The sequence below is a fragment of the Oryctolagus cuniculus genome, chromosome 20, assembly GCF_051225735.1.
Source record: "Oryctolagus cuniculus isolate XC-2025 breed Fujian yellow rabbit chromosome 20, ASM5122573v1, whole genome shotgun sequence".
NCBI lineage: Eukaryota > Metazoa > Chordata > Mammalia > Lagomorpha > Leporidae > Oryctolagus > Oryctolagus cuniculus.
The window spans coordinates 9,512,495-9,584,583 of record NC_142886.1 but is presented as its reverse complement, the minus strand read 5'-3'; the positions used below and the strand labels follow the sequence as shown (position 1 = coordinate 9,584,583).

Here is a 72,089-nt window from a genome sequence, read left to right as displayed (position 1 = left end):
TTTTTTTTTTTTTTTTTTTTACAAAATTACTCTATCCACTTAGAGTTGCCACCATATCATTTTTGTCATAGCATTTAAATTCTTTTTTTCTTTTGCCTTTGAATTTAATGCTATCACTCATATATAATTTCAGTTTCTTAGGTATACTGGTTCTTGCATTATGAATATGTGGCTTTTTCATTGTAGGTTTACAAGTCGCATGGAAATTTTCTAGGTTATCTTGGAATCTTTCCTGTACATAGTATCTCTGAATGGTCTAGCGTCAATGTACTGCTTCATGCTATCAGAATCACACAATTTTTTGCTATTTGGAAGTTTGTAGGGATCTCCAAATTTATCACTACTGTTGACATTTTCAATAGCATTATGTTTTTTAACTTTTATTTAATAAATATAAATTTCCAAAGTACAGTTTATGGATTACAATGGCTCCCCCCCCATAACTTCCCTCCCTCCTGGAACCCTCCCATATCCCGCTCCCTCTCCCAGTCCATTCGCATTAAGATTCATTTTCAATTCTCTTTATATACAGATCAATTTAGTATATATTAAGTAACGATTTCAACAGTTTGCACACACACAGAAACATGAAGTGAAAAATACTGTTTGAGTACTAGTTATAGCATTAATTCACATTGTACAACACATTAAGGACAGAGGTTCTACATGAGGAGTAAGTGCACAGTGACTCTTGTTGTTGATTTAACATATTGACACTCTTGTTTATGGCATCAGTAATCACCGTAGGCTCTTATCATGAGTTGCCAAGGCTATGGAAGCCTTTTGTGTTCGCCGACTCCAATCTTATTTACACAAGGTCATAGTAAAAGTGGAGGTTCTCTCCTCCCTTCAGAGAAATGTACCTCCTTCTTTGATGGCCTGTTCTTTCCACAGGGATCTCACTTGCAGAGATCTTTGATTTAGGTTTTGTTTTTTTTTTTTTTTTTTTTTTTTTTTTTTTTTTTTTTTTTTTGCCAGTGTCTTGGCTTTCCATGCCTAAAATACTCTCATGGGCTCTTCAGCCACATCCAAATTCCTTAAGGGCTAATTCTGAGGCCAGAGTGCTGTTTAGGACCTCTGCCATATTTTACATGAGGAAGTCTTTATGTCAGGGTTCTTCTTTTGGGTTACATTATCTTAACTTCCTGCGATATGCAATCATTTTAAAAATATGATTTAAAAGAATATTTTCACTAAATCTCTTTGCTTAGTTGCCACTTAGTAATTATTCATACCAAACTGCTCAGTTTTATCCTAATCACAATTTATCCAATGATATGAACATCACTTTTCATTTATTTTTGTTTGATTATATTTCTTCACTATTTTATAACATCAGTCAGTACCCGAGTTGTAGGCAAGTGTTAGCATTGTGGGTTACTATTTTTACTGAGAGTTTATTAACTCAAGGAAAGTGTCTAAGCTTTCCTGTCTACTTTAAAGTGCACATTTTTTCTGTACTACCTATGTTCAGTATATTCTTTCCCCCATTCAAGTTCTTTCCCTTCACTGCATCTGGATTGTGATGAGATTCAATTTAACATTGGAATTGAAATATTCCACAGTGTCCTTCTAGACACAGTTGTCTTAAAGTTTTCTATTGATTTACGGAGTGATGTTTTCTTGATTGAAAATCCTGAAGCTCTATATTTATTCTTAAATAAAATTGTGATTGTTTCTTTTTTAAAAGAATTATTTATTTGAAATGCAGAGAGAGACAGAGAGAGATTGAGAGAGAGAGATCTTCCCACCCTCTGGCTCACTCCTCAAATCATGGTTGTGGCGATGACTGGATCAGGAACTAGGAGCTTCTTAAAGATCTCCCACAAGGGTGTAAGTGTCCAAGCATATGGACCTTTTCCACTGCATTCCAAGGTGGATTATAAGGGAGCTGGATCAGAAGTGGAGCAGCCAAGATTCGTTCTATTATGGGTTCTAACAAATTACTCATTCCTTTGAGAGTAATCACATTCTATATTATTAATGAGAACATGAATTGATTTTACCTCTGTCATGTCGTAATTACGATTGCCTGTGTATGTTATTAGTATAATAGTTTTTCGCAATATTAACACTGTGAATGTGTGGCCATAAATGTCAGCTTTTTCCTGTGTGATTATGAAATCAGGAAAAATTCTGTGATTTACAATGACACCTTTCATGACGAGTTGGTCAGAGATTTCTAGATCTGGCGTAGTAATTCATGCTGTGATCAGAGATTTCTACATCTGGTGCAGTAATTCATGCTAAGAAACTCATATGTTGATTATAGTCTAAAGATAATAGATAATTCATAATAAATTATTTATATCTTCTTATAGCTATTCTTGATATTTAGTCTTAATTTGCAATATTGAAACCTATGTTATTAGTTCATTTTGCATTTCAAAATATTACTATCACATGTATATTATCAATACTCTACTGTCTACCAATGCTAGAATAGTGAACGCGTGACCATCTTGGATGGTCTTCTCATTGAGACCTCACCAACTGGAGGGTGTTTCTGTACATTCTCCTGAAAATTTTGATGTTCACATTTTCTTTTATTATTTAAAAATCTGAGGAGGATGTAGGGAAAAAGGGAGAGAGAGAGACAGAGACAGAGACAGAGAGAGAGAGATCTTCCATCTAATGGCTCACTACACATAGCTGCACCATCCAGCGCTGGACCTGACCAAATCCAGGAGCAGTGAAATCCATCAGGCCCCCATGTGGGCAGTGCCATGCAGTTAAGTATTTGAGTATCATCTGCTCCCTCCCAGGCACACTAGAAGTGATCTGGATCCAAAACAGTGGAGCTAGGACTCAAATGGGAACTCTGATATGGGATGCAGTGGGATGTCCCAATGCATCATTTTACCAACCTGTACACATTTTCTTAGACAAAAGTAATTCTTTTCCTTTTCAAGGTGATTCATTCTTTGCCTTCTCTGTAGTTTTAAAGGACTGCAAATCATCCTTATATTTTTAAATTAGCAAGTATAGTTCTTGATACACATTTCTGTAATATTTTCCTGATAATTGTACTGAATTTAACATTTTGATCTTTTTGTAATCATCTAATTATCATTTATCTCTATAGTTTTTAAAAATTTATTTATTTGAAAGTCAGAGTTACACAGAGAGAGAAGGAGAGGCAGAAAGGGAGAGAGAGAGGTCTTCTATCCACTGGTTCACTCCAGAATTGGCTGCAATGGCCAGAGATGCTCCAATCTGAAGCCAGGAGCCAGAAACTTCTTCCGGGTCTCCCACCCAGGTCAGGGGCCCAAACACTTGGGCCATCTTCTACTGCTTGCCCAGGCCATAGCAGAGAGCTGGATCAGAAGTGGAGCAGTTGGCACTCCAACTGGTGCCCATATGGGATGCTGGCACTGCAAGCAGCATCTTTACCTGCTATGCCAGAGTTAGCCCTGAAAGATTTTTTAATTCCCTCTTGAAAATCATAGTATGGAACACCCTGGGATATTATACCTTTAAATTGAGTAATGACATGTATTCATGATATTCTGAAAGGAAAATTCATTGTAGTAGTAGCTCCTGTGGGCTAAATCTAGCTCATTTCTGTTTTTGTAAAAAGTTTTGTTGGAATACAACCCCATCTATTTACCTGTAGCTTACACATATTTTAGATGACAGCAGAGGCACTACAGTCCACAAAGTCAAAAATACTTTCTACCTGGCTCTTTATAGAAAAGTTTGCCATGCTAGGTTAAGATTAAAGATCTTTGGGGGCCGGCACTTTGGCTCATTTGGTTAATCCTCCACCTGCGGTGCCGGCATCCCATGTGGGCGCCGGGTTCTAGTCCCAGTTGCTCCTCTTCCAGTCCAGTTCTCTACTGTGGCCCGGGAAGTCAATGGAGGATGTACCAAGTGCTTGGGCCCCTGCACCCACATGAGAGTCCAGGAGGAAGCACCTGTATCCTGGCTTCGGATCGGCATATTTTCAGCTGTAGCGGCCATTTTGGCGGTAAACCAATGAAAGGATGACCTTTCTCTCTGTCTTTCTCTCTCTCACTGTCTAATGCTATCTGTCAAATAAATATGTAAAAAAAGACTAAAGATTAAGATTAAAGATCAAAGATATTTGGATATGTCCTTGTAGGTTTTATCCAACATTCAGAAATGTTTATAGAATTTGTAACATTGTAGGCAAGCCCTCAATAAATTAATTTAAAGGTCTATCATTTGAGCATTCATACATTGGAAACAAAACCCAGAAATCTCATAACTAGTCTGTTTTGTCGAAACAATCCCCATTATGTTTTATATATGATACATATAATACATTAGAAAAGTTCTTATCAGAGGTGTGCATATGATTCCACAATATCCAGGGTTTTGTGTAGGAGCTAATTCCAGTGAAGTTCTTACAAGATAGAAAGGATGCTATGTTTCAAATTTGAATATATCTTACTAAATTACCATCTAAAAGAATGTATTAATATCATTAACTAGTAGTGTATGAGAATAACATTAACCTCACATTTCCAGCATATTTGATTGAGTTGAATCAATATGATCGGAAAAAATAATTTTTGTTCACTGTATATTTTGTAAGGATCTATTTAGTTATTTGAAAGTTACAGAGGGAGAGGGAGAGACCCAGAGAGAGAGAAAGCTTCCAACCTGCTGATTTACTTCTCTAATGTCCTCAATGACCAGGGATGGGCCAGGCTGAAGACAAGAGCCATGAGCTTCCACAGGGTCTTGCACATGTGTGGCAGAATCCCAACACCTGGGCAAAGTTTTTCTTCTTTCTTAGGCCATTAGCAGAGAGTTGGATCAGAGCGAGCAGCCAGGACACCTACTGCACCCATATGGGATCCTGGCATCACAAGTGGTGGCTTTACCTTCAACACCACTAGGCCCTTCGTTTAAATTTTTTAATGGTTTAAATTCTTTATCTTTTGCAGAACTTCATAGTACAAATTAAAAATATCTGCAGATGTTTCCACGTATTTGTTCTAGCTTAATTTGCAACTTGTGTATAGTGAATTATAATTCTTAAAAATATGGGAGCCATGATGAAATAAACCTGGTGTAGGCTTTTTTTTTAAATGAAATACATTGTTCATACCCAATAAACTTCATATTTTTCAAAATTTTTTCAGCTATTAAGCTGTTTATGTTTTCATTGAGTCAAATTGTATGAAAATCTTTACAACTCATTATTTGATTTGCTTGAGCTTAGATCAAAATATTTGATATTTCAGTGTGTTTTATATATTTGAACTTCTGTGGCCTCAGGCCTCCTTCTTTTGTAGTAAGGTGTGGTGAGCACTTGAGAGAGAGGGTGATGTATTTGTATGTGAATTCTTAATATAAATATATAACTGTCTTTTTCACTTCAAGTTCCTAAGTGGTAATTCACAATATGGTTATATAATAAATATGGGTCTTTCAAGTCTTCGGATCATTTCCGAATAATAAATATGTACTTCCAGCATGTAATGCGTACTTTTTTTGTACTTATTTATATTTTGTAAACACCAAACATCTAAACTAACTGTATTCTTGTTGAGTTAATTTTACATGCTTATTTAATAACTGATACAAAAGACTATAATTTGTAGGTTGAGATAGAAGCACACAAATGAAGACTGAATCCACCACTTGAGATCTAGAAAGTTACAGGCACTGTATTTGCTTGCATACAAAAGAACAAAAGATTTTATTTTACTAAAAATAAACATATAATCTTGTTACATTTGAAAAAAGCATTTTCAGACAAGCTCCTTAACTGACATCTGCCTTCCTCTTTATTTCTACTTTACTAAATAGGCATGGAAGGGATCTTACCATTCTCCAATCCTCCCACTACTGGCTCTTGCCAGGAACCATGTATTTGTAAAGCAAAAGTACAATCCCATCTGAAAGCATAAAATGTAGCAAAAAATGGAATCTTTCTTCTGTAATGGAAGCAAGTGGGAGACATCTTCAGGAAACAATGAGTTCCCCCTCTTCCTGAACTGGGAGGGTTTCGCCGTTTATTTGCTCAGGTTCTATCAACTTAACAATGTCTGCAGCAAACAAATGAGAGTATGGCTCACAACACACATTTCACATTACATCGATTTATGGGAGACAAATTTCAAAGGATATTTTTGTCCAAAAGTAGAAATCATTACTGAAATTATACTTGAACTTATAAAATGAAACACTCTAAAATCTTGAAACTGTATTTAAAATAAATATCCAGGTTAATTTTTACAAACTGCATTGCAGTTACTCTGGGTAAATATAAGTCCTATAATTACATAGCCTACATTTTCAGAGTCAACACAAAACCAGAAAATTAAACTGCCATGTACAGAACAGTGAATCCCTTTCAGGAAACAGCCACTGGCAGTGAGGCCGGTGGCAGGGGCAGGCCTGGAGAGGAGTGGGAGCAGGGAGTCTCTGGGCCAGGCCTGCAGCACCCACTTCCTGCACCTGGGGAATTTGCTGGCAGAGCCTGGCAAGGTCACAGTGCCCCTGCAGCTGCCTTGATCTGCTGGGAGGCTACCATGCCTGGGCCATACCCATGCCACTGAAACCGAATCTCAGAGCATGGACCCTGTTGCCTACCTTAGCACCATCAGCTCCTACCTCCCATGTTCCTGGCCCATAGGCGGTTGCTAGCCCAGGACACCACATGGGTCACCCTGCACAAGCTGTGAGGAAAGCTTGGTATGAGACAGTGTCATGAGTTTTAGTGTGATGCGGCCCAGAGTAGAGGGTTGTCTGTACACCGCAAGTCACCCAGAAGCGGAAAGTCCCTGAAAGGGGGTTTGTGGATCTGCAGTCTAATCAGGGTTTGCCTCCAAGGCCTCAGGAAGTAACCAAACCTTACGGCTGATCAGAGCCATGGACTCACTCCAGTGAGACCTGGTCAAGGGCAAGGGGAGGAACCTCCAAGTACTGCTGGCCACACTGCCCACAGTGCTGTGTGACATGGCAGCTGCCTGACTCCATGGTGCTGCTTCTGAAGAGGTAGTGCCCGTACTCCATGCTGTTTGTACATTCTCCATTTCAGCCTCCCATGTCCTTCTCGAAATGAACCGTGGAGCTGAAGGACACCTGCTCCGAGTTCCAGAACCATGGCTCCCGGTCCCTCTTCTTAGGCCACAATGGTCATGGCTGCACACGGGGCTCTGGAGGCTGACAAATGTTATTTGGGTTGGGTTTGGCCATCAGTGGGGTAGAAGAGGGACGTGGGCTCCCAGTACCACTTGTCCCCTTGTCAGCCCAGGACACAAGGAGAAAGGGTTCACAGTCTCTCCTGCTGTTCTTTGTCCTCCTACATGGAGGTACCCACTGTGTGGGGCCTGTCACACTGCCCGTGCTGTAATGCTCAGGACCATCCGTGCATCACTGACGGGTTTTCTGAAGGAGAAAGCACAGGACTGCTGAGAAGCTGACGAGGCTGCTGCTGAGACCAAGGCAGGCCGCCATTATCTGGAGGAAACCTGACCAAGGCATCTCTGGGCTGGGGAATGCGGAGGAGCCCGAGAGAAAGCATCCAGAGCTATAGTGTGGAGAGGAAGGGAGGAAGGGACCCTTTGTGGCAGTGAACTGAGAATTCAAGGGACCCAGCCTGGCTGCAGGGTCCCGTCTGAGCCCCCAGCCCCACATGGGAGAGGCCTTCACTGCCCAAAGGCCTGGAACAGCAGTCAGGATCCGGGCTCCTTGGTGAAGATCTGTGAGTGCCATCAGAGTAGGATTCTGGCCCCGCCACCCACTCTGTCTCAAGCAGACTGAAAAGGGAGGGACTTTCAGTTCCCAGAATGCACAACAGCCATGATGTGCTGTCCACCTTGGGAACACTGATCTAATACACAACCCAGTCTAGTATGACTGTTGATAGGAAGAGGGTATGTTTCCTTCTTCCTAGGATGGATTGTGTCTTTTTGGTAGATTTTTGTAACAGAATGATGACAGAAATTTCGTTCTTCAAAAAAGGTCATAAACAATTAAAAATGTCTGTATACATTTAATCTTTTATCATGTGCTTTTTGCTGCATCTCTTGTAGAATTTGTAATGCTATATTTGGTTTTCATCATATCTGAGGATCACTTGTCTTTTTGAAAGGATTTCTTTACTTAAAATCAGAGTGACAGAGAGAGGAGGAGACAGAGACATATATCTGCTCGTTTGACCCCTGGTGTGGCTGCAACAGCCAGGGATGTGCCAGACGGAAGCCAGGATCCAGAAACTCCATTCACTTCTCCTGAGTGGATGGGAGAAACCCAAGGATTTGAGCATTGTTTGGTGCCTTTCATGTTCAGTTGCAGGAAACTGCATGAGAGGAATGGTGTGCCTGGGACTCTGACCAAGCACTCATAATCAGGATGCTGGTGCCCCACGCAGCAGCTTGACCCACTGCACCACCATGCCTGTCCCACGAAGATCATGTTTTCTTATCGCATTCAGGATTATAAGCTTATTTATTTCTATATCTTGCTTTATTGGAATGTTTTTCCCCTCACTTTTTTTGATGGAATAGATTTCTTGCCTATTTTCTCTTTGTATTTTTGGTTTGTTTCTTTAGTCTTTGTCAAACTATAATCTGTTTTAAATTACAATATTAAACAAAATGCTTATTCAAAACAAAATATAGTGGTGACATATTTTACACAGGTATCAAATTATAAGCTCAATAATGATATACTTTAATACTAAAGTTGCTCTGTTAGTTTACACTGTCATCTATTTCTTATAACTCATTAATATTTTCCACATTTTTATTATCTTGTCAAATATCTTTCTCTAATAAGAGACACTTAAAATTCTCTATTAAGAGACATTCCCTAAATGGTCACTATGGCCAGTGCTGTGCCAATCTGAGGCCAGGAGCCAGGTGCTTCCTCCTGGTCTCCCATGCGGGTGCAGGGGCCCAAGCACTTGGGAAACCCTCCACTGCCTTCCTAGGCTACAGCAGAGAGCTGGACCGGAAGAGGAGCAACTGGGACTAGAACCCAGTGCCCATGTGGGTGCCGGCAGTGCAGGGGAAGCATTAACCTAGTGCGCCATGGCACCAGCCCCTACTCTTCAATTTATAATAGAATAATTTGTAATTTTGCTATTGAGTTCCCTATATATTCTGATTGTTAAGCCATTCTCAGGTGAAAGGTTTGTAAATATATTCTGAAATTATATAGATTCCTTTTTTGCTTTATTTTTTCATTGTTGCACAGAAGTTCTTTAATTTGATGAAATCCCATTTGTCTAAGTTTGTTTTGTTTCCTGTTCCCTGTTCTTTGTGTATGACATAAAAAATTCCTAGCCCATTACTTTTTCTTCTAGGAGTTCAGAGTTTATTTTTTTACATTTAGATTTTTAGCTTTTATTATGTTTTTCTTGTACACAGTGAGAGACAAAATCCAGTTTAATTCTTTTGGATATAATATAAAATTTCAACATCTTTTTTAAAAGCCTTTATTAACTTAGTTGACAGGTAGAGTTATAGAGAGATAGAGGAAAATACAGAGAGAAAGGTCTTTCATGCAGTAGTTCACTCCACAAATGGCCACATTGGCCAGAACTGGGCTGATCAGAAGCCAAGAGCTTCTTCTAGCTTTCCCCCATTGGTGTAGGGGCCCAAACACTTGGGCCATCTTCTACTGCTTTCCCAGGCCATAGCAGAGAGCTGGATCAAAAGTGAAGCAGCAGTGACTCGAACTGCAGCCCATACAGGGTGCCCACCCTGCAGGCAGCAGCTTTACCCACTATGCCACAGTGCCAGCCCAGAGGTTAGCTTCTATAAACCAAGTTGTCAGCAAGTCAAAGGGCTATGTTTTCAATATCAGATAGCAGAGTTCTCCAGAGTTCACTGTATTTAAACACATACATAATGGGTTATTGAAAATCCAGTATAATTAAATATCACCATGAGTAAAATATATATTGATTAAAACTGAATACTACTAGGAGTGAATTACTGCTGCTAAGATGAGCAACTATAAATTGTAACAAATCCATCTTTTAGGACTTTACATGATTAAAAAACAAATAACAACAAATATAAACAATAATTCTGTATGACATTTCTTACTTGATTAAATGTGGTGATTCATTAGCAATTCAAAGATATCTATTATATTTACCAAAGATTATTTTTTGCTGTTGTTCATCTTTTTTACCTAGAAACCTTTCATTTAAGGCATAAAAATCATGTATTTCATAAATATATATTTAGGAAATACTGATTCTTACTACCTTACCCTCCCTCCTGCCCATACTCCTATCCTTCTTCCTTCAGCCTCTCCTAGTCACATTCTTATTTTTTACAAAGAGCTATTCGTAATTAATTTTATACTCATAAGATTAGCCTTACACTAAGTAAAGAATTCAACAAATAATATTAAAAAAAAAACTGTCCCTCAACAGTTGAGACAGGGGCTGTCCAAAAGCATCACATCTCAAAGTGGCAATTTCTCTTTTATGTATTAACTTTCAGGTTCTTTATTAGTTATCACAGACAAGGGAGAACATATTATATTTGTCCTTGGGGAGTGGATTATTTCAATAAGTATAATGGTTTTCATGTGCATCCATTTTGTTAAAAATGACAGTATTTCATTTTGTATCACTATAGTATTCCATGGTGTACATATACCATAATTTTTTATCCAGTCTTCAGTTGACAGACATCTGGGTTGTTTCTATATTTTAGCTATTGTGAAATGAGCTCCATTAAACATGAGGGTACAGATATATATATCATATACTGATTTCATTTTCATTAAGTAAATTTTTTTTTAGTTTTTTATATTTATTTATTTATTTGAAAGTCAAAGTTACACAGAGAAAGGAGAGGGGGAGAGGCAGAGAGAGAGAGTAAGAGAGAGAGAAGTCTTCCATTTGATGGTTCATTCCCCAGATGGCCGTAATGGCTAGAGCTGCACCGATCCAAAGCCAGGAGCCAGGAGCTTCTTCCGGGTCTCCCATGTGGGTGCAGGGGCCCAAGGACTTGGGCCATATTCCACTGATTTCCCAGGCCATAGCAGAGAGCTGGATTGGAAGAGGAGCAACTGGGACTAGAACCCGGTGCCCATATGGGATGCCGGCACTTCAGGCCAGGGCATTAACCTGCTTAGCCACAGCGCCATTGTTTAGTAAATTTCAAGATGTGAGATGGTTGGGTCATATGGTAGGTCTCTCTCTATATATAGGCATTTTCACCTACATACATGGACACAAAATCTTAATTTATCTTTAGTAGTTTATAATGCACTTTTGATTCTCAAATCTTGAGAAATATAACTATTTCTTTTCTAGCAGCTGAATATGATAATTGTACAAATATGTCTCAATAACATATATATACTTCAAAATGTTGGCTACTAAAATTTTGTGTTTAAATATAATTTTGTAGATGAACAATGATAGAAAAAATGAAATAATGGAGGTGTCTAGACTGCATTTTTCACAGAATAGTTGTTCAACAAAAGACCTTTAAGTGTGATGCTATTCACTGATACTTTATTAACATTACCTTGAGTAAGGAGGGGAAAGGAGAGGGCAGATTTTTTGATATTTGTCTGTTTTCAGTTCCCTTTTAAGATGTTATCCTGGTTGTAAGACCCTTATTATTTTGTCTGAGTTATAATTAGATGAAGAATTTTATTTCTATGTGTATCCAAGACTTCAATAAAGAAAGTCTAGAAACTGAGAAAAAATCTGTTTAAGGCAAACAATATAACAAATTTTCTTGTCTGCTAGAAAGCTATAAAAATACATTTGTTTTACCTGTACATTTTTTCTTGTAGGCCATTTTTGTGTGCTGTGACCATAAAATTAGTGGATTGAAAGGGATTTTATTTTAATAAATTCATTTTTGTGCTTGATTTGCTAGGTTAAATTTGTTAGCTTTTTGTTTATTTTATTATTGTTCTACAATTCTTACTGGAGAGAACTTTTTTGTTTCAGAATATTTTCATAGTATGCTGAAAACATTATGGATTGAGGCAAGATTTAAACAGAAAGCATTTGGGCTGGTAACTACACATTATATTTTTGTTAAATTAGCATGTGATATTTTAGCGCCTTGTTTCATTTGGATTGAGCTTTCTGATTAAGCCTGCTGGAAAGTACCAATATTTAGAAGTTCATATTCTTTTTAAAATATTTATTTATTTGTTTGAGAGGTAGAGTTGCAGAGAGAGAGAGAGAAAGAGAGAGAGAGAGAGAGACAGAAGGTCTTCCATCCACTGCTTCACTCCCCAAATGACCCGAAAGGCCAGAGCTGAGCAACTCTGAATCCAGAAGCCAGGAGTTTCTTCAGGGTCTCCCATGCAGGTGTAGGACCCAAGCACTTGGGCCATCTCCCATTGCTTTCCCAGGATATGAGCAGAATGCTGGATCAGAAGAGGAGCAGCCAGGACATAAAATGACACCTATATAGAATGCTGGCACCACAGGTGGAGACTTATCCTATTATGCCATAGCACTGAACCCTAGATGTTCAAATTATTGCAAAAAAGCTAGAACTTTTTTCCATTATTGTTTAGAAATGTGTTAGACGTGCCACTGTGTTCCTCGTTCCTTTTTCATGATACATTTTAAACATAAATATATCTTATTTTATTTGATTTTTAATAAATGTTCTGTTCCTTTGTACTTGATACGATTTCCTATTCAACATTTTTCATATCAATAATCTAGATAAGAATATAATAGTATTTTTTTGTGTAAATCTTACTTTATTTTATCCTATGTAAGCTTTCCATTCTGCAGCTTTGTAAATCTCAGTTCATTCAGACATCCTGAAAATTATTTTAGACTAATGTTATACTGATGAAGTGGTGGTGATTAAACGTATTAAAAGCAGAGAGTTTATGTACTTCATATGAAATAGACTTATGATAAAATCAATGTAACTGTTACAGCTTATTGAAAATAAGCTGTAAATAGAGGCTTGAATAGAATAGACAATAGGAATATTCACTAGTAGTAATGCAGCTGGCAGAAGGTTTTATTCCTCATGTGAAAATTAACTCTTTAAGAATTGCATGTAATGATTCAGATTAGATTTAGCAGTGCCATTTCCCAGTTCTTATCATTGGGATGAGTGAACTGACAAGGCATTTTTGGCAATTAATCTTCATAAGTTTATTATTGCCTATATTCCCCCATGTGACAACATATCAGAAGTGGAAGACATTATAGTAAGAAATTAACCAAACTTTATGCCAAAAGTGCTTATATAATTTGTCAGGCAGAATATCATGTTTTAGCTATCAGATGCCTTTAGTCATTGGCTTGTTACTGTGTATTCTGTCATATCCATTTAACTAGATTTTAGCCTCAACTGCATATTGGGGATGAAAAGTGAAAAGATCTCCATCTGCTTTCAAGAAACTTGCAATCCAGTAGAGAAAACAAACATATTTAAGCGTATGTAATACAACAGAGTAATCCTTTTAAATGTAGACACTTTCACTACTGTGTATTATGTTGTGGAAGATGCTCTTCCGTGTTTGAGTGTTCTTCTGTATAATTGTGTGGGTTTTGTCTTACAATTTTCTATGTCTTTTGAGGTGATCCTGGGTTTTTCTTTTTTTTTTCTGTTATGATATATTGGATGATTTTCTTATGTTGAATGATCCTTAAATTCCAAGATATTACACTAATATATACAATTTTATATATAATATATAATACCTTTTTGTATGTTAATTGTGTCTCCTAGAATTTTCGTGGAAGATTTTCATTTTTAATATAAGGGACATTGTTTTACTGTTGCTTGATATCTTTGATTTTTATATGAAGATTGTATTGCCTCATTGTTTTAGTGAAGTGTTCCTAGCTACTTTTTGAAGGGTTTGCCACAATTGGTGCTGATTCTTCAAGGGTACAAAGAGATTAGTTGTTTTTATAAATTTACTTATTGATTTGAAAGGCAGTTACAAAGAGATAGAGGAAGAGAGAGAGAGTTCTTCCATCCGTTGGTTCACTCCCCAGGTGCCCAAAATGGCTGGAGGTATGCTGATCTGAAACCAGGAGCCAGGAGCTACTTGCAGGTCTCCCATGCATATGCAGGGACCCTAGTACCTGGGACATCTTCTACTGCTTTCCCAGGCCATAGCAGAGAGCTGGATCAGAAGAGGAGCAGCCAAGACTCAAACTGGTGCCCATATAGGATGGTGACACTGCAGGCTTAACCCCCTCTGCGACAGCACCGGCCCCAGACTAGTTATCTTTATGTAAATGAAAAAAAGGTGTTATAGTGAAAAAAAATACATTGATACTGTTTGTCTATGTATTGTTCACTTGTGCTTTTATTTAGTTTACTAATGAAAAATCTCTCAATTTTGTTAAAGATAAAAATGATTGTCTAAAGCCCTTGTCTCTACTGTTGAGAAGCAGTGTTTATTTTTTCTCCTTACTATTTCTTGAACTCTTAGAGTAGGGTTAATCTTATGAATATAAAGTAAACTGAAAGTAGATAATTGTAAAAATTGAGAGATGGATTAGGAGAGGAAGGAGAAGAAAGGGTGGGAGTGTGGGCAGGAGGGGTGATAGGGTGGGAAGTGTCACTATGTTCCTAAATCTCTATATATGAAATACAAGAGATTTGTTTGAATTTAATAAAATATAAAATAGAATGTCAATTTATACATTCTGAAAGATAATCTTGCTGGATGTAGAATTCTTGATTGCCTGTCTTTTCCTTTCACTGTTATGAACATGTCATCAGTTGCTTTCTGGCCTCCATGGTTTGGGATGAAAAACCAGCTCATAATTTTATTAGGGTCAATATTGTCTTTGTGTTTTCAAGATTCTACTTGTTTCTTAATATGTTATCAGCTTGCTTACAATTTGTCTAAATGTGGATCTCTTTGACTTTATCTCACTTGTAGGCTGTTTTGTTTCTTTGGTGCTTAGATTTATGTTTTTCAATAAATTTGTGCTATAAATTTAACATTCATTCAAATCAACTAGCCTATGTTTATCTCACAAATGAATACTCTATCAGTCTGATCAATTACCATAATATCCTTGTTCATCAACCATCAGTACCATCATCTTCCTTCAGGTTTCTTTAGCAGTTCTCATTCTTAGTTTCTTTTTTTAAACTTTTATTTAACAAATATAAATTTCCCAAGTACAGCTTATGGATAACAGTGGCTTTCCCCCCCACCATAATTTCCCTCCCTCTCAAAACCCTCCCATCTACCACTCCCTCTCCCATACCCTTCATATCAATATTCATTTTCAATTATCTGTATATACAAAATATCAATTTAGTATATATTAAGTAACAATTTCAACAGTTTGCAGCCACACAGAAACACAAAGTATAAAGTACTGTTTGAGTACTAGTTATTGCATTAATTCACATTGGACAACACATTAAGGACAGAGATCCTGCATGGGGAGTAAGTGCACAGTGACTCCTGTTGTTGACTTAACAAATTGACACTCTTGTTTATGGCGTCAGTAATCTCCCTAGGCTCTTGTCATGAGTTGCCAAGGCTATGGAAGCCTTTTGAGTTCGCCGACTCTGATCCTATTTAGACAAGTTCATAGTTAAATTGGAAGTTCTCTCCTCCCTTCAGAGAAAGGTACCTCCTTCTTTGATGGCCCCGTTCTTTCCACTGGGATCTCACTCACAGAGATCTTTCATTTAGGTTTTGTGTTATTTATTTATTTATTTATTTTTTTTGCCAGAGTGTCTTGGCTTCCCATGCCTAAAACACTCTCATGGGCTCTTCAGCCAGATCCGAATGCCTTAAGGGCTGATTCTGAGGCCAGAGTGCTGTTTAGGACATCTGTCATTCTATGAGTCTGCTGTATATCCCGCTTCCCATGTAGGATTGTTCTCTCCCATTTTGATTCTATTAGTTAGTATTAGCAGACACTAGTCTTGTTTTGGTGATCCCTTTGAATCCTAATCCTATTATTATGATTAATTGTGAACTGAAATTGATCACTTTGACTAGTGAGATGGCATTGGTACAGGCCACTTTGATGGGATTGAATTGGAATACCCTGGCACATTTCTAACTCTACCATTTGGGGCAAGTCTGATTGAGCATGTACCTAACTGTACATCTCCTCCCTCTCTTATTCTCTCTCTTATATTTAACAGGGATCACTTTTCAGTTAAATTTAAACACCTAAGAATAATTGTGTGTTAATTAAAGAGTTCAACCAATGGTATTAAGTAGAATAAAAAATACTAAAAGGAATAAAATAGTTAGTTCTTCCTCGACAGTCAGGAAAAGGGCTGATCAAGTCAATGTTTCTCATATTGTCCATTTCACTACAACAGGTTTCCTTTTTCGTGCTCGGTTAGTTGTCACTGATCAGAGAGAACATATGGTATTTGTCCCTTTGGAACTAGCTTATTTCACTCAGCATGATGTTTTCCTGATTCTTCCATTTTGTGGCAAATGACTGGATTTCGTTTTTTTCTACTGTATAGTATTCTATGGAGTACATGTCCCTTAATGTCTTTATCCATTCTACTGTTGATGGGCATTTAGGTTGATTCCAGGTCTTAGCTATTGTTCATTGAGCTGCAATAAGCATTATGGTGCAGACAGCTTTTTTGTTTGCCAATTTCATTTCCTTTGGGTAAATTCCAAGGAGTGGGATTGCTGGGTGGTATGGAAAGGTTATATTCAGGTTTCTGAGGAATCTCCAGACTGACTTCCACAGTGGCTTAACCAATTTGCATTCCCACCAACAGTGGGTTATTGTCCCTTTTTCCCCACATCCTCTCCAGCATCTATTGTTGGTAGATTTCTGAATGTGAGCCATTCTAACAGGGGTGAGGTGAAACCTCATTGTGGTTTTGATTTGCATTTCCCTGAATGCTAGTGATCCTGAACATTTTTTCATGTGTCTGTTGGCCATTTGGATTTCATGTTTTGAAAAATGTCTATTGAGGTCCTTGGCCCACCTCTTAAGTGTGTTGTTTCTTTTGTTTTTGTGGAGTTTCTTGATCTCTTTGTAGATTCTGGTTATTAACCCTTTATCTGTTGCAAAGTTTCCATTGGTCTATCCATCTGTTTCTGTACCAGTACCATCCTGTTTTGATAACAACTGCCCTGTACTATGTCTTGAAATCAGGTATTGTGATGCCTCTGGCTTTGTTTTTGTTGTACAGTATTGCTTTAGCTATTCAAGGTCCCCTTTGCCTCCATATGAATTTCAGCATCATTTTTCCAGATCTGAGAACAATGTCTTTGGTATTTTGATTGATGTTACATTGAATCTATAAATTGCTTTGGGGAGAATGGAAATTTTGGTGATGTTGATTCTTCCAATCCATGAGCATGGAAGATTTTTCTATTTTTTGGTATCTTCTTCTATTTCTTTCTTTAAGGTTTTGTAATTTTCATTGTAGAGATGTATGACACCATGCGGTAAGTGAATTACAAATTGTTTGATTATTTTTGCAGCTGTTGTGAATGGGATTGCTCTTAGAAGTTCTTTCTCAGCCGTGGCATTGCCTGTGTATACAAAGGCTGTTGATTTTTGTGCATTTTTAAATTTTATATCCTGCTACTTTGCCAAACTCTTCTATGAGTTCCAATAGTCTCTTTGTAGAGTTCTTTGGATCCCCTAAATATAGAATCATGTCATCTGCCAAGAGGGATAGTTTGAGTTCTTCCTTCCCAATTTCTATCCCTTTCATTTCTTTTTCTTGTCTAATGGCTCTGGCTAAAACTTCCAGAACTATATTGAATAGCAGTGGTGAGAGTGGGCATCCCTGTCTGGCACCAGATCTCAGTGGAAATGCTTCCAACTTTTCCCCATTCAATAGGATGTTGGCTGTGGGTTTTTCATAAATTGCTTTGATTATATTGAGGAATGTTCCTTCTATGCCCAATTTGCTTAGAGTTTTCATCATGAAAGTGTGTTGTATTTTATCAAATGCTTTCTCTGTATCTATTGAGATAATCATATGTTTTTTCATCTGCAGTTTGTTAATGTGGTGTATCACACTGATCAATTTGCAAACATAGGAATGGTTCAGAACTTTAATAAGAGCCCTCTGTAGGCGTTTGTGTAGTCTTCTTCTTAGCTTTTCAAAACAAAATTATCATAGACTAAGTGCATTAGAAAACAGAAGTTTATTTTCTAATGGTTTTGGTAGAGTCAGTCTATGGTAACGGGTCTTTTACTGGCTTGCACACAGATCTTTCTTGTTACAACCTCAAATGACATTTCTTCCATGAATGTGTGAAAACAGAACAGACACACACACTCTCTGCTGTCTTCCTAGAAAAAGACTAATTCTGTTGGATTATGGCTACATCCTTATGACTCATTTCTTCTTAGTTACTTTTTTTTTTTGACGGGCAGAGTGGACAGTGAGAGAGAGAGACAGAGAGAAAAGCCTTTCTTTTGCTGTTGGTTCACCCTCCAATGGCTGCTGAGACCGGTGCACCGCACTGATTCAATGGCAGAAGCCATGTGCCTCTCCTAGTCTCCCTGGAGCGCAGGACCCAAACTCTTGGGCCATCCTCCACTGCACTCCCTGGCCACAGCAGAGAGCTGGCCTGGAAGAGGGCCAACCGGGACAGAATCCGGCACCCCGACCGTGCACTTACTCCTCATATAGGATCTGTCCTTAATGTGTTGTACAATGTGAAGTAATGCTATAACTAGTACTGAAACAGTATTTTACATCTTGTATTTCTGTGTGGGTGGAAACTGATGAAATCTTTACCTAATATATACTAAATCAATCTTCTGTATATAAAGAGAATTGAAAATGAATCTTGATGTGAATGGAATTGGAGAGGGATCAGGAGATGGGAGGGGTGTGAGTGGAAGTAAATTATGGGGGGGGAGCCATTGCAATCCATAAACTGTACTTTGGAAATTTATATTTACTAAATGAAAGTTAAAAAAATTAAAAAAAAAACATTCCTGCACACTTGGTCCAGGTGCTCATTTTTATGTGAGAATGGAATTGTTGGTTTTCAGTAGAATTAGTCTGTCCCTTATGGAAATGGCTTGGGACTAATATGGGGATATTTTGGAATATTCTTAGAATTGAGGAGAAATCTTGGTGATAGGACTCAAATTTCAAGAGATATTCACTTATTCATAGAGTGAACATAATTTATATCATATTTTTTAGTATGTCAGCATTTTACTTTTTTAAATATTTATTTTAAAAAAAGAGTTAGAGAGAAGAGACAGAGGGAAGAAGAGAGGTTTCATCTGCTGGTTGGTTCTCCAAATGGCCACAATAACCAGAGTTGACCCTATCCAGAGCCAGGAGCCAGGAGATTCTTCTGGATCTCCCATGAGGGTGCAGGGGCCAAAGAAAATAGGCCATCTTCCTCTGCTCTCCCAGGCACAATAGCAGGCAGCTGGATCAGAAGTGGAGCAGCAGAGACTCAAACCCGTGCCCTTATGGGATGCCAGCTCTGCAGCCTGAAGCCTTAACCCACTGCACCACAGCACAGGCCCCAGTGTGCAAACATTCTGACCATAATAACTTACATGAGGTCAGGTGTAGGATTTTGCTCTTGTGGTGAGCACTGAGGAAGTTTTGGACTTTGGAGATTTTTGGTTTGGGGTTTTGGTTTAGGGAAATCCAAATTTATACTTTGGAGAAAGGGAGTGGAAGACCTGAATTGAAAACTATTCCAAGTCCCAAATCTCACTTCTTTTACTGAAATTCAGCTATGTTTCTGAGTAGAAACTTTCAAGGTTATTGCAAGCATCTATAAAATTTATAGATCTGAAGATGTGGATACTTACAGTTTTTGAAAGTCTTCTCATTGTTTTTATACAGGAAATGATTTTTACCAAATGTTTAGAAATTGCTCTATTCAATGTTTCTGTTAATCACATACCTTTTCTTTACACTCAAATTCTGTCCGCTGTCACAACTGGTGCATCTTACCTCTGTTGGTCTTATTTCCCTCGTCTTTTTATTCTCACTGTCACTGTGCTAGTTGAAATAACAGTTTTTCATTTTTTCTGGGTGGTGTCACAGTAGTGTTTAATGTGCTTTCTCCTTTCTGACTTCTAAAAAAACAATTCTGTCTTCCTCCATTTATAAATATTTAATTGTTCCTTCTAGAAAAAAGAAGTTCAAATTTCCTTAATCTGGCATGAGATTTCTATTTTTTTATTTTCTAATTTCCTATTTGTTCTACTTCATTCATGTTTCAGGAAACATGAAGCAAGTTCGTACATTTTTTGTCATTTGTGTATGCTGGGATTCTGTGTCAGCTCTGGTGTCTTATAAGTCACTTTTCTTCAGCACTGTGTATCTCGTTAATTATCAAAAGACAGCAGTAGCCCTGATCTCTTTTTGTGCAAGAAAATAAAAATATATTAAAGGATAGAGCATGCAGCATAGATACTGGTAATCTCAGCTGACTTTCCTGACCTCCCTTGGATATTCTTGGTCTTTGCTGTACAGCTGTCTTTCCCTATTACCTCCTTGTTCTTCCAAGAACACAGCAAAAGAATAATTCCACAGCTATGTTTCTACATTGATTGGGACTTGGAGTAAGAAGAAAAGTGGAGGGCTTCAGGAAGCTACATGCTATGTAAGTAAAACATTCTCAGTGAGTATTTAGCAAAGCAGAACATTTCATCTATAGTGACTGGGATGGATTATAAGTAAATCCAGAATCTTTTGCACAGTATATCAGTTTCTGTACAATCATGAACAATATGGCCATATTAAAAGTGCTTATTTTCTCTGTGTGTATAAATAAATTCTGAAAGGTTGCTTAACATTAATAAATTTTACAGGATTACTTCATCAATTTCTTTTATTTTTAAGAAATGTCACTATCGGTTTTATGGAAGAAGGAAAAATACTTGCTATATAAGGGAAAGGAAAATCTATTCATCAAAGTTAAAAGCCTTCAGAAACTTTGGTAGAATACTGTCAATTCTTCCATGGTTGAGTTTAGATGACACTAATACACCTCCTATATTTTGTTTTGCTTCAAATTTCTTCATGTATGAACTTATTTTTTCCTTATAACCCCAATTGTTTTGGTGTATTGAAAAGGAAAATGAGTCCTAGACTGCCCCAAATTTAAGTTATCATTAGCAAGAAAGAAATTACAAATCAATAAATACTGGTGAGCATGTGGAGAAAATATTAGCGAATCCCGTGTTGGTGGAAATGTAAACTAGAACAGTCATTGTGGAATACAGTAAGAAAATTCCTCAGAAAGCTGAAAATAGATCTACCATATGATCCGGTCATGTCACTCCTGGGAAAATATCCAAATAAAATGAAATCAGCATATGAAAGAGTTACCTGTATCCCACGTTTATTGCAGTTCAATTTACAATAACTAAGATATGGAATCAGCCCAGATGCCCATCATTTGATGATTGCATAAAGAAAATGTGGTATGTGTATACTATGGAATATTACTCAGTAATAAAAAACTGAAATCCTGTCTTTCACAACAAAATGTATGCAACTGGAAACCATTATATTTTGTGAAATAAGGCAGTCTCCAAAAGAAAAATTATATGTTTACCTGTTCTATGGTAACTAACAGGTGTTCTTTCTATGAAAAATTCACTACAGGTTTTGATTGAAAGATATAGAATACCTAAAGTCTTCAAAATTGTATGCTATTTTATGTACGATTTACACTCAAGTTTTCTGATACATAACTTTTTCTATGCTTTATAAAATATATATTTACAATTACCCAAAAATGACATTCCTCTGCTGGTAACATAGTAAATTAACCTGAGGTTTATGATATCACAGGGGAAGCTTTTCACATCCCAATTGATAATGACATCACAATGGTTTTGGCAATATCACAATGAATATGACACAACAATGATAGTTTAGGACATATTGTGATATTGCAATTGATTATGAGACACAATGATAGGTTTCTGATGTCACAATGGTTTTCATGACAGAAGTTCATAGTGAGAATACAATGGTTGGCTTGAGAAATCACAATTTCATGTATATGTTATCACAATATTGGCATATGTCATAATGCTTTTGATGACATCACAATCGATTATAAAATGATAATGGTTTATAACTTTACAACTGATTTTTACAAGTTTATGGCATGACAATAATTTTTATGACTTCACAGTTGGTCATGACATCACAATGTAGTTCATGATATGACAATTTTTGGTTTATAATATTGGTTTATGGTATCACAATGGTTTTGACTACATCACAATTTATTATGACATCACAATGGTGGTTTACCACATCAGAAGTTTTATATCACAATGTTAGCTTTATGATATAACAATGGTGAATTATCACATCCCAGTTGATTATGTAATCACAAGAACTTTTACATCCTGATTTATTGTGACATGTCAATGGTAATGTCACAATTAATTATGACATGTCAATGGTAGCTTTATAATATCACAAAGTTTTTATGACATCACAATTGATCATAATATCACAATGGTAGCTTTATATTGCCACAATATTTTAAGAGTTTATAACATCATAGTTTATGACACCACAATTTATATGAAATCAGAAGAGTAGGTTTATGACATCATAATGGTTTATGGCATTACAATTGAATATGATACTGCAAATGGTTATTTATGACATCACAGTGGTTTTTGTGACTCCACAATTGATTATTACATCACAATGGTTGGTTTCTGATACAACAACAATGGTTTATCACTCCCAGTTGATTACATCATAATGACTTTTTATGCCATCACCATGGACTATTGGGTGACAGTAAAAAAAGGTCTTTTTACCTCTCACCAGGTCCTGGGCAAGAATGGACACTCCAAATCATGACACCGCCGGAAGATGGGAGGGCACCCTGGGTGAGTTGGTCAACAGCCTTCCAGGTGATGGGTGTTAAGTGCCAGCCCTTTGTGGAATGTGTAGCCGCAGCTTCCCCAGCTTCAAGTTTTGTGGGGAGTAAGTCTGCCCTGAGAGCCCTTTAGGCCATACAGCCGGATGTCCACAGAAGGCATTCACATAAGGTTCCCACTCAGACCCACCCAGTTACAGGTCTGGTGGGGAGCAAGGGTAAGGGGTTCAGGGCAGGAGGGGGCAGCCGTGGTGGTGAAGGAATCACGTCCATTTTTGTAGTCTGACCATCCCTGGGGAAGGCCTCCATGGCCAGCATATATTATGACATCACAATGGCAGTTTTATTATGTCACAATGGAAGCTAATAACATCACAATGATGGTTTATGTCATCTCTAGTGATTATAACAACACAATGGCTGGCTAATCACAATTGTTTTATCACTTCAACATTGAGTGTGATAGTTCAATATGGATTTATGACAACATGGTGGTATAACGCCACATATGATTATGACATCACATTCTTGTTCATGATATCAAAACATTTTAGGACTTCAAAATCAATTATGGCAATGTAATGGTTGTTTAATGACAAAAATGGTACATTTATAGCATCAGGATTTGGGTATATGACAATTATTTTCATAACATCACAAGTATTACAACACTGTGATGATTTATGATATCACAACGTTCATAGCATCACAGTGTTCATGATATCACAATGGTAGTTTATGAAATTACATTTGATCATGATACTTCATAATTGATTATGACATCAGAGCAGTTGGTTTTTAAGTTACAATGGCTTTGTATGGAATATGATATCACATATAATAGTCTATGAAATAACAATAGTGGTTATGACATCACAATTCATTAGTATTTCAAAATGGTAGGTTTACCTCACAATGGTTCGGAATTGTTTATGACTCACAGTTATAGGTTTATGATATAATAATCGTGGCTTATATTTGAGTTGATTATGACATGATTTTTGTGACATCACCATTGATTATGACAAAATAATGGTAGCTTTGTAACATGATCCTAGATTTTTATGTAAAATACTGGTTTATGACATCACAATAGATTTTATATCACAATTAATTATAATGGTATTTTATGACAGTTCAATTGATTATGATGTCATAAAATTCAACTTCTGATATTACAATTGTTTTATAACTTCATAGTCGATTGTGACATTAAATGGTAGGTTTAGTACATCACAGTGGTGGATTATTAATTATAACATTACAGGTTTACAAAATTACAATTAATTGTGACACATCAATGGTAGCTTTATTACAGTATGATGGTTTTTATGGTTTCTGTGACATCACAATTTATGAAAACATCATAATGATATTCTATGACATAACAATTGATAATGAATTTTTCCCAGTTGATTAAGAAATCATGAGGTTTTTTTCAACAATCACAATTGATTATAACAATGGTAACTTTATGACATCACAATATATTTTCACTTCAAAATTCATTTTATGACATCAGAATTGAGTATAATATTAAAATGTCTATGCTAGTTTACATATGACATCACAGTAGTTGGTTTATGACATCATAATGGTGGTTCTATGGTCGTTTTATGACATCACAATTGATTATGGAAACTCAATGGTTGGTTTTTGATATCACAATAGAAGGCTTAAAACATCACAATGGCTTTTTACATCAAAATGGTGGCTTATGACATCATGATTGTGACATTACAATGGTAGGTTTATGAAATCAGAGTTGATTATGCTTGGGTTATGATATAACATTGTGGGGTTACAGCATCCCAATATGGATTTATGACATCACAATGGTTTTTGCGAATCACGATATTGATATTGACCTCATATCACAAAATTTATATTGACTTCACATGGGTGTTTAATACATCACAATTGATTATGACATGACAGTAGATTTATGCTTGTAATGCCTTCAAAATAGCTACTCATTTTAAATTCATTTTGTGATGCTACGTTCTGATGGCACGATAGGTGTATGATGTCACAATAGATTTAGAACTTTACAATTAATCATGACATCACAACAGTTGGCTTATGACATCACAATTGTTTGTGTATGGCATCAAATATTGCTTTATGAAATCACAATGGCTTTATGAGATCACAATTTAAATCCTAATGGTGGTTTATGACATCACTATCCATTGGAACATTGCCATGATGGTTTATGATAACACAGTGGTAGCATATGGCATTACAATCGATTATAACATCACAATGTTATGTGTATGAAGCCAGAAGTTTTGAGGGCTTCACAAATTACTGTAATATAAATGGTAGGTTTCTGATAGTACAGTGTTTTTGCACATTATCAATGAGTCATAACGTACATTATTGCTTTATGATATCACAAGTTTTTTTTTTTTTTTTTTGACAGGCAGAGTGGATAGAGAGAGAGACAGAGAGAAAGGTCTTCCTTTGCCATTGGTTCACCCTCCAATGGCCGCAGCAGTCTGGCGCACTGCGGCCGGCCACTGCGCTGATCCGAAGGCAGGAGCCAGGTGCTTCTCCTGGTCTCCCATGGGGTGCAGGGCCCAAGCACTTGGGCCATCCTCCACTGCACTCCCAGGCCACAGCAGAGAGCTGGCATGGAAGAGGGGCAACCGGGACTAGAACCCGGTGTGCCGGCACTGCTAGGCAGAGGATTAGCCTGTTGAGCCGCGTCACTGGCCTATGATATCACAAGTTTCTAAACTTGACTGATTATGGCATCACAATTGGATTATGATGTCAAAATGTTTTGTGATGTCATAAATGAGTATATTACTATGTTAGGTTTATTATGTGACAATTGTGGTTTACCACATTAGGACTGATTATATCACAAAGATTTTTATATTACAATTGATTCCATAACAGTTGTAGCTTTATGACATTGCAATGGATTTTTATGACCCTGCACTAGATTTTTGACTTATTATCTTTATGATTGCTCAATTCATTTTAAAATCATAATGTTGGTTCATTAAATCACAATTGATTAAGCAATGGTATTATGACTTCAAATGCACTATGACATATGATGGTAGATTATTAAATCATTATAAATGATATCACAATGTGTATATGCATCACAATTTTAATAAGTTTATGATTGTTGCATCAAAATCATACATATATAACAGAAATGGTGGATCGTGTGGCATAAATACTGGCTGTGACCTCACAATAATTGTTATAACATCAAAATTAAATATGATATCACAATCATAGATTTATGTCATCAAAAAGTTGGCATATGACATCGCAATTTAATTATTGTGATGAATTATTGAAGTCACAATTATAACAATACTGCTTTATGACACCTCAGTTTATTATTACATCACAATGGTAGATTTATGATTTCACAATGGTTTTTATGATATAATTGATTATGACACATACAATGCCATATAACTTCACAGTGATTTTTATATCACCCTACACTTGGTTTATGACATCAAAATGGATGTCATATGGATTTTTGTCACAATATAGTTTATAGTTTTATGTCACAATGTTTATGGTATCACAGGAGTTGCTTATGACATCCCACTTCTTTATGACAACACAAGGTTTTTTGGACATAACCCAAGTTTGGGACCAGTGTTGCAGTGCAGCAAGTTATTCCACTTCCTGCAGTTCTGGCATCCCATATGGGCACTGGTTTGAGTCTTAGAAGCTCCAGTTCCAATCCAGCTCCCTGCTATTGTGCAAGGAGAATCAGTGGATAATGGCTGAAGTCCTTGGGCCCCTGCAACCACGTGAGAGACCTGAAAGAATTTCCTGGCTTCTGGCTTTAGCCTGGCATAGACCCAGTTTTTGTGGCCATTTGGGAAGAGAACCAGTAGATGGAGGATTTCTCTTTCTCTGTCACTCTAACTCTACCTTTCAAATAAATAAGTAAATAAATAAACCTTTTCAAATGGTAGGTTATGACACACAATTTTATTTTGTCATCACAATTGATTTTGACCTCTCAATGGATTTGTGATGTCACAATTCATTATAACATCATAATGGCTGTTTTAGGACAGCACAATGGAGTTCTGTATCACAGTTGATCATATCAGAATGACTGATTTATGTTGACACAATAGTGGGATTCCATAATTTATTATGACAGCACAATGGTTAACTTATGACATAATTATGGTACTTTCATGGCATCAGAGTATTGGTATAGGACATGATTTTTTCATATAATTATTGATTTTGAATAATAATAGTTGTTTGTGAATTCACAATCAATTATGACATTATAGTTGTGGTTTATGATCTCACAGAGGTTTTTATGAGTTCACAATTGATTATGACATCACATAACAATGCTGTTTTATCCCATCCTCATAGATTATGACATCACAAGGCTTTTTACCAGATCACAATTATTACATGATGATATAGGTCTATAAAACACAGTGTCTTATCATATCATCACAATATTATTTAAAATGCATTATGGCAACACAATAATTGGTTTATAACATCAAAATGTGTGTTAATGACATCACAATATTGGAATATGAATATCACTAGGGCTTTTATGATCTCATGATGATTATAACTTCACAGCAGTAGCTTATACCATCAGAGCTGATTATAACATCACAATGGTCATTTATGGCATCACAACAATGAGTTATGGCATCGCAATTAAATGTTACAATTGTGAATTTATGACACTGCAATGAATTTATGACTTGTCAATTGATTTTGAATTCATAGCAGCTGGTTTAGGACATCAAAATGATTGGTTTATGGTGACAAAATATTAATTTATGAGGTAACAATGGTTTTTAAGATACCACAACTAGTATGATGTCACAATGTGGTTCATGATATTACGCTTCATTATGACTTTATAATGATAGATTTACAATGTCACAATGTTTTTGTAAATTCAGAATGAATTTTGACATCAGAATGATAAGTTTATGATGGTGGTTTATGATATCCCAGTTGATTACAACATCACAAAGATTTTATGGTATCACAATATTTATTTATGGCTTTACAAGTAATTTATGATATCACCATTGAATTTCTTAATTTTTAAAATGTTGTTCAAGGAATATAAAATCTTGCATTTAATATATACAGATTTGGGAATGTGATGCTTCTTTCCTCCCAACATCCCCCCCACCCATACTTTCACATTTCTTCCTCCTCCCTTTTCCTTTCCTATTCTTATTTTTACAGAGATTAATTTTAAGTTAATTTTTACATTCATAAGATTAGCCCTACACTAAGTAGAGAGTTAAATGATTACTATGAAGAATAAAAGAAGTAAAGAACAAAAACAAACGAGAAAACAACATTGTTCCACAACAGTCAAGGCAAGGGCTCTTCAAAATCAATACACCTCAAAGTTTCAGTTTCACTCCTATAGATTACATCTGAAGTACTCTATTAGTTACCACAGATCAGAGAGACAATATGGCATGTGTCCTTTCTGACTGGCTTATTTCGTAAGTAAAATGGTTTCCATTTCTATCTATTTGGCTGCAAACAACAAGTTTTCATTTCTATTACCACAGTGCATTATTCCATAGGGTATATACCATAATTTTTTTAATCTGCAGTTGATGGGGATACACATAACTATTCAGAATTATGGTTTCACTTCCCATGGATAAATATCCAGGGCTGAGATGGCTGGGTCATATGGTAGCACTATATTCAGCTTTCTGAGATATCTCCATACTATAGTCCACAGTGGCTTGAACACTTTACGTTCCTACCAATAGTGGATTAAGGTACCCTTCTCCCCACATCCTTGGCAGCATTTGTTGTTTGTTGATTTCTGTATGTAAGCCATTCTAACAGAGGTGAGGTGAAACCTCATTGTGCTTTTGATTCACATTTCCCTGAAGCCTAGTGATACTGAGCATTTTTCCGTGTCTATAGGACATTTAAATTTCCTCTCTTGAAAAATAGATGTTCAGGTCCTTTGCCATTTTCTTATTTGGATTTTTTTGTAGTTGTAGAGTTTCTCGTGCTCTTTATAGAATATGGAAGTTAATCCTTTGTCAGTTGCATTGTTTGTAAATATTTTCTCCCATTCTGTTGGTTACCTCTTCTAGAAGACTTCCAAGAAATGTTTCCCTACATCAATGTTCTGTATGGCTTCCTCAATGTTCTCTATTTAGGTCTCTGGTTCATTTTGAGTGGATTTTTTGCATAAGGTGTAAGGCAGCAGTCTTACTTCATACTTCTCCATGTAGAGAACCAATTTTCCCAGCAGTATTTTTTGAAGAGACTGTCTTGGCTCCAGAAGTTGATTTTTGCTCCTTTGTCAAAGATAAGTTGATTGTAGATGAGTATCTTTTTTTTAACTGTGCTTTCAATTATGCTCCTTTGTTGTACAAGGCTATTTTTAAGGCAGTACAGGTTCTTTGGATTATAACTGCCCTGTAGTATGTCTTAGGTTTGGAATTATGATGCCTCAAGCTTTGTATTTGTTGTTCAAGGTTGCTTTAGCTATTCAGGGTCTCTTTGAAGATGTTGCTTCTTCCACTACATAACCTGGAAGATTATTTTTCCACTTCATTATGTCTTCTTCTATTTCTTTCTTAAATGTTTTGTAATTTTCATTGTAGAGATCTTTGATGTCCTTGATTAAATTTATTTCAAGGTATTTCAGTGTTTTGTAGACATCGTGAATGAGATTGATATTAGAAATTCTTTATCAGCTGTGGTATTGTCTGTGTATACAAAGGGTATCGGCTTTTGTGTGTTTATTTTAACTTCAGCTACTACCAAATTCTTATATAACTTCCAATAGTGTCTTCATGGAATCTTTTGGCTTCCCTATATATAGAATCATGTCATCAGTAAATAGGGATAGCTTGACTTCTTCTTTCCATATTTGTATACCTTTGATTTCTTTTATTCCTGCCTGATGGCTCTAGCTAAAACTTCCAGGAAGATATTTCATAGCAATCATTAGACTTGGCTTCCTTTTCAGGTTCCAGATCTTAATTGGAATACCTCCAATTAAACCCATCTAGGAGGTTGCATGCTGTGCGTTTGTATAAATACTTAGATTACGTCAAGGAATGTTCCTATTATACCCAATTTGCATAAGGTTTTCATCATCAAAGAGTGTGTTTTTTAATTTTTTTGACAGGCAGAGTGGACAGTGAGAGAGAGACAGAGAGAAAGGTCTTCCTTTTCCATTGCTTCACCCTCCAATGGCCACTCCTGGTGAGCGACATTGCTGGGGAATCAACTTACACTGAAGACAGCACAGATCCATTCTGTGGTCCTTGGAACAGAGCTGATGAATATTATACCCACTGGGGCTAGCACTCAGGCACTGTTCCCCTTTGAGGAGAAGAGCTCAGCTGAGCAGATTATACTTCCCTTCTAATTGAAAACAAAAGAGAGAGAAGATTTACCACACCAAACCTGGGTTTGTCACCATAAGCATACCCTTAACCTGGAGAAATGACAGAGCCTGCTGGCCAGAAGACAAAGCACAGCAAAGTACACAGTCAAACCAAAAGCAACAAGTAGAAATTAGAACACTAAAAAACACCATTGGGAATCTACAGGATACTAAAAAAAATTCAATTTCTAAGAGTTCCTGAAGGCATGGAGAGAGAGAAAGCATTAGAAGGCATTTTTTAGGGAAATGCTAACAGAAAACTTTGAGGGTTTGGTGACAGAAAGGGACATCCAAGTACTAGAAGCACACAGAACTCCCAATAGCCATGACCAGAAAAGAGCCTCACCATGACACATTGTAAACAAATTCCACATAGTGAAATATAAAGAGAAGATTCTAAAATGTGCAGGAGAAACTCCAGATTACATTCAGAGGATCTCCAGTTAGACTTAAGCAGACTTTTTAAAAAAAAAAAAAAACTTTTAATTAATAAATATAAATTTCCAAAGTACATAGGTTTTCAAAGTTCATAGCTCTTCAGAATCTTCTAGGCCCTAATGTTATCATATTAAATGAAAGGAAGTCTATACTTACCCTTGTGAATATTTACAGAACAAAAAATAAAACTATCTTAGATTTTTTTGAAACAGTCCAAAATGTAGTTCTATGTGCCCATATTTTTCCTATAAATTTAATAACTGAAACTATGGAATAATACACAGTGGTATACTTTTTTCCTTTGTATTTGTTTTTTTTAACTTTTATTTAATAAATAAAAATGTCCAAATTACAACTTTTGTACTATAGTGGCTTTCTCCCCATAACCTCCCTCCCAGCCAAAACCATCCCATCTCCCACTTCCTCTCCCATCCCATTCTTCATCAAGATTCATTTTTAATTATCTCTTTATACAGAAGATCAACTTAGTATATACTAAGTAAAGATTTCAACAGATTGCACCCAAACAGACAAAGAATAATATTTGAGTAGTAGTCTTACCATTAATTCACATAGTACAACACATTAAGGACAGAGAACCTAAATGGAGTAAGTATACAGTGACTCCTGTTACTGATTTAACAATTGACACTCTTATTTATGACATCAGTAATCACTGAAGGCTCTTGTCATGAGCTGCCAAGGCTATGGAAGTCTTTGAGTTCACAAACTCTGATTTTATTTACACATGGTCATAATCAAAGTGGAAGTTCTTTCCTCCCTTCAGAGAAAGGTACCTCCCCTCTTTGATGGATCGTATTATCCTCTGGGATCTCACAGAGATCTTTCATTTAGGTCATTTATTTTTGCCACAGTGTCTTGGTCTCCTATTGCCTGAGATACTCTCATGGGCTCTTTGCTGGATCTTAATGCCTTAAGGGCTGATTCTGAGGCCAGAGTGCTGTTTAGAGCATCTGCTATTTTATGAGTCTGTGTGTATCCTGCTTCCCATGTTGGATCATTCTCTCCTTTATAATTTTATCAGTTAGTATTAGCAGACTCTAATCTTGTTTATGTGATGCCTTTGACATTTAATCCTATCTTTATGATCAGTTATTTAATTAAACTGATCACTTTGACTAGTAAGATGGCATTGGTACATGCCACCTTATTGAAATGGATTTGGAATCCCATGGCACATTTCTAGCTCTACCCCTAGGGTAGAGCTACCTAAGAATAATTGTGTGTTAATTAAAGAGTTCAACCAGTGTTGTTAAGTAGAACAAAAAAACCCAAAAGGAATAAAATAATAAGTTGTTCCTTGATAATCAGGACAAAGGCTGATCAAGTCATTGTTTCTCACAGTGTCCATTTCACTTCAACAGCTTTCCTTTTAGGTGCTCAGTTATTGTCACAGATCAGGGAGAACATATCGTATTTGTCCCTTTGTGACTGCCGTATTTCACTCAGCATGATGTTTTCCAGATTCCTCCATTTTGTTGCAAATGGCTGGATTTCTTTTTTTTTACTGCTGTGTAGTATTCTATAGAGTACATATCCCATTTTGAAAACTTATGAGATACAACAAAAGCAGTGTTAAGAGGAAAATTTATAGCAGTAGGTGCCTACATCAAGAAATTGGAAAGGCACCAAAAAATGAGCTATCAGTGCATCTCAAGGATCTAGAAAAACTACATCAACCCAAACACAAAATGAGTTTGAGAAGAGAAATAATTCAAAATTGACTCCAAAAAATACAAAAGATCAGCAAAATGAAGAGCTGGTTTTTTGAAAACATAAACAAAATTGACACATCATTGGCCCAACTAATTAACAAAAGGAGAGAAAAGTGCCAAATCAATAAAATATGATATGAAAAAGGGAATGTAACAACAGACACCACAGAAATAAAAAGAGTCATCAGAAATTACTACAAGGACCTGTATGCCAGCAAACAGGAAAATCTATCAGAAATGGATAGATTCCTGGACAAATAAAACCTACCTAAATTGAACCATGAAGACATAGAAAACCTAAACAGACCCATAACTGAGTCAGAAATTGAATCAGTAATAAAGGTCCTTCCAAGAAAGAAATCCCAGGACCGGATGGATACACAGTTGAATTCTACCATACATTTGAAGAAAAACTAACTCCAATTCTTCTCAAAATATTGAAAACAAGTGAAAGAGAGAGAATCCTCCCAAATTCTTCCTCTGAAGCCAGCATCACCTTAATTCCTAAACCTGAAAAAGATGCAACAGAAAAGAGAATTCCACACCAACTTTTCAGATGAACATAGGTGCTAAAATCCTCAATAAAATTCTGTCCAATAGAATTCAGCAACACATCAGAAAGATCATCCCCCCAGACCAAGTGGGATTTATCCCTGGTATGCAGGGTTGGTTCAACATTTGCAAATCTATCAATGCGATACACCACATTAACAAACTGCAGGAGAAAACCCATATGATTATCTCCATAGATGCAGAGAAAGCACTTGCTAAAATACAACACCCTTTTATGATGAAAACTCATAGCAAATTTGGTATAGAAGGAACAATCCTCAACACAATCAAGGCAATTGATGACAATCCCACGGGCAGCATCAAAACGAATGGGAAAAGTTGGAAGCATTCCCACTGAGATCTGGTAACAGATAGGGAGGCCCATTTTCAACATGGCTATTCAATATAATACTGGAAGTTTTAGCCAGAGCCAAGAAAAAGAGATCAAGAGGATACAAATTTGGAAGGAAGAAGTCAAACTAGCCCTATTTGCAGATGACATAGTTCTATACATAGGGGATCCAAAAGCCTCCACCAGAAGGCTATTGTAATTTTTAGAAGAGCATGGTAAAGTAGCAGGATATAAAGTCAATACCAAAAAGTCAATAGGCTCTGTATACACAGATCATGCCATAGCTGAGAAGAACTTCTAAGATAAATCCATTCACAATAGCTACATACAGAATCCAGCACTCTGCTGATGGCCTGGGAAAACAATGGCAGATGGCCCAAGTGCTTGGGTTTCTGCACAAGCATGGGGGACCTGGAGAAAGCATCTGGCTCCCGTCTTCATATCAGCCTGACTCTGGCTCCTTATGTCCATTTGGGGAGTAACCCAGCAGATGGAGATTACTCCCTCCCTCCCTCCCTCCCTCCCTCCCTCCCTCCCTCCCTCCCTCTCTCTCTCTCTCTTTCTCTCTGTCTGCCTCTGCTTCTCAATAACTCCTACTTTTAAAAAAATAAATCTTTGGGAAAAAAAGAAATATAAAATATTCCTAACACATCTATGTTTCCCAGATGTAGCAAGGTAGAAATAAGCAAAGAATATTTTCAAATTTCTTTTGGAAGCAGCATTACATTTTTGATGACACAAGTTGACCCTACCAGAATTTTAAATATGAATTAAGTATAAGCCTCACTTTCATAAACAGGTATATATCCTTAATATTCATATAATAAATTAAATCACATATAAAATATAAAAATATAATTAATAGCAAGTGAAATACAAGAAAAAATGCGAGAGGTGGTTAACATTTTTAAACAATCTATTGAAATTTTCCAGGTAAGTAAAAAATTCAAGAAGAAAATCATATGACCATTTAGATTGAATGTTGAAAAGTGTTTGAGGTGGGAGGGAGAGGGAAAGAGAGGGTTGGGGGTGGGAGGGAAGTTATGGTGTGGGGGAAGCCATTGTATTCCAGAAGCTGTTCTTTGGAAATTTATATTCATTAAATACAAGTTAAAAAAAAAGAAATTAAAAAAAAAACTGATAGCAGTATATTTTAAAAGAAGGGGCTTCCTTATTCTGATCAGGATTGTTTAAAAAGGATACTTCAAAAGCAACAGAATACATACAGGATCATTGACAGCTTTTTCCCTGCCTGGAAGTAAGTCTTGTCCAGGCCACCTCCCCAGGCGGGAGGCCTCTCCTCTCTGCTCCTGCACCTGCCGGGTCCCTCCACATAAAACATTCTATTTGAACACTGAATACGCTTCAGTGACATCTTTTCCTTCTTCAAGAAGCTTCATATTTTTAATATGGTGAATGTTGTTTTGATAGGTTGCACTATGTTTTTCTTTGAATGCCAAATTTAGAAATATTCTTGAGGCTAATGTTGCAAATTTTTTTTTTTCATGTGGCCATTATGTCTGTCTTGTTATATACTTCACAAATACTCTTCAATTTGGGATAGAAGGTGTTAAATTTATAGATTAATTTTAAGGATAATTGATCAATGTGCCACAGTGAGTTGTCCCATTCATGGTTGGATATATCTTTCCAATTACACTCTTATCATCTTTTCTCAATATTACAAATATGTATTTTATTTTGTATATTATATATACATATATCATATATATACATGCCATGTGCTGCTTTTTTCATGGACTGAAATCACTTTGTGATATTTTTCTGCAATACTGGAGATTTTTAACAAATATGCTTAAGAAGAGGGAATTTTAAATATCCTTTTTTACAGACAGTCTTTGTTGATTGAGCATCTCTCTCCCTGATCTTGTTAGCAATGCTGTTTTGAGCCAGGTCAACAAGTTAACCTGCACAAGTTTGCTAATACAGGATTGTTGATGTTTCCAAAAAAAAAAAAAAATGCACAGCCGCCGCCTCTGCCTGATCCATGGCTTCCTTCATGACATCCAGATTCTTCCATGGAATCTCTCCAGTCTCATAGAAGGACAGCTGCTTCTCAATTTGTTCGAGAAGCTTCTCCCCAAATACACTTGTGGGTACCTCAGAGAAGCAATCTATTTGTGAAGCAATACTGCATTTGTTGGCCAGGTATCAGGAGATGCAGCCTTTGTCCTTCAAGGTGGCTCAGCCAATGAAGGTGGAGTGGAAAATAAGACTGTATTTGGGTGTGTTACGCCGTGTCTTCAGGACTCGCTTCCCCAGTGAGAGCTGACAGACCGGGGGCCACCTGGCTCATCTTGGAGCGCAGGTAAGTGTGTAGGAGCTGGAGCTGGTGGTACTCAGACAACGACACCATGTGGCTGGAGAAGCTCTCGATGTTGATCAAGTCAATGGAAGAAATGTCCATGCCCATGGAGGACCGTGAGGCATCCAGAATGGCCTTGGCCTTGGCACCATCCATTGTTAGCTCCTCCAGCTTTTCCAGCTTGTCCTCATTCAACTCCTTTTGGTTTCTGATGAACTGGGTGAGGCAGCATTATGTGGCATTGTCACTGATGATCTTCACCACCTCCGGAAAGTGATAGCCATACCACTCCCTGCAGAGATGCAGTCCGCCCTGCCCTGGCTCAGCTGCTGCAAAGCCACAAAGCACCTACTTCAGCCCTCGTGGCCCCCACTCAGCCTGGAGGAAACAGGGACAAGCCAGATGCCAGTCCCCTCAACTCCTTGTGCCCCAATTAACAATACAGCCCAGGCAAGATGAGTCCTGAGGGAGAGCCTGTTCTGCCTCCTCTTTCTATACAGTCAGTGTAAGAACAGATTGTGGTTAGCACCAGGAGGCTAATTTTTAATGTTTCTCTAAGCATAATCTAGATATGGAAATCTGTGCTTTCATATATGGTAGAACAAGGCATAATCTTTTTTCAATCATGTTTTTGGTATTTTTTTTCATAGTCTCCAATATAGATGTAATTGCAGTGAACTACAACAGAAAGTTCTCTATCTGCTTTTCACAACATTATTATTCATTTCTTGTTGGAGTAATCACAACATACATTATTCCATAATGTGTACATTTCTTTTCATTGCCTTTGCATCTGTTGTTATACCCTGTATTGTTCACAAACATCATAGTAAGCCAATGGTGATAATATGAGCTGTGGCAATCTTGGTTTGCATTTTCATTGTGGTATCACAAACTTGCTCAAAGTTCTATAAATTCTGGAAAGTTTCATGTCTACAATTTTTCAGAGTGCTTGCCATGGTGTACTCGATTCCACATATCATTTTTATCTTTCTGGAATTTAGCCATTGATGTGTGAAATATTCCATTATGCATTTCATTTTTTTTTGTTGTTGTTTTTTCTTTTTTTTCTTTTTTAATTGTTATTTCTTTTTTTATTTTTTTTCCATTATGCATTTCTAAACACTGGCAACTTTCTTATAATACACTGTAAGTAGAATGATCTCTTCATGATGTAAGACACTATTTACAAATAATTTTAAACCTGTTCCATTGGTCTATCCATCTGTTTCTGTACCAGTAGCATGCTGTTTTGATTACAACTGCCCTGTAGTATGTCCTGAAATCTGGTATTGTGATGCCTCCGGCTTTGTTTTTGTTGTACAAGATTGCTTTAGCTATTCGAGGTCTCTTGTGCCTCCATATAAATTTCAGCCCCAATTTTTCCAGATCTGAGAAGAAGGTCTTCGGTATCTTGATTGGGATTGCATTGAATCTATAAATTGCTTTTGGGAGAATGGACATTTTGATGATATTGATTCTTCCAATCCATGAGCATGGAAGATTTTTCCATTTCTTGGTATCCTCTTCTATTTCTTTAAGGTTTTGTAATTTTCATTGTAGAGATCTTTAACGTCCTTGGTTAAGTTTATTCCAAGGTATTTGATTGTTTTTGTAGCTATTGTGAATGGGATTGATCTTAAAAGTTCTTCCTCAGCCATGGCATTGTCTGTGTATACAAAGGCTGTTGATTTTTGTGCATTGATTTTATACCCTGCTACTTTGCCAAACTCTTCTATGAGTTCCAATAGTCTCTTAGTAGAGTTCTTTGGGTCCCCTAAATAAAGAATCATGTCATCTGCAAAGAGGGATAGTTTGAGTTCTTCCTTCCCAATTTGTATCCCTTTAATTTCTTTTTCTTGCCTAATAGCTCTGGCTAGAACCTCAAGAACTATATTGAATAGCAGTGGTGATAGTGGACATCCCTGTCTGGTACCAGATCTCAGTGGAAATGCTTCCAACTTTTCCCCATTCAATAGGATGTTGGCTGTGGGTTTTTCATAGATTGCTTTGATTGTATTAAGAATGTTCCTTCCAAACCCAGTTTGCTCAGAGTTTTCTTCATTAAAAGGTGTTGTATTTTATCAAATGCTTTCTCGGCATCTATTGAGATAATCATATGGTTTTTCTTCTGCAGTCTGTTAATGTGGTGTATCACATTGATTATCTTGCGCACATTAAACCATCCCTGCATACCAGGGATAAATCCCACTTGGTCTGGGTGGATGATCTTTCTGATGTGTTGTTGCATTCTATTGGTGAGAATTTTATTGAGGATTTTTGCATCTATGTTCATCAGGGATATTGGTCTGTAATTCTCTTTCAGTGCCGCATCTTTTTCCGGCTTAGGAATTAAGGTGATGCTGGCTTCATAGAAAGAATTTGGGAGGATTCCCTCTTCTTCGATTGTTCTGAATAGTTTGAGAAGAATTGGAGTTAGTTCTTCTTTAAATGTCTGGTAGAATTCAGCAGTGAATCCATCTGGTCCTGGGCTTTTCTTTGTTGGGAGGGCCTTTATTACTGTTTCAATTTCTGTCTCAGTTATGGGTCTGTTTAGGTTTTCGATGTCTTCCTGGTTCAATTTAGGTAGTTTGCATGTGTCCAGGAATCTATCCATTTCTGATAGGTTTCCCTGTTTGCTGGCATACAAGTCCTTGTAGTAATTTCTGATGATTCTTTTTATTTCTGTGGTGTCTGTTGTTATGTTTCCTTTTTCATCTCTGATTTTATTGATTTGGGTCTTTTCTCTTCTTTTTTTAGTTAGTTGGGCCAATGGGGTGTCAATTTTGTTTATTTTTTCAAAAAACCAGCTCCTCGTTTGGCTGATTTTTTGTAATGTTTTTCTTGATTCAATCCTGTTGATTTCTTCTCTGATTTTAATTATTTCTCTTCTCCTACTAGATTTGGGTCTGGTTTGCTGTAGGTTTTCTAGATCCTTGAGGTGAATTGAGAGCTCATCTATTTCGTGCCTTTCCAATTTCTTGATGTAGGCACCTATTGATATAAACTTTCCTCTTAACACTGCTTTTGCTGCGTCCCATAAGTTTTGGTATGTTGTGCTGTTATCCTCATTTACTTCCAAAAAGTTTTTGATTTCTCTTTTGATTTCTTCTATGACCCATTGTTCATTCAGGAGCATGTTGTTCAATCTCCATGTTTTTGTGTATGCTCTAGGGATTCCTGAGTTGCTAATTTCCAACTTCATTCCTTTATGGTCTGAGAAGCTGCATGGTATGATTCTAATTCTTTTGAATTTGCTGAGACTTGCTTTATGGCCTAGTATGTGGTCAGTCCTAGAGAACTAGAGAAGGTTCCATGTACTGCTGAGAAGAATGTAAAATCTTTAGCTGTAGGATTGAAAGTTGTGTATATATCTGTGAGATCCATTTGGGCTAAAGTGTCGTTTAAATCTACTGTATCCTTGTTGATCTTCTGTCCTATTGATCTATTTCTGAGAGTGGAGTATTGAAGTCCCCCAGTACTACTGTATTGGGGTCTAAGTCTCCCTTTAAGTCCGTTAACAAATCTTTTAGATAAACTGGTGCCCTGTAGTTAGGTGCATATACATTGATAATTGTTATATCTTCCTGTTGAATGGATCCCTTAATCATTATGTAGTGTCCTCCTTTGTCTCTCTTAACAGTTTTTGTGGTAAAGTTTATGTTGTCTGATATTAAGATGGCTACGCCCACTCTTTTTTCATTTCTGTTGGCATGGTATATCTTTTTCCAGCCTTTCACTTTCAGTCTGTATGGATCTTTGTTGGAAAGATGTGTTTCTTGTAAGCAGCAAATAGATGGGTTTTGTTCCTTAACCCAATCAGCCAATCGGTGTCTTTTAACTGGACAGTTCAGGCCATTCACGTTCAATGTGACTAATGATAAGTGGTAACTTTGCCCTGCCATTTGCCAAAGATAAGTTCTAATATACGCTTTGAATTCCCTGTGATCTTTTGCTGTGAGGTTTCCTTCCTTGGTTTCCTTCCTTTACCTTCTTTCATATTGATGACCGTGTTTCTGTGTTTCTGTGTGTAACACATCTTTAAGCATCTTTTGCAGGGCTGGATGAGTGGCAACAAATTCTTTCAATTTCTGTTTGCTATGAAAAGTCTTTATTTCACCTTCATTCACAAATGAGAGCTTGGCAGGATATAATATGCTGGGCTGGCAGTTTTTCTCTCTTAGTACCTGGGCTATATCTCGCCATTCCCTCCTAGCTTGTAGAGTTTCTGATGAGAAGTCAGCTGTGAGTCTGATTGGAGATCCTCTGAGAGTAATCTGACGTTTCTCTCTTGCACATTTTAGGATCTTTTCTTTATGTTTCACTGTGGAGAGTTTAATTACAACGTGTCGTGGTGAGGATTTCTTTTGGTCGTGTTTGTTAGGGGTTCTGTGAGCTTCCTGTACTAGGATTTCTCTGTCCTTCTCCAAACCTGGGAAATTTTCTGCTAATATCTCACTAAAAAGGCCTTCTAATCCTTTCTCCCTCTCCATGCCTTCAGGAACTCCTAGAACCCGAATGTTGGGTTTTTTAATAGTATCCTGAAGATTCCCGACAATATGTTTTAGATTTCTAATTTCCTCTTCTTTTCTTTGGTCTGACTGTATCCTTTCCTGTTCTCTGTCTTCTAAGTCCGATATTCTCTCTTCTGCTTCACCCATTTTGTTTGTAAGGCTCTCTATTGTGTTTTTCATTTGATCTATTGAATTCTTCACTTCAGTCACTATCACAGTTTCCTGTTGTACTAGTTGTTTCATTTCATTTTGATTCCTCCTTAATATTTCATTTTCACGAGAGAGATGTTCTATCTTGTCCATTAAGGATTTCTGTAGTTCAAGAATTTGTTTTTGAGAACTTCTTAATGTTCTTATCAATTTGTTGAGATCTGCTTCTTGCATTTCTTCTATGTCATCATCTTCATAATCTTGAATTGGGGTGTCTTTTTCATTTGAGGGCGTCATGGTGACTTCCTGGTTTTTATTACCTCGGTTTTTGCATTTGTTATTTGGCATATTGGAGATATTTGGTTTCTTCACTGTGGTGCTTTTTCTTGTTATACTATGACTCTAGATTAAGTGGACTATCTGTTTTTGATGGAGCCTTAGGGCTTGATATGGGTGTGGCCTGAGAGCTCTGTTTTGTGTGCCAAAGGTGACACTCCCAGGTTAGGCGTGGTAAACCTCTCTCTCTCTCTTTCTTTTTTTTTGATTCAAAAGGGAAGTAATTCTGCACAGCTGAACGAAGTTGGAGGTAGTTATCAGGCAAATGATATACCCACAGGAGCCAGAGATCGAAAGTTCTTTCCCAAGGACCACACAGGGAGTCTGTTTGGCCCTCAGAGTGGGCTCAAAGTCTCCTTCAGTCTCCCACTGGGTTGCCAAAGTTATGGAATTGTAGCGTCTCTGGAGAGTGCTCACGTGAATTCCGTGAGTTCTCTCCCCCACCGTCTCTTTTTTCACAGTCTCAGTTCAGTAGCACCACAAATTTACTAGGTCCTAATCTCCTGTTAATTCGCCCCGCCCAGAGTCAGGTTTTTCTGCTAGGCTCAGGGCCGGTGCAGACCTGAGGTCGCTCTGCTTATGACGTATGTCCAAGATGGTGCCTGCTCTTTGTCTTGCTCGCCCTTGAGAGGTGAGCGGAGAGAGAGAAACCTGTGTCCGTACCAGTCACCTTTTTTTTTTCTCTCTCTCTCTTCCAGTTAGCCTGGTGAACTTCCCCTCCCCCCCCCGGGGTCGTTCCCTCTAGTCTCCTCTCTCCGCTTGCCTGCCGGTGTCTCGGGCTATTGAGGTTCGGCTCACCTCGTGTTCCAGCGCTGGTGTGTTGAGTCTGCCACTGGTGTCCCGAACTGTGGGCTCCCACGCTCTCCATGCAGGTCCGCTGTGAATCACGAGTTCCGGAAGAGTTTCTTCTGCTGTTTCCTCCCCTACTCTTCCTTGAACCTGCAGTATCTCCACTTTTATTAAACTATCTCTCCCCGGACTATCAGTGTGCTCCCTTCCTATTCCGCCATCTTGCCTCCCCCTCTTTTCTGGCAACATGAATATGAGAAATGTATAAATCTTTCTCAATAATAGGCATATTATTGGAAATATGTTTGATACTAAAATTTTGTGTTTAAATATCTGTGATTTTGGGGGCCAGTGCTGTGGCTCAGCAGATTAACACCCTGGTCTGAAGCCCCGGCATCCCATATGAGTGCCAGTTCTAGTCCCAGCTGCTCCTCATCTGATCCAGCTCTCTGCGATGGCCTGGGAAAGTAGTAGAAGATGGCTCAAGTCCTTGGGCCCCTGCACCTGCATAGGAGACCCAGAAGAAGCTCCTGGCTCCTGGCTTCAGATCGGTGAAGCTCAGCTATTGTGGGGATTTGGGGAGTGAACCAGTGGATGGAAGACCTTTCTCTCTGTCTCTACCTCTCTTTGTAGCTCTGTCTTTCAAATAAATAAAATAGATCTTTAATAAATAAATAAATAAATATCTGTAATTTTGTAGATGAACAATGATAGTAAAAATGAAATTGTGGAGGTGTCTTGACTGCATTTGGCACAGAAGAGTTGTTCAACAAAAGACCTTTAAAGATGATTGCTATTTACTGATACATTATTAACATTACCTGGGATCTGGGGCCTGTGCTATGGTGCAGTAGGTTAATCCTCCGCCTTTTATGCTGGCATCCCCTATTGTTGCTTTTTCGAGTCCCAGCTACGAAAGCAGTAGAAGATGACCCAAGTGCTTGGAACCCTGCACCTGCTTGGGCGACCTGCTCTGGCCATTGTGGCCATTTGGGGAGTGATCCAGTGGAAGAAAGACCTCTATCTCTGTTTTTCTCCCTCTTTCTGTCTGTATCTACCTCTCAAGTAAGTAAATGAATATATTAAAAAAACATTATGTGGAATAATGAAGGGAAAAGAGAGGACAGTTTTTTTGAGTATTTGTCTGCTTTCAGTTCCCTTTTCAGATATTATCCTGGTTATATGACTCTTACTATTTTGTTTGAGTTATAATTAGATGAAGAACTTTATTTATATGTATATCCAAGACTTCAACAAAGATAATGTAGAACCTGAGAAATATGTTCAAGGCAAACAGTATAATAAATTTTCTTGTCTCCTAGATATCTATAGAAAATGTTCTTGTTTTACCTATACATTTTTTTTGTAGTTCATTTTTGTGTGATGTGACCATAACATCCGTGGATGGAAAGAAATTTCCTTTTAATAAATGAGTTTTTGTGCTAGATTTGCTAGGTTAAGTTTGTTAGTTTTTTATTTGTTTATTATTATTCTACAATTCTTATTGGACTGAACTTTTTTCTTTCAGAATGTATTCATAGTATGATGAGAATGTCATGGATTGAGGGAAGATTTATACATAAAGCATTTGGACTGGTGACTACATTTTATGTTTTTGTTAAATTAGAATGTGATACTTCAGCTCAGTTTTTCATTTGCATTGAGCTTTCTGATTAAGCCTGCTGGAAAGTACCAACATTTAGAACTTAATATTCTTTTTTAAAATATTTATTTGTTTGTTTGTTTAGTTGAGAGGTAGAGTTGCAGACAGAGAGAGAAACAGACCAAGAGAAAGGACTTCCATGCACTGGTTCACTCCCCAAATTACTCCAAAGGTCAGAGCTGAACAAATCTGAAGCCAGGAGCCAGGAACTTCTTCTGGGTCTCCCATGCAGGTACAAGGACCCAAGCACTTGGGCCATTGTCCACTGGTATCCCAGGACATAAACAAAGAGCTGGATCAGAAAAGGAGCAGCCAGGACATGAACTGGCACCTATATTGAATGCTGGCATCACAGGTGGAGGTTCAGCCTATTATGACATAGCACTGGCACCTAGAAGTAAAAATTATTGCAAAAAAACTACAATTTTTTCCATTATTGTTTAGAAATGTATTAGAAATGCCAGTGTGTTTATCCTTGTTCCTTTTTCATGATATGTTTTAAACATAAATATATCTCATTTTACTGTAATTTAATACATTTTTACTGCCTTTGTACTTGATATGATTTCCTATTCAACATTTTTCATATCAATACTTAAATTAGAATGCAATAATATTTTATTGCTCAATCTTTTACTTTATTTTTTTCACTTAAGCTTCCAGTTTTGGAGCTCTGGAATCTCAGTTCATTCGGGTAGCTTGATCCTCTGTAAAAAAAAAAAAAAAAAAAAAGAAATTATCAACTCCCAGCTTGACTCTCACTGGGATTAAACATGACAATAGGTCTGATCTGATTTCATCATCATTTAAAAAAATCATCTATTATTTTTCACTTTATGTTTCTGTGTGGGAGCAAACTGTTGAAATCCTTACTTAATGTATACTAAGCTGATCTTCTGTATATTAAGATAATCGAAAATGAATCTTGATGTGAATTGAAGGGAAGAGGGAGTGGGAAAGGGGAGGGTAGTGGGTGGGAGGGACGGTATGGGGGGAAGCCATTGTAATCCATAAATCGTACTTTGGAAATTTATATTCATTAAATAAAAGTTAAAAAAATTTATTTTAGACTAACATTATACTGATGAAGAGGTGGTGATTAAATGTATTAATAACAGTAAAGTTTATCTATTTTATATGTAATAGATTCATGATAAAAAAGTAACTGTTAATTTTTACTTTACCAAAAATAATCTGTAAGTAGAGGCTTGAATGGAATAGACAATAGGAACATTCACTAACTGGCAGAAGTTTTATTACTCATGTGAAAATTAACTGTTTAAGAATTGCATGTAATGATTCAGATTAGATTTAGCAGCTTCATTTCCCATTTCTTTTATAGTTGGGATGAGTGAATTGAAAAGGAATTTTTGGTGAATAATCTTCATAAGTTTATTATTGTCTATATTCCCCCATGTGACAACATACCAGAAGTGGAAGAGATTATAGTAACAATTAAACCACACTTTATGCCAAAAGGGCTTATATACTTTGTTAGGCAGAATGCCGTGTTTTAGTTATCAGATGCCTTTAGTCATTGATGTATTACTGTGTATTCTATATTGGGGATAAAAATTGGAAAAACCTTCATCTGTTTTCAAGAAACTATCAATGCAGTAGAGAAAACAAACATATTTAAGCCAATGTAATTCAACAGAGTAATCCTTTAAAATGTAGTCACTTTTACTACTGTGTGTTATTTTGAGGAAGATGCTTTTCCTAGTTTGAGTGCTCTTATCATGCAACAGTGTGGGATTTTGTCTAACAATTTTCTATGTCTTTTGAGGTGATCATGGGTTATTTTTGTTCTTTTTTCTGTTTTTATGTATTACATTGGCTGATTTTCCTATGTTGAATAATCCTTAAATTCCAAGATATTTCATTTGGATTATATGTGTGTGTGTGTGTGTATATATATATTTATTTATGTACTTTGTATACATATATGTATAATTTCATATATAATATAGAATTCCTTTTTGGATGTTACTTAATTATGTTTGCTAAAATTTTTGTGGAGAATTTTTATCTATAAAAATAAGTGATATTGTTTTAATTTTACTTGATAGCTTTGATTTTTATATGAAGATTATGTCAGCCTCATTGTTTTAGTGAAAAGTGAGCACCGGCTCTCATGATGTCTCTAGTTACACAGTTTTACATGAGCAGACATGCATAACTTGCATCAAAATAAAGATATGTACAAATTTTTTTAAACTTTTATTTAGTAAATATAATTTTCCAAAGTACAGTTTATGGATTACAATGGCTTTTCCCCCCATAACTTTCCTCCCACCCACACCCCTCCCGTCTCCCCTCCCTCTCCCATTCCATTCACATCAAGATTCATTTTCAATTTTCTTTATATACAGAAGATCGATTTAGTATATATTAAGTAAAGACTTCATCAGTTTGCACCCACACAGAACATAAGGTGTAAAATACTGTTTGAGTACTAGTTATAGCATTAATTCACATTGGACAACACATTAAGGGCAGAGATCCAAATTTAACTATTTAACCATGTACTTATTTGCTAGAAGTATAAGTGGCATATCTAGAGTTGTTAAGAAATGAGGGCTGCCCCAAAATCAACTTAGCATCCCAATGTAATGCATTGTCTCTTTCTAGAGTTAAAGATTATAATTTCTGGAAAATTAACTTGGAAAATTTGTATTTGCTATTTTGTTATAATGGAAAAATTCTTTGTATGTTTAGTCATGATTTGCTTGAATTTTATTCAGAATATTTTTCTAGTATGTTTGCTATTTATTTGAAATTAATAACAAATAACTGTATTTCCCTCAAGTGGTGACAGTTGCCATCTCGGCCAGACTAAAACCAGGAGACAGGGGCTTCTTCTGGGTCTCCCACATGGGGGGCATGGGAGTTCGATCATCATCTACTGTTTTCCCTGGCATATTAACATGGAGCTGGATCAGAAGGAGATCAGCCGCGAATTGAATCAGTGCCCATATGGGATGCCAGAACTGAAGGTGGCAGCTAAACTCAGGACGCCACTGGCCCACTCTTAATGTTTTAAGTGATGATATTTTAAAGGCTTTTTTTCAGTGTTTTAAATAAAATTATATTTTTCCCTACTAGCCATAATATTAACATTTAAAGCAGTACATTATGTAAGACTTCTCAACAGCACAATTTCCTAATGAATTCTAATATATTAGGGTGTTTCTAAAGTGAAAAAATAGGATTTCTTTCAGACCTCACGGATAAGTTAAGATGAAAGTTGAAGACAGTGCTTTGTCACTCTGTTTTAAATATTTTTAAACAAATTTGTAAGAATTCTACTCTACTATAGTACAGTTTTAAAAATTTACAATGATAAAACTAAGAGCTTTTTAATTACTTTACTAAATCTCAGAGAAAGTATTGGATTTCTATGATCCTTAAACTATGAATTACATTGTGTGCAATGAAGTGGAGCTTTTCTTAAAGTTTTTTTGGCAGTCTCAAAGAAAAAAACGTTTCTTTAAATTAGTCAAATATTCCTCCTTGTAAATTTTAGAACTCATTAGGCATTCTGCATTATTTATATTTAATATTAAAACTCTTTAAAATGAATGGGATATTTTAACTATTGCTTAAAATAATATTTCTGAAGCCAGCATCATGGTGTGGTTGGTTAAGCCACTGCCAGTGACACCAGCATCTCATATGGGTGCCAGTTGCTGTCCCAGAAGCTTCCTTCTGATCCACATTACTGCAAAGGTGCCTGAGAAGTCAGTACATAATGGCTTAAGTGCTGGAGCCCCTGCTGCCCATGTTGGAGACCCAGAAGAAACTCCTACCTCTTAGGTTTAGCATGGCTTTGGTATCCATTTGGGGAGTGAACTAGCAATGAAAAATATCTCTGCACGTGTCTCTCTGTAACATGGCCTTTCAAATAAATAAATAAACAACTCTTAAAACAAGAAAAAACAAAAGTAATATTTGTGTCTTTTTAACAACATATTTAGTTTTATACATTCTAGTATGACAGAAAAATCATTATATTGTATCAAAATGGGCAAGATATTAGCTATTTGGAAGAGGAGATATTTTTTGAAAAAGTTACTAAATATGGAATCAAATTATTCAGAAGCTGTGTTTTCTTTATTTTATTTTTGCTTTCCTTCCTTCCTCTTCCTCACCCCACCTCGATGTTTTATGCTTAACATCCTTTTATTGACATTGGAAGAAGAAATGGGAAAAAAGTATAAGCAGAAAATACTGTGAAAATGTAATTCATGCATGAAAACATCACACTTCAGCAGGTATTAGGGAATTCACATGATGGCATATTCCTGTGTGAGAGACAGGCTGTGTGTTCTTCACACACAAAATAATTCCTCTTTCATATTGGGTCAGGGGCTCACTCTACTCCACTATGATCTTGTTTTAGATCATTACATATACAACAATCCTATTTCTTTTTCTTTTTCTTTCTTTTTTTTTTTTTTTGACAGGCAGAGTGGACAGTGAGAGAGAGAGACAAAGAGAAAGGTCTTCCTTTGCCATTGGTTCACCCTCCAATGGCCACCAGGGCCAGCATGCTGCAGCTGGTGTATCGTGCTGATCCAAAGCCAGGAGCCAGGTGCTTCTCCTGGTCTCCCATGTGGGTGCAGAGCCCAAGCACTTGGGCCATCCTCCACTGCACTCCCGGGCCATAGCAGAGAGCTGGACAGGAAGACGGGCAACCGGGACAGAATCCGGCACCTGACCGGGACTAGAACCCGGTGTGCCGGTGCTGCAGGTGGAGGATTAGCCTATTGAGCCGCGGCACCGGCCGCAACAATCCTATTTCTAATAAAGTCACACTCTGAGGTACTAGGGGTTAGGATTCCAACTTAAGGATTCTGGAGGGAAAAGATCAATCCCTGAAAGAAAGGGTTGAACTGCTAAAAAGGAATAGACCTTGAAAACACGGAGAGAAGCCAGTCACAAACGATCACATGTTGTATAATTCTATTCATAAGAAACTTCTGGAAGACACAAAGCTGTAGACATGAAATGTGGATTCAAGGTTTAAGGACATGAAAATCACAGAGATGAATGAGAAATTTGTGGTTAAAGGCATGAGGTTTCTCTTTTGGGTGATGAAAACCTACCAAAATTGACTGCAGTGTTGGCTGTGCAATCCTGTCAATATTTCCCCAACCAGTGTGTTGTATACTTCAAGTGGCTGACTTGTATGGAATGTGAAATACATATCTATCAAATTATTTAAAAAATACAAGTCTGTGCTATAAAAATGTAAGAGATCAAAACTGAAAAACAAGAAGTGTAGACTTCTAAGGTTCGGAAATTTCTATTTTTTTTAATTTATTTTAATTTTGTTCAAAAGGGAGAGAGAGAGCGCACATTTCCATCCACTGGATCTCTCCCGTACATGCCCAAAACAGTGAAGACTGACCTGCCACATGGATGCCAAGGACCCCAGTATTTGAGACATCGCCTGCTGCCTTCTTAGGTTCACATTAGCTGGAAATTGTGGTCAGGAAGAGAGCCAGGTCCGGAACCATGTGCTACAATGCAGGGTGCAGGCATCTGACTCTTGTGCCTAATGATTGCCCTTGGCAGTCAAATTTTCAGATCCTGGCCATGCAGCTCCTCTGACCTTGAGTGAATAGCTCTGGGAGGCTTTACTGCTTCAGTGGAAAAGTACTTAATAATGGAGGTGAAATTCTAGACACCTGGAAATTGCTCAATACAATCTATTTTTAGTCATTTATTTGACACCCCACACTTGGAAACAGTGTGATTCTGTAATGTTAAATCTTCCTTTGCTCGTCCTCATGCATTCTCTTCAGTATTACTGTCTGCTGATCAACCCAGTGCTTCCTCTTCTGACATCATAATGTCATGGCATGCCCCTTCCACATTAGAGTGATGAGTAGTAAACTATCTTTTTTTTTTTTTGACAGGCAGAGTGGACAGTGAGAGAGAGATACAGATAGAAAGGTCTTCCTTTGCTGTTGGTTCACCCTCCAATGGCCACCACGGCCGGCGCGCTGCGGCCTGTGCACCGCACTGATCCGATGGCAGGAGCCAGGTGCTTCTCCTGGTCTCCCATGGGGTGCAGGGCCCAAGCACTTGGGCCATCCTCCACTGCACTCCCGGGCCACAGCAGAGAGCTGGCCTGGAAGAGGGGCAACCGGGACAGAATCCGGCACCCCGACCGGGACTAGAACCCGGTGTGCCGGCGCCGCAGGCGGAGGATTAGCCTAGTGAGTCATGGCGCCGGCCAGTAAACTATCTTTAGAATAAAAAAGAAAACAAGGAAGCAATGGTAGCTTTAACCACAGCAGACAATTGCCAGGTATGAAAATTTGCTCATCAGAACATCAAGCAGTGGGATTATGTGAAGGACTCCACGTTTTCCCCTAGGGAACCTGAAATCATGCTGCCATCTTGGCAATGGGGCAACCCTACTTCTGAGTTCATATAGATCAGTGATGATATATAATGGGAGGGGGTGATTTCCAAACTTTAGTGTGCTTAGGAGTCACCCACAGAGCTTGTCCAATACACAGAGATTTCAGAGCCTCAACTCAAGCATTCTGACTGAATGGAAATAGCATGAAGCCCAGAAATACACTTGCTGGTGAGTTTGAGCCTAAGCTACACTGTTAGCGTACCCAGAAACGTGTTACCGATTTAATTTAGGAGTTCACATAGGCAAATCCCTTCCTAGAATACTCTCAGGCATCTAACTTTGAGTTTTAAAAACACATATCCATGAGATAATTCAAAAGGTGTTTCTTATATTGCAAATGGATGCTTATTCATTTTTTTAAATTTTTAAAAAATTTATGTTGACTATGTGAATTAATGGTGAAACTACTACTCGAAGAGTACTATATACTTTGTGTGTCTGTGTGGGTGAAATCTGTTGCAATCTTTGCTTAGTATATACTAAGTTGATCTTCTGTATATAAAGATAATTGAAAATAAATCTTAATGAAGAATGGGATGAGAGAGGGAGTGGGAAATGGGATGGTTGTGGGTGGGAGGGAGGTTATGGGGGGGGGGAGAGCCACTATAATCCAAAAGTTTTACTTTGGAAATTTATATGTATTAAATAAAAGTTAAAAAAATAAAAAATTGTTATTTAAGGGTGAATAAATTCCATATATTTCATATATACAGATTCAGGAGCAAAGTGATAATTCCTACCCAACTTCCTTTCCACCCATGCCCCCACCCTCACTCCTTCTTCCTTTCTGATGCATTCTTTTAATGTTTATAATGACATAGTTTCAGTTTATTTTTTTATTTTTATTTTATTTATTTATTTATTTATTTTGACAGGCAGAGTGGACAGTGAGAGAGAGAGACAGAGAGAAAGGTCTTCCTTTGCCGTTGGGTCACCCTCCAATGGCCGCTACGGCCGGCGCACCGCGCTGATCCAAAGCCAGGAGCCAGGTGCTTCTCCTGGTTTCCCATGCGGGTGCAAGGCCCAAGAACCTGGGCCATCCTCCACTGCACTCCTGGGCCACAGCAGAGAGCTGGCCTGGAAGAGGAGCAACTGGGACAGAATCTGGCACCCCGACCGGGACTAGAACCCATTGTGCCGGCACCACAGGTGGAGGATTAGCCTATTGAGCCGTGGCGCTGGCCAGTTTCAGTTTATTTTTAATAATAAGATTAACCCTCTGCTAAGGAAAGAATTCAACAAAAATGTAAGAAAAAATGATGCTGGAGTAATTGGATCACCACATGAATAAGTATGAAACAAAGCATCTACCTTACATTTTATACAAAAATCAACAAAAATGCAGCAAGGATCTAAATCTATGACTCATACCATTAAATTATTAGAGGAGAACTTTGGGGAGACGCTAGAAGACTTTGGCACAGGCACGGTCTTCTTGTAAAAGACCCAATAAGCACAGCCAACCAAAGCCAAAAGAGAAAATGGGATTACATCAATGTAAGAACTTCTGCACTGTAAAGAAAACATTTAACATAGTGAAGAGGCAACTGACAGAATGGGAGAAAATATTTGCAAATTTTGTACTAATAAAGGCCTAATATCCTAACCTATAAGGAGCACAAGAAACTCAAGAACAATAAAACAAATCCAGCTAAGAATGCTCAAAAGTATTTTTCAAGAGAAGAAATTCAAATGGCCAACAGACACATGAAAAACTGTTCAGGATTACTAGCCAAGTGGGAAAAGAACAACAACAACAACAAGAAAGAACACCACAAAAAGGTTTCACCTCAACCCAGTTAGAATGGCACTCAGAAAGAAATTAGAAATTAATAATTATCTGTGAGGATGTGGAGAAAAAGATTAGCTAATCTGCTGTTCATGGAAATGTAAACTTGAAAAGCCATTATGGAATAGAGAATGGCAATTCCTCAGAAAGCTGAAAATAGATCTACCATATGTTCCAGTCGTGTCACTCCTGGGAATATATCCAAACAAAATGAAATCAGTATATGAAAGAGTTACCTGTACCCCTTGTTTATTGCAGTTCAATTCACAATAACTAAGATATGGAATCAATCCAGATGACCATCATCTGATAATTGGAGAAAGAAAATGTGCTTTGTATACACTATGGAATATTAAAATATTACTCAGCACTAAAAAGAATGAAATCTTGTCTTTCAAAACAAAATGGATGCAACTGAAAACCATTTTTGAAATGGTTTTGAAATTTTTGAATTTTTAAATAAGACAGTCTTCAGAAGAAAAAAACTATGTTTTTCATGTTGTGGTAACCAATGAATGCACTTTCTATGAAAAATTGGCTATAGATTTTGATTGAAAGAGACAGAACAACCAAAGTCTTCAAAATTGTATGCCATTTTATGTGACTTACACTCAAGTTTTCTGAAATGTAACTTCTGCTGTGTTTTATAAAACTCATATTTAGGCCGGCGCTGCGGCTCAATAGGCTAATCCTCCACCTGTGGCGCCGGCACACCAGGTTCTAGTCCCGGTCGGGGTGCCAGATTCTGTCCCAGTTGCTCCTCTTCCAGGCCAGCTCTCTGCTGTGGCCCAGGAGTGCAGTGGAGGATGGCCCAGGTTCTTGGGCCCTGCACCCGCATGGGAAACCAGGAGAAGCACCTGGCTCCTGGCTTTGGATCAGCACGGTGTGCTGGCTGCAGCGGCCATTGTGGGGTGAACCAACGGCAAAAGGAAGACCTTTCTCTCTGTCTCTCTCTCTCTCTCACTGTCCACTCTGCCTGTCAAAAACATAAAAAAAATAAAACTCATATTTAACTTACCCAAAATGTGATATTTCTCCCCTGGTAACATATTAAATTATCCTGAGGTTCATAATATCACAATGGTAGTTTTTCACATCCCAACTGATAATGACATCACAATGGTTTTGGCAATATCACAATGGATTATGACACAACAGTGGTGGTTTAGGGCATCATAATTGCTTTTCACATCACAATTGAGTTTAACAATATCACAATAGTGACTTGTGATATTGCTATAGATTATGACATCACAATGATAAGTTTTTGATGTCAAGATGGTTTTTATGACAAAAATTCATAATGTGAATACAATGGTTGGTTTGTGAGATCACAATTTCATGTGTATGTTACCACAATATGGCATATTTCATCATAATGCTTTTCAAGACATCACAATTATTTATAAAATGATAATAGTGGTTTATGACATCACAACTGATTATCTTCACAATTATAGGTTTATGGCATCACAATAATTTTTATGATTTCACTGTTGGTCATGACATCACAATTTGATCTGACATATTTTGGTTTATTCCATAATAATATTGGTTTATTATATCACCATATTTTTCACTACATCACAACTTATTATAATATCACAATGGTGGTTTACCATATCAGAATTGATTATTATATCAACATGTTAACTTTATATATAATATTGATGAATTATCACATCCCAGCTGATTATAAAATTTTTACATTATGATTTATTATGACATGACATGGTAGCATTATAATATCAGTGTTTTTATGCTATCACAATTAATTATGACTTGACAATAGTAGCTTTCTAATAAAGTTTTTAAGACATCACAATTGATTATAACATCACAATGATAGCTTTATAATGCCATAATATTTTTAAGATTTCACTATTATGAGATCAAGTGTATGGTTTATGATAGCAGAATGTTTATCATATTCCAGTGGATTACATCACAAGGCTTTTTACAAATTCACAATTAATCATGGCATAACAATGGTAAATTTATGGCAATACAATGTATTGTTTTGTCATCACAATATTGATTCATAACATCACAATAGTTTTGAGATATCATAATTGATTATAACATGATCACAGTTGTTTATGACACCATAATTTATGAAATCAGAACAGTAGGTTTATGACATCATAATGGTTTTATGACATTATAATTAAGATATTACAATGATTATTTATGACATCAGTTAAGACATCACAGTGGTTTTTGTGACTCCAAAAATGATGATTACATCACAACTGTAGGTTTATGATCCAACAATGGTGGTTTATCAATCCCAGTGGATTACATCCTAACAAGTTTTTATGCCATCAACATGGATTATTATATAATGTTGATAGCAGGTGCTATGATATCACAGTTTTATGACATCACAATGGAAGCTTATGACATCACTAATGATTCTAACAACACAGTGGCTGGCTAATCACAATTATTTTATGACTTCAAAATTGAGTATGAGGGTACAATCTGGATTTATGACAACATGGTGGTATATTATAACACCACATATGATTATATGTTTATGATGTAAAAACTCATTTTAGAACTTCAAAATTATGGCAACACAATACTTGCTTTATAACAAAAATGGTACATTCATAGCATCAGGATATTGCTATATGACAGAATTATTTTTGTAACATCATAATTATAACACTATGATGGTTTATGATATCACAACTTTCATGGCATCACAATGCTCATGATATCACAATTGATAATAACACCTCATCAGTAGATTTGTAATCTCACAATGATTTCATCTCTTCATAATCGATAACGACATCAGAGCAGTTGGTTTACAAAATCACAATGGCTGTTTTATAGCATCACAGTATTGGTTTATGACATAAAAATAGACTATGATATCACAATAGTGGTTTATGACATAACAACTCATTAGTATTCCAAATTGGTAGGTTTACATCACAATGATTGTTGGGCTCACAATCGTTCAATCGTGGTTTGAACACTTCAGTTGATTATGACATGATTTTTGTGACATTGCTATTGATTATGACAAAATAATGGTAGCTTTAGAACATCACCATCGACTTTTATATAAAATATTGGTTTATGACATCCCCATAGATTTTACATCACAATTGATTATAATATAATAAGGCTAGTTTATGACAGCTTGATTATGATGTCACAAAGTTCAACTTATGATGTTATAATTGTTTTATAATTCCACAGTTGATTATGACATTAAATGGTAGCTTTATTATATCACAATGATGGATTATTACATCGCCACTAATTATAACATCACACGTTTTACAAAATTACAATTAATTGTGACATAACAATGGTAACTTTATAACAACATGCTGGATTTATGTCATTAAAATATGGGGTTGTTACATCACAGTGATTTCTGTGACATCACAATTTATGATAACACCATAATGGTATTCTGTGACATAAAAATTGATAATTAAGTCACAATGCTAAGTTTATGATCTCAAATTGACTATGCTGTGTTATGACCTCACAATTGACTATGTTATCACAATGGTAGACTTATTATATCAAAATGGTTTATCACACCCCAGTTGATTATGACATCATGGGGTTTCTTGCAACAATCACCATTGATTATAACAATGGTAACTTTATGACATCACAATGATTTTTATATCATCACAATAGATTTTCACTACAAAATTCATTTTATGACATCAGAATTGATTACATGAAAATAATATCTATGATAGATTACTTATGACATCATAGTAGCTGGCTTATGCCATCATAATAATGGTTCAAAATAAAATTGATTATGCAATGGTAGATTATGACATCACTATGGTAGTTTTATGATGTTTCTTTGATACATTTATGGCAAGCAAATTGTTTTATGACATCACAATTGATTATGAAAACACATTGGTTAATTTTTGAAATCACAATAGAAGGCTTATGGTATCACAATGGTTTTAAGACATAAGAATCACTTTTTATATCAAAAGGGTGGTTTATGACGTCACAATTGTGACATTACAGTCAGGTTTATGAAATCACAGTTGTTTTTGTGATTTCATAGATGATTATGATAACACAATGGTTGTGTTATGATATAACATTGTAGAGTTACAGCATCACAATATTGATTTATGACATCACAGTATTGATATTGACCTCATATCACAAAATTGATATTGACCTCACATGGGTGTTTACTACATCACGAGTGGTTATGACATTACAATAGTAGATTTATGCTTGTAATGCCATCAAAATAGCTACTAATTCTAAATTCATTTCGTGATGCTACAATTTAAGATATCAGAACTGTATGATGTCACAATGATAGGTGTATAATGTCACAACTGATATAACTTTACAATTTATATAATAACTTTACAATTAACCATGACATCACAATGATTTTTTTATTTTATTTTATTTTATTTTTTGACAGGCAGAGTGGACAGTGAGAGAGAGAGACAGAGAGAAAGGTCTTCCTTTGCCATTGGTTCACCCTCCAATGGCCGCCGCGGCCAGCGCGCTGCGGCCGGCGCACCGCGCTGATCCGATGACAGGAGCCAGGAGCCAGGTGCTTTTCCTGGTCTCCCATGGGGTGCAGGGCCCAAGCACCTGGGCCATCCTCCACTGCACTCCCTGGCCACAGCAGAGAGCTGGCCTGGAAGAGGGGCAACCGGGACAGAATCAGGCGCCCCAACCGGGACTAGAACCCGGTGTGCCGGCACCGCTTGGCGGAGGATTAGCCTAGTGAGCCGCGGCGCCAGCCACAATGATTTTTTATGGAATCAAATATTGGTTTATGAAATCACAATGGTTTTATGAGATCACAATTTAAATCATAATGGTGGTTTATGGCATCACTATTCATTGGGACCTTGCCATGGTGGTTTATGGTATCACAGTGATAACATATGACATCACAATTGATTGTGACATCACAATGTTATGTGTATGAAGCCAGAATCACAATTTATTGTAACATATATTGGTAGGCTTCCAATAGCACAATGTTTTATGTCATTACCATATTGTTTTATGATATCACAAGTTTTTAAACATAATTGATTATGACATCACAATTAGGTTATGATATCACAATGTTTTGGGATTTCATAAATGAGTATATTACTATGTTAGGTTTACAATATGAAATGGTGGTTTATCACATCCTGATGGATTATGTCACAAAGGTTGTTACATAACTGTTGATGACATAATAGCTGTAGCTTTATGACATTGCAATGGATTTTTATGCCACTGCACTAATTTTTTACTTAAATATTATTTTTATGATAGCACAATTCATTATAAAATCATAATGGTGGCTCATGAAATCCCAATTGATTAAGCAATGGTATTATGACACCAGCTGAACTATGACATTATGATAGCTTATGACATCATCATAAATGACATCACTGTGTATATTTATGCATCACAGTTTTAATGAGTTCATGGTTATTGCATCACAATGGTATATATTTAACATAAAAATGCTAGATTGTGGCATAAATACTGGCTTGTGTCATCACAATGATTCTTGTAACATCAAAATTATATCACAATAGTAGATTTATGTTATCACAATAATTTTATGTCATCAAAAGATTGTTATATGACATCACAATAGATTTAATGACATCACATTTATGACATAACACTGCTTTATGACACCCACATAATTATTACATCACAGTGGTAGATTTATGATTCACAACAATTTTTGATATCATAATTGATTATGACATATACAATGCCATATAACATCACAGTGATTTTTATGTTATCCCACATTAGATTATGACATCAAATTCATTATAACATCATTCATTATAACTTTGTAAATCATCCTTTTATGTCACAAGAAGGTTTATGATATCACAGGGGTTGCTTATGACATGTCACTTGTTTATAACAACACAAGGATTTTTTAGTATGTAACGCTGGTAGTTTGGGACCAGTGCTATGGTGTAGCAAGTTACACCTCTTCCTGTAGTTCTGGCATCCCATATGGGCACTGGTTTGAGTCTTGGATGCTCCAGTTCCAATCAAGCTCCCTGCTAATGTACAAGGAGAATCAGTGGACAATGGCCCAGATCCCTGCACCCCTACGACCACGTGGGAGACTTGAAAGAATTTCCTGGCTTCTGGCTTCAGCCTGGGATAAATCCAGTTTTGTGGCCATTTGGAGAGTGAACCAACAGATGAAAGATCTTTCTTTGTCTCTCCTTCTGTCTCTGTAACTCTGCCTTTTGAATAAACAGTAGGTTATGACACACAATGTTATTTTACATCATCACAATTGATTTGGCCTCTCAATGGATTTTGTGGCTTCACAATTCAGTATAACATCATAATGACATATTCAGGACATCACAATGGAGTTCTATGACATCACAATTGATGTTGCAATTGGTCAGAATCATTGGTTTATGCTGTTCCAATAGTTTGACTCCATAATTTATTATGACAACACAATGGTTAGTGTATGACATCATTATGGTACTTTTATGGCATCAGAATATTGGTATATAACATGATGAGTCTTTTCATATATTAACTGATTTTTACATCATAATAGTGGTTTCAAAATTCACAATTGATTATGACATCATAATTGTCATTTATGATCTCAGAGGCTTTTGTGAGTTCATAATTTATAAGAAGTTTATGATATAACAATGGTGTTTTATCCCATTACAGTAGATTATGACATCACAAGGATTTTTACCAGATCATAATTGTTACATGATGATGTAGCTCTATAAAAGCACAGTGGCTTATTATATAATCACAACATTGGTTATGACATCACAATGGTTTTATGGCAACAAAGTTTGTTACATCATAATTGTGCTTTATGACATCAAAATTGATTATGACTTTGCAATGGTAAGTTTATGATGTCACATTGGTTTTGATGAATCTGCATTATGATATCACAATTGTGGATCTATGACATTACAATGATGGTTTATCATATCCAAATTGATTATGACACCACAAGTGTTTTATGACATCAAAATTAATTATGAAACAATGGTAGCTTAAGAATTAAAAATATTTTTATGAAATCACAATCATAACATCAAAATAACAGATTTCTGACATCACATTTGAACTTTATGATATCCCAATGGTGGTTTAATGACACCACAATTAACTTGGTAATGTCAAACTGTTTCTTATTACTTCAAAAAGCATTATGGTGACACAATAATATTTTATGACATCACAATTGTACATTAATGACATCACAATGCTGGTATATGATTATCACTGTGGCTTTTATGATCTCATGATTGATTATATCTTCATAGTAGTAGCTTATGCCATCACAACTGATTGTAACAGCACAATGGTCATTTATGGCATCACAGCAATGGTTTATGGCATCAAAATTAAGATGTCACAATTGTGAGTTTATGACACTGCGATGAATTTATTACTTTGATTTGTGAGTTTATGACATCAAAATGATCAGTTTATGGTAACACAATATTAGTTTATGAGGTCAAAATTATTTTATGATACCACACCTAGTATGATGTCACATGGTGGTTTATGATATCACACTTTACTATGGCTTTATAATGATAGATTTATGAGTTCACAATATTTTTGTCAATTTACAACTTATTATGCCATCACAACTGTAGGTTTATGATATTATGATGGTATTTTATTTTATCCAAATTGATTATGACATCCCAAGGATTTTTATGATATCACAGTATTGATTTATGACTTTACAATTGATTTATAATATCAGAATTGATTTTATTTTATATTTTTTAGATTTTGTTTAAAAATAAAACTTCATATGTTTCATATATACAGATTTGAGAATATTATGCTTCCCCCCTCCCTACATCCCTCCCATCCATACCCTAACCTTTCTTCCTCCTCCCTCTTCCTTTCCCATTCTTATTTTGATAGAGATTAATTTTATTAATTTTTATACTCATAAGGTTAGCCCTACACTAAGTAGAGAGTTAACTGATTAGTATGAAGCATAAAAGAGTAAAGAACAAAAAGAAACCAAGAAGAAAAACATTGCTCCTCAACAGTCAAGGCAAGGGCTGTTCAAAATCAATAAATCTCAAAGTTTCAGCTTCACTCATAGATTACATTTTAAGTACTCTGTTAGTTACCACAGATCAGAGAGGCAGTATGGTATTTGTCCTTTTGTGATTGGCTTATTTCACTAAATAAAATGGTTTCCAGTTATATCCATTTTGTTGCAAATGATAAGATTTCATTTTTATGAACATGGTGTATTATTTCATAGTGCATATATACCATACTTTTTTATCCAGTCTTCAGTTAATGGACATCTGGTTTATGATGTCACAACACTTTTGGTGATTCTGCATTATGATATCACAATTGTGGATTTATGACATTACAATGGTCATATCCCAATTAATTATGACAGCACAGGTGTTTTATGACATCACAATTGATTATGAAACAATAGTAGCTTATGATTTCATAATATTTTTATGACATCACAATCAATCATAACATCATAATTGCAGTTTTATGTCATCATATTTAAACTTTGACATCCCAATGATAGTTTAATGACACCACAATGAACTTTGTAATGTTTCAATGTATTTTATTACTTCAAAAATGTATTATGGCAACACAATAATTGCTTTATGACATTACAAAATTATACATTAATGATATCACAAAGCTGGTATATGAATATCACTATGGCTTTCATTATCTGTGATTGATTTTAACTTCATAGTAGCTTATGCCATCACAACTGATAACACACATGGTCATTTATGGCATCACAACATTGGGTTATGGCAGCACAATTAAGTGTCACCATTGTAGTTTAGAAAACTACAATGAATTTATGAATTTACAATTAATTTTGACATCATAGCAGCTGGTTTATGACATCACAATGATTAGTTATTCTGAAAATATTAATTTATGAGGTCACAATGGGTTTTATGATACCACAACTAATGTGACACAATGGTGATTTATGACATCACACTTCATTATGATTTGATAATGACATATTTATGATGTCACAATGTTTTTGTGAATTCACAATTTATTATGACATCACAATGTTAGGTTTATGATATAATGATGGTGGTTCATCATATCCTAGTTGATTATGATATCATAATATTGATTTATGACTTTATAATTGATTTAGGATATCACAATTGATTTTCTTTAATTTTTAAAATTTTGTATAAGGAATACAACTTCATGCATTTAATATATACATATTTGGGAACAGGATGCTTCTTCCCTCTCTATGTCCCTCCCACCCATACTCTAACCTTTCTTCCTCCTCCCTCTTCCTTTACCATTCTTAGTTTTTACAGAAATTGATTTCAATTAATTCTTATAAGATTAGCCCTATGCTAAGTAGACAGCTAAATGATTAGTATGAAAAATAAAAGAACAAAAACAAACAAGAAAAACATTGTTCAAAATCAATACATCTCAAAGTGTCAGTTTCAATCCTACAGATTACATTTTAAATACTCTATTAGTTACCACATATCAGGGAGTCAGTATAGTATTTGTCCTTTTATGACTGGCTTATTTCACTAAGCAAAATTGTTCCAGTTACATCCATTTTATTGCAAATGACAAGATTTCATTTTTATTACAACAGTGTATTACCCCATAGTGCTGTATAAATATCATAATTTTTATTCAGCCTTCAGTTGATGGACATATGGGTTGATTCCATATCTGAGCTATTATAAATTGAGCTGAAATGAACAAGAACATATACGTAACTCTCTAAAATGCTGGTTTCATTTCCCTTGGATAAATATCCAGGAGTGGGATAACTGGGTCATTTGGTAGTTCTATATTGAACTATATGAGATATCTCCATACCATAGTCCATAGTGGCTTAACTAGTTTACATTGCTACCAACAGCAGATTAAGGTACCCTTCTCCCTACATCCTTGCCAGAATTTGTTGTATATTGATTTCCGTATGTAAGCCATTCTGACGTAGGTAAGGTGAAAGCTCACTATGCTTTTGATTTGCGTTTCACTGATGCCTAGCAATCCTGAGCATTTTTTTTATGTGTCTATGGGCCATTTGAATTTCCTCTCTTGCAAAATTTCTGTTCAAGTCATTTGCCCTTTTCTTAATTGTATTGTTTGTTTTGTAGTTGTTGAGTTTCTTGAGCTCTTTATAGTATCTGGACGTTAGTCCTTTGTGAGTTGCATTTTTTGCATTTTTTCCCATTCTGTTGGTTGCCTCTTCACTTTGTTGTTTCTTTTGCACTGCTGAAGCTTCTCCATTTGATGTAATCCCACTTGTTAATTTTGGCTTTGATTGCCTGTGCTTATGGAGTCCTTTCCAAGAAGTCTTTCCCTATGCAGATGTCTTGTAGGGTTTCCTCATCGTTCTCTAGAAATTTGATGGTATCACATTATAGATTTAGGTCTCTGATTCATTTTGAGTGGATCTTTGAGTAAGGTGTAAGACAGGAGTCTTGCTTCCTATTTCTGCATGTGGAGAACCAATTTTCCCAGCACCATTTATTGAAGAGACTATCTTGGCTCCAGGATTTTATTTTTGCTCCTTTGTCAAAGGTAAGTTGATTGTAGATGCATGTCTTATTTATGTGTTTTCAGTTCTGCTCCGTTGGTCTAAATGGATGTTTCTGTGTCAGTACCAGGCTCTTTTGATTATAAAGGCCCTGTAGTATGCCTTAGTTCTGGTATTGTAATGCCTCCAGCTTTGTTTATGTTGTTTAAGATTGCTTTAGCTATTCAGGGTCTCTTGTATTTCCATATGAATTTTAGCATCAGTTTTTCTATAGAAATTGTGAGAATAATGTTGTTGCTATTTTGATTGAGATTACATTGAATCTATAAATTGTTTTCAGTAGTATGGATATTTTGAAGATCTTGATTCCTCCATTCCACGAACATGGAAAATTTTTCCACTTCTTTATGTCTTCTTCAATTTCATTCTTTAATGTTTTGTAATTTTAATTGCAAAGATCTTTGGTGTCCTTGATTAAATTTACTCCAAAGTATTTAATTTTTATAGCTATTGTGAATGGGATTGATCTTAGAAATTCTTTCTCAGGTATGGCATTGTCTATGTATACAAAGTCTATTCATTTTTATGCTTTGATTTTATATGCAGCTACTTTACCAAACTCTTATATCAGTTTCAATATTCTCTCCATGTAGTCTTTTGGATTCCCTATAATGTCATCAGAAAATAGCGATAGAGGGCTGGCACCGTGGCTCACTTGGTTAATCCTCTGCCTGCGGTGCCAGCATCCCATATGGGTGCCGGATTCTAGTCCCAGTTGCTTCTCTTCCAGTCCAGCCCTCTGCTGTGGCCCAGGAGGGCAGGGAAGGATGGCCCAAGTGCTTGGGCTCTTGCACTCACAGGGGAAACCAGGAGGAAGCACCTGGCTCCTGACTTCGGATCAGCACAGTGCTGGTCATAGCAGCCATTTGGAGAGTGAACCAACGGAAGGGAGACCTTTCTCTGTCTCTCTTTCACTGTCTATAACTCTGCCTATCAAATAAAGTAAAAAAAAAAAAAAAAGAAAATAGGGATAGTTTGACTTCTTTCCCTATTTGTATGCTTTTGATTTCTTTTATTCCTGCCTGATGGCTCTAGCTAAAATGTCCATGACTATATTTTACAGCAGTGGTGAGAGCTGACATCCTTTTTTTGTTCCTGATCTTAATGGGAATGCCTCCAATTTTTCCCCATTCAGTAGCTTGTGCCCTATGCATTTTTTTTGACAGGCAGAGTGGACAGTGAGAGAGAGAGACAGAGAGAAAGTCTTCCTTTTCCATTGGTTCACCACCCAATTGCCGCTGCAGCCAGCACACCACGCTGATCCAAAGACGGGAGCCAGGTGCTTCTCCTGGTCTCCCATGGGGTGCAGGGCCCAAGCACTTGGGCCATCCTCCACTGCACTCCCGGGCCACAGCAGAGAGGTGGCCTGGAAGAGGAGCGATGGGGACAGAATCCGTTGCCCCAATCCGGACTAGAATCCGGTGTGCCGGCGCCACAGGTGGAGGATTAGCCCAGTGAGCCGTGGCACCTTCCCCCCATGCATTTGTTATAAATTGCTTTGATTATGTTGTGGAATGTTCCTTCTTCACCCAATTTGCTTAAATTTTTCATCAAAAGAGTGCATTTAATTTTTGTCGAAAGCTTTCTCTGCATCTATCAACATAATTGTGTGGGTTTTGGTCTTCAGTTTGTTAATGTCATTTATCAGCTTCATTGATTTTTGGATGTTGAATCATCCTGCATACCAGGGATAAATCCCACTTGGTCCAGGTGAATGATCTTTCTGATGTGTTGTTGGATTCAATTTTCTAGTATTTTGTTGAGGATTCTTGCATCTATATACATCAGGGATATTGGTCTATAGTTCTCTTTCTCTGTCATGTCTTTTTGGCTCAGGTATTAAGATGATGCAGCCTTCATTGAAGGAGTTTGGAAGGATTCCCTCTTTCAACTATTTTGAATAGCTTGAGAAGAATTGGGATGAGTTCTTTAAATGTCTGGTAGAATTCAGCAGTGAAGCTGTCCGGACCTGAGCTTTTTTTGTTGGAGGGTCTTTATTACTCATTCAATATCCATTTGGGTTATTGGTCTGTTTAGATGTTCCTTGTCTACAGGGTTCAATTTAAGTGGGCAATAAGAATCCAGGAAGGTTTCCTGATTTGTTGGCATACAGATCTTTATAGGAATTCCTGATGATTATTTTTATTTCTGTGGTCTCGGTTGTTACATTTCCTTTTTCATCTCTGATTATGTTGATTTGGATCTCCTTCTTTTTTGATTAGTAGGGTCAATGGTGTGTCTATTTTCTTACTTTTTCAGAAACCCAGCTCTTCATTTCATTGATCTTTCATATTGTTTTTTTTTTGTTTCAATTTTATTTATTTCTTCCTAGTAATTTGGGGTTTGTTTTTTTCTAAAGGTCCTTAGGATGCATTGAGAGCTCAGTTATTTAGTGAAACTCCAGTTACTTTATGTATGCAGTAATTGTTATAAATTTCCTTCTTAACAATGCCTTTTCTAAATCACATAAGTTTTGATATGCAGTACAGTCATCTTCATTTTTTTTTCAGAATTTTTTAAATTTCTTTTGGGACCCCCTGTTTGTTTAGGAGCATACTGTTCAGTCTCTATGTATTTGCATATGTTCTTGAGATTCTTAGTTGTTCATTTTGAGCTTCAGTGTATTGTGATCAAAGAAGGTACATGGTATGATATTGATTTTTTTGAGTGCATTGAGACTTGCTTTATGGTCTTTCTAGTATTTGGTTTATCCTAAAGAAAGTTCTGCACACTGCTGAGAAGAATGTGTATTCTGCCACTGTGGGTGAAAAGTTCTATAGATATCAGTTAGTTCCAATTGGTCCATTGTGCCAATTATCTCTGTTGTTTCTTTGTTGAGTTTCTGTCTGTTCGATCTATCCAGTGATGAAAGTGAGATGGAAGTTCCCCATTGTTGATGAACCCCTCATTACTATTGTATTGGAATCGATGTCTCCCTTTAGATCCATTAATAGTTCTTTTAGGTAGACAGGTGCCCTGTGTTTGGGTCCATATACATTTATTATTGTAACATCTTCCTGTTATATTGATCTCTTGATCATTAAATAATCCCCTTCTTTGTCTCTTCTAACAGTTTTTGTGTTAAATTTTATTTTGTCTGATATTAGGATGGTTATGCCTGCCCTTTTTTCCCCATTAGCATGGAGTATTTATTCCAACTTTCCACTTTCATTCTACATATATCTTTGCTGATGAGGTGTTTTTCTGGTAGTTAGCAAAGAGATGGATTTTTTTTAATCAATTCAGTCAGTCTGTACCTTTTAACTAGAGAGTTGAGACCATTTACATGTATGGTAACTATTCATAAGTGACTACCTGACCTTGCCATTTGTCTGCAAATGTTCCTATTGTTGGCTTTGGAGTCCTTTTGTTCTTTTACTGAGGGATTTTCTGTCTTTGCATTCTTCACAGTGATGGCCGTGGCGCCAGCCAAATTTCCAGTTTTATCATCTTGCTTGGATATTCTTTCTTCTGTCTCACCAACTCTGTTGTTAAGAAATTCCATTGCATTGTTTATTTGATCTAGTGTTCTTCATTTCTAGCATTTCATTTATTTTTTAAATTCCATTTCAAGCATTCCTCAACCTCTTCATCTTCACATTCTAATATTGAAATGTTGTACTCTTCCTTTGTGGGACTCATAGTGTCTTCCGTATTATTGTTTCTTGAACTTTTGCCTTTATTTTTAGGCATTTGTAGATATTTTTGTTTGGTGGCTTTTATCTTTGATCTGTGCCTCGAGGGCTTATTGGGATTCTACACTTTCAGTGAATAACAGATGGTGTGTGCTGGGTGTGGCTATGGAACTCTGTTCAGCTCTCCAGGATGGGGCAAGTATCCAGGGAAACCCAAGTTGAGCATGTTAGCCTTTCTCTGGTTAACAGGATGGAGAGGATTGATTACCACTATTAGCGTGACCAGCCCTTCTCTCAGCTGAGGAACAACTGTTAGTCCCCAGTATGCTCATTTCTCATCCGCACCCATTGTAAGAAATGCACATATGATCTATGGAGTCTTTCCTATGAACATATTTCCCTCTGCTATCAGCTACTCTAGGCAACCCAGGAGCCCTGAGAGTGTGTAGAAACACTCTGTGGCTGCCTAGAATCCAGTGACACCCTGCATCCTCTTAAGCAGTCACAGTGTTTTCTCAATCTCAGCTCCCAGGTTCTGAGGGTCATGGAGTGCCAGTGGGGCCATTCAGCCCCACTAGCCAGTTCTCTCTGCCAGGAAATTAAGGTGTTCCCAGAGCCACTGTTTGTGTGAGATCTAGTTCACTGGATTGAATCAGATTTGATGTCTGTAGGGAATGCAGGTTTTTGTCTCCTGATAGATCTGTGGTTCACAGGTGCGCAAAGTACCACCACAGCTCTGCTCATTTCACAATCGTGCTGCAAACATAGGAGAGTCCACCATGTGATACTTCCCTTCTGTGGGGATGGCTCTCCTTCCTCCCCCCATTGCCGGGTGGGTGTAACTGGCATGGAGGGGTCTTTTTCCCTTGGTTTCTCCTGAATCACTGTGGTTGCCCTAGCCAGTTAGATATAGAAGGTTATCCCAGTAATTTCTGGGAGTTCACACAGGAGCTGGGGCAGCCACTACCTGCTTGTGTCCAAAAGTGGCACAGGCCTCCCACTGCTGGCTGTATGTCTGTTGTAGTGGGGTGGGGGAGGGGATAGTACCACATAGAGGTCTGCTTCCCCCCCACCTCTCTAGAGGATCTGGGTGGGACTCTAAAACACGCCATTCACTAAGCACTCCCTCCTGCTGTATCAGCAGCATCATGCATCCATGGAGTCAGCTCTCACCTAGTTTGAATGTAAGCTTGTGGGTCTTTTATTGCATGTCTGCTCTTTCAGCATGGGTCCACACCGTTTCTACTACTTTTTCAGTATGTCCCACTGCAGTTTCCTGCTGGTTTATCCTGAGAGTGTATTTTATACCCTTATTTTAAATATTAGTTTTGCCTAGCTTAAATCAGACCACCCTGTTACTATTCTTCCATCTTGGAGCCCCATATTCAAATATCTTTTAAATATTTGTTTATTTGAAAGATAGATATATAGAGTAAGAGAGAGAGAGAGAGAGAGAGAGAATCTCCCATTCAGTGGTTTACTCCCAAAATGGCCATAGTGTTCAGAGCTGAGCTAAGCCAAGGCCAGGAATTAGGAGATCCTTCTGGGTCTCCCACATGGGTGCAAGGGCAGAAGGATTTGGGTCATCTTCCACTGCTTTTCCAGGCACATTAGGAAGAGGCTAGATTAGAAGTGGAATAGCCAGGAATCTAACTGGCTTCCATATGGAATAATGGCACTGCAGGCAGATGCTTTTTAAGAGCTCTCACATAGGAGAGAAGGTAAAGCTATTCTTTGCTGAGCCAGCAGTAAGAAGTCCCATTCAGCAGAAAGAATTATAAAGAGGCACTTTCTGGTCCAATAAGAGCAGAAATGCTGCCAGGTATGTAGTGTTATGCTGTGCATATATCCTGCTATACCCTACATGTACACTTGCTCATTTAATCTTCACCATGACCTAATTATGCAGCAGGTAGTAGAGCCTGTTTTCAGATGTAAAAACATCTCCCAATTTTTAACGGATTCACATAGAGTCACACAACTGCTGAGAATCGGTGCCTGGATTCCCACCCAGATGTTCTGCTGCAAACCCCAGAAGTACCAGAGCACATTTGGACACTAGCTTCTAATACAAGGATACCATCAAGCCACCCTGACATAAACTGGCTTATTCCTTTCCAACTGGCTGGTCCTCTTCCAGAGAGATGGTGCTTGTATCTCTGTGGCTGATTTTGTATATTCTTCTTTGCAGCTGTGTGTGCAAAACAGCATTCTCTGTTCTGAGATGGCACTTGCATGGGATAAACACCATGACACTAGAACCATAATGTAAAAGTTGGTTTTATTTCCAAGATGCCTGGTATTTTTTATGAAATCCTGGGGGAAGGCATTACAAAAGGCAGTGTCTGATAAAATTCCATAGGCATTAAACACTTGATTTTGATTCTCAAATTTTGAAGACAGCTACCAGGTGCTTGCTGTGAACATCAGCTTTTTAAATCCAAATAGGAGGGGGCTTTGGTATCTTAAAAAATAGCCTGAGAATCAGATATTGAAATCAATAATATTGACTCTCAATTAAAACTTGACAGCTTACAAGAGATTTGGATAACTTACCTGATGACATTTGCCTCTCCCAACAAACCAAAGAAGTAGATAACATGAAACCACTTCGCATATAAGGAACAAGATTCAAGGAAGTGAAGTGACTTGTCCTGAGTTCTGTTGTTAAAAGGAATATAGCCAAAATCTACGTGTTTTACTAATATCTTCCAAATATTCTCACCATCACCTGAACCTAGTCATTTTCAGTCCTTGCCTACTATTCCATGACTGGTCCCTTTGCTTTCTTTCTAGTCTACCTATAGGGCTTTGCCCACTCAAAGTAAGAATAGCATGAAGTGAATCAGATGTTTCCAGGTGTAAATATCTTTGGGAAATTCATCTAGCTCTGAGAGTTAAAATCCGTATACAACTGTGCAGTCTTAGCTCAACAGATTCCACCTGGGTGAATCCCAAATCCGACAGTGTTATTTCAACAATGTACTGAAGAATTCAGCTAGAAAATTGCAGGCCCAAACCTCCTTCCCCAAAGCTGAAACCCTGTGGGGCGGGGGTTGTATAGTTTGGGTTCCTTATCTTTACATCTGCACCTGTGTGAGGATAAGTGGCCAAAGCTGTGTAACCCTTGCAGGAGATGTCCTTTGAACTCCCCACACGTGGTTTGAGTTTCTGGGTGTGGTGTGAGGTGATTTGCTAATGAGCTTCCCTCGTTGTTTGATGTTTTTCTAAATGGCACCATAATGTGTGGAATGTCTCTGAAAATCCTATAAAAACCCTGACCCTTGACTTCTGGGGGCTGCTCTGTTCCTGCGTGTTCAGAGAGCTCCAGCATGCTGGTTTGAATAAACCCCTTGCTGATTGCATGTGTGTGTCCTGGGGTGGTGGACATTTCTCGACCCTAACATTTGGAGGCCCCTGGGAGATCTGGTCTGCTGCCTGTGGACGCCTCCAAGGGATATCTCTCAGGGTAAGTAAAGGCGCCTATTCTTGTTATTCTATGTTGTGTTGTTATTCCGGTAGTCTGTGAGCGCTCTAGGTCTCTTCAACTTTCTGGTTTTGAGAGTTATTGCACTGGTGTAGTAGCTGTTGGGGCAGGTGCGTGAGCCCTCCCCGACTGTGGCCAACAGATGTGCCCAGGGGGCCACAGGTAATGGCCCTGGGGGATGCCCCAGGAGGAAAAAGGAAGGCTGGGGACGCCCAGGGGCTTCCGTCGGGTAGACATTAAGTCTGCATCTATATTGCCAGCGCAGTCTGTATGGCTGGCTGGTGTGGCCTGCGTTTTATTTTAGGGTTCTTACAGACACTCTAACTGGTCATTGTGTGTTGATCTCTGTCATTGTCTCCCTGTTCCTGTACCTTGTGTTATCTGAAACCATGGGTCAGACTGTGTCTACTCTGTAGGGGACAAGGCTCCCCACCTCTGTAGGAAGGAAGTGGGTCACTCCTGCAGTGCAGCGTGAGGCCAATGGTCCATTTTTGTCTTTTTTTGTTTTGTTCAGTGTCCTTTTTTGTGAGTCTCTTTGGTGTTTGTTTTTAGCTGTTTGTATTTACCTTTCTGAAACTGGTATAATGGGACAGACTTAGACAACTCTTAGAAAGGGAGACTAACCACCCTTTGTTCTCAGATTGGTCTACCTTTGAAGTAGGGTGGGTGCCTGAGGGCACCCTTGACATCCTGGTCTGGCAAGATCTGGTAGAAACTCCCTTTCCTGGTTAAAGCCTTTTCACTCCCTCAGGAACAGCCTTCGAAGGAGATTTTAGCCATCCAGGACTGTCCCGGCAAAGCAGATAAAAAGAAAACTAAGACTTCAGCCTCGGCGCCGCTCTGTTCTGTTTTGCAGGGTGACTGAAGATTTGATTTTCCCTCCTCCCTACCAGCTGCCAGGCCCGGCCCTGGCTGTGGGGCTGGCAGCGGGGGCACAGGAGAGGGTACAAGAAGCAGCTCCCCAGGGGCCAGCAGATCCCTGCACTCTCCCTTCACATGCAGCAGGGAAACCCCTGCTGTGCCATTAGCAAGTGCCTGGAACCCCCTGTGTGTTCAAAGCTGGCCCTTTGAGCCTCAACCTGCAGGACTCAGCTGGGGCCCAGGAATGGCAGGTGGAGGGTGGGAAGGTGCGCCTCCCAACTCATTCCTTGGGATCCTAACTCCCAGAGCCATACCCATTCCCCCCAGACTGACTCCCCATGGCCGACCAAATGGGGCAAGTGGACAGATCTCCTGGACTTCAGGACCCGGTAAGTCTCCCTGGGGCGCTCTGTACTCAGGCCCGCCTTTGTGCGGAAGCGGGGGCTTCTGTTGCTCCTCTACCAGGTACCTGTTGGTGTCTGTAATGGAAGAGAGTACGTACATGGTGTAAATGTGTTTGTGGCTCCACAGCCCTGCAGCTACGGAGTCTGAATGGGCCCTAACCTGCAGCTCCGTGTTCACCAGGCGGGCGAAGCGATCTCAGTCCAGATCAGTGCCTGTTCCAGAGGTTTTTACCTTTTGTTTTGTGCAACCAAGGGGGGCATTTTAGACTTCTAACTCTGTTTTGTGGTATGTTAACTCCACCCCTTTGCTGGGAGTGGAGGGGTGAAAGGTCAGCTGCCTGTAGGCATGGGGTAGTAATAACTTAGTTTTTCTAAATCAAGTTAATCTCTGGTGAGCTTTTCACCCAGGACACCCCAGCCCCCTGGCCCACAGTCACTCTTGGGACCCGTCTTGCAGCTGCCTAACAAGTCTGTTTCAGAGGCAGTACCAGGTATCTGTTGACTGGGTGCAATCTGGGAGCCGGCAGCAGGTGCTGTTAGTCACTGCTGGGATGGATGGTGGCTTCTTCCCAACAGACACTTTTTGTCCCAGATCACCTGGCCTACTCTCTGCTTCATCAGCTCCATGGAAACACTCACACGGGGAAAACAGCTTAGAAGTTCTGGTCAACTGGTATTATGACAGTGCTCCCCATGCTTGACAGAAATGTAACTCAGAGATGTTAAACTTGTGCCTGCAGCAATGCCAAACGGGGGCCCTCACAGCCACCAGGAATATGAAGAACAGGACGAAGCCTGTTTGGAGGCCTAGAGATAGACTTTGCTAAGTTACTACCCAGCAGAGGCTAAGGATACCTGTTACTGTTTGCAGGACTCAGGCTGAGTGGAGTCCTTCCACACCAGAACAGAAAAAGCCAGAAAAGGCACCAGGGTTTTGCTGATCAAGATCTCACCCAGGTATGGGGTGCCTACCACTATTGGGAGATTGAGGCTGAAATTTGATGTGTTGCCTTGTTTAAAAATGCTGCCTTAATTTGGAGATTCTTAACAGGTTATTCCAAAATCAAGAAAATTGGCAGATAAAAAACATCACAGGTATAAAATTACGTGCTTAATAAGAAAGGTTAAAAAGTGTTTTTTCAAAAACATGGTTTGTAAAAATGACTCCATCCTGATGGCTAGTTTACTCTAGAATAAAATGGAAATGATGATGCTTTAAGTTACAGAAAGTGTGAGGAAGCCACAGAATGTTAACCAGATATTTTTGATTTTGAGCCTTCATGGCATCCTTGAGTCATTCAAAAGAAATTGAAATTTCAAACATTTAAACTTCGACAATTTCCAAGGGCCAATTTGTAAGTTGTCAAAGAACATGTCTCTCATCTTGTAGAGACACCAACTAATCAGGCTATTTGGATTATATCAGAATTACTGTCAAAATGTAAAGTGGTGAAAAGTTAAAGTCTAATCATCGTGTGTTACTAGACACAATGGTTATCTTAATGAGAAAGCCCCAGGGGCCTAAAAGAGTTAAATACTTTGTAGAATCCTTCATGTGCTTTCAAAAATACTGTGAAGTAAGCAAGTGCCTCTTGGTGGTTAATAAGCTTATAATCTTAAATGTGGCAACTTAAAATCTTGTCATCTACAGTTTTATACATATCAGATTGGCTGCTCATAAAACTAAAGCATTTTTGGTTCTGTGTTTAGCAATCCTCCTATAGGTTCTGATGGAATTTTTCCAGCCACAAGTATCATATTCAGTGCTTTGGGATGACTCTGTAACCAGATGAAGCCAATA

At 37.4% G+C, this 72,089-nt stretch overlaps 2 pseudogenes; both read right to left on the bottom strand.

Annotated features, from left to right (window-relative positions):
* Window positions 1-35,212: 35,212 nt before the first annotated feature.
* LOC149120049 (nucleolar protein 56 pseudogene) lies at window positions 35,213-68,927 on the bottom strand (annotated as a pseudogene).
* On the bottom strand, window positions 36,018-36,135 carry LOC138847342 (small nucleolar RNA SNORA51; annotated as a pseudogene).
* Window positions 68,928-72,089: the final 3,162 nt, after the last annotated feature.